This window comes from Canis aureus, chromosome 3, assembly GCF_053574225.1.
Source record: "Canis aureus isolate CA01 chromosome 3, VMU_Caureus_v.1.0, whole genome shotgun sequence".
Lineage (NCBI taxonomy): Eukaryota > Metazoa > Chordata > Mammalia > Carnivora > Canidae > Canis > Canis aureus.
In genome coordinates this window covers 57,055,839-57,122,045 of record NC_135613.1, presented here as the reverse complement: position 1 = coordinate 57,122,045, position 66,207 = coordinate 57,055,839, and the positions used below count along the sequence as shown (strand labels likewise).

The 66,207-nt window shown below is 52.6% G+C and overlaps 6 protein-coding genes and 1 long non-coding RNA gene across 23 annotated transcripts; 5 read left to right on the top strand and 2 right to left on the bottom strand.

Moving 5' to 3' along the window:
• Positions 1–8,238: 8,238 nt before the first annotated feature.
• On the bottom strand, positions 8,239–29,256 carry LOC144311059 (uncharacterized). Of its 7 annotated transcripts, none has more exons than XR_013376650.1 (5): positions 28,948–29,254; positions 26,207–26,287; positions 25,658–25,715; positions 22,821–22,895; positions 8,239–8,467 (listed from the first exon to the last, which is right to left on the bottom strand). It is a non-coding gene; the product is annotated as an uncharacterized LOC144311059 (long non-coding RNA). The 7 variants fall into 7 exon arrangements; XR_013376649.1 differs by having other exon boundaries at positions 22,826–22,895; positions 28,948–29,252; XR_013376652.1 differs by lacking the exon at positions 8,239–8,467 and adding an exon at positions 21,239–21,376 and having other exon boundaries at positions 28,948–29,256.
• Positions 15,127–26,920, top strand: ALOX12 (arachidonate 12-lipoxygenase, 12S type). Of its 2 annotated transcripts, none has more exons than XM_077892961.1 (14): positions 15,127–15,387; positions 15,889–16,090; positions 17,197–17,278; positions 17,383–17,505; positions 17,621–17,724; positions 17,983–18,143; positions 18,951–19,094; positions 19,574–19,783; positions 22,276–22,362; positions 22,588–22,757; positions 23,261–23,382; positions 25,881–25,981; positions 26,104–26,274; positions 26,396–26,920. In XM_077892961.1, exons 1-14 carry the CDS (start codon positions 15,253–15,255, stop codon positions 26,573–26,575), a joined length of 1,992 nt encoding a protein of 663 aa, XP_077749087.1. In that variant the 5' UTR covers positions 15,127–15,252; the 3' UTR covers positions 26,576–26,920. The 2 variants fall into 2 exon arrangements, with proteins under 2 accessions (XP_077749087.1, XP_077749086.1); XM_077892960.1 differs by lacking the exon at positions 15,127–15,387 and adding an exon at positions 15,497–15,769.
• A 119-nt stretch (positions 29,257–29,375) lies between the features above and the next one.
• On the top strand, positions 29,376–31,092 carry RNASEK (ribonuclease K). The gene is made up of 3 exons (XM_077892967.1): positions 29,376–29,585; positions 30,269–30,345; positions 30,750–31,092. The coding sequence occupies exons 1-3, from the start codon at positions 29,508–29,510 to the stop codon at positions 30,889–30,891; spliced, it is 297 nt and encodes a 98-aa protein (XP_077749093.1). The 5' UTR covers positions 29,376–29,507; the 3' UTR covers positions 30,892–31,092.
• A 198-nt stretch (positions 31,093–31,290) lies between these two features.
• On the top strand, positions 31,291–34,139 carry BACC1 (BPTF associated chromatin complex component 1). 5 transcript variants are annotated; one of them, XM_077892962.1, is made up of 6 exons: positions 31,291–31,449; positions 31,640–31,734; positions 32,284–32,385; positions 33,023–33,252; positions 33,455–33,559; positions 33,872–34,139. In XM_077892962.1, exons 1-6 carry the CDS (start codon positions 31,429–31,431, stop codon positions 33,934–33,936), a joined length of 618 nt encoding a protein of 205 aa, XP_077749088.1. In that variant the 5' UTR covers positions 31,291–31,428; the 3' UTR covers positions 33,937–34,139. The 5 variants fall into 5 exon arrangements, with proteins under 5 accessions (XP_077749088.1, XP_077749091.1, XP_077749090.1 ...); XM_077892963.1 differs by having other exon boundaries at positions 31,292–31,449; positions 33,023–33,213; XM_077892965.1 differs by lacking the exon at positions 32,284–32,385 and having other exon boundaries at positions 33,023–33,213.
• Positions 34,140–39,788: 5,649 nt separating this feature from the next.
• BCL6B (BCL6B transcription repressor) lies at positions 39,789–45,603 on the top strand. 2 transcript variants are annotated; one of them, XM_077892957.1, is made up of 9 exons: positions 39,789–39,881; positions 40,392–40,582; positions 40,959–41,180; positions 41,292–41,645; positions 41,879–42,003; positions 42,580–42,744; positions 42,828–42,958; positions 43,053–43,190; positions 43,505–45,603. In XM_077892957.1, the coding sequence occupies exons 2-9, from the start codon at positions 40,404–40,406 to the stop codon at positions 43,619–43,621; spliced, it is 1,431 nt and encodes a 476-aa protein (XP_077749083.1). In that variant the 5' UTR covers positions 39,789–39,881; positions 40,392–40,403; the 3' UTR covers positions 43,622–45,603. The 2 variants fall into 2 exon arrangements, with proteins under 2 accessions (XP_077749083.1, XP_077749084.1); XM_077892958.1 differs by having other exon boundaries at positions 39,838–39,937.
• A 2,221-nt stretch (positions 45,604–47,824) lies between these two features.
• Positions 47,825–51,408, top strand: SLC16A13 (solute carrier family 16 member 13). Its single transcript, XM_077892956.1, has 4 exons — positions 47,825–48,443; positions 48,591–48,734; positions 49,374–50,111; positions 50,813–51,408. Exons 1-4 carry the CDS (start codon positions 48,245–48,247, stop codon positions 51,007–51,009), a joined length of 1,278 nt encoding a protein of 425 aa, XP_077749082.1. The 5' UTR covers positions 47,825–48,244; the 3' UTR covers positions 51,010–51,408.
• Positions 51,409–52,019: 611 nt separating this feature from the next.
• On the bottom strand, positions 52,020–54,738 carry SLC16A11 (solute carrier family 16 member 11). Of its 5 annotated transcripts, none has more exons than XM_077892953.1 (5): positions 54,496–54,738; positions 53,749–53,956; positions 53,340–53,483; positions 52,404–53,171; positions 52,020–52,317 (listed from the first exon to the last, which is right to left on the bottom strand). In XM_077892953.1, exons 2-5 carry the CDS (start codon positions 53,948–53,950, stop codon positions 52,073–52,075), a joined length of 1,359 nt encoding a protein of 452 aa, XP_077749079.1. In that variant the 5' UTR covers positions 53,951–53,956; positions 54,496–54,738; the 3' UTR covers positions 52,020–52,072. The 5 variants fall into 5 exon arrangements, with proteins under 5 accessions (XP_077749079.1, XP_077749078.1, XP_077749081.1 ...); XM_077892952.1 differs by lacking the exon at positions 54,496–54,738 and adding an exon at positions 54,299–54,464; XM_077892955.1 differs by lacking the exon at positions 54,496–54,738 and adding an exon at positions 54,178–54,446.
• Positions 54,739–66,207: the final 11,469 nt, after the last annotated feature.

Genomic DNA, 66,207 nt, shown 5'->3' with positions numbered 1-66,207 from the left:
CCGCCCCACCAAGTCAGAAGAGGCCAACTGGATTGGCAGAATGAATTAAAACACATGCCCGAAGAGCACTCTGTTGAGTGAAAAACAGCCAATCTCAAAAGGTTACATGCTATATGATTCCATTTATATAACAATCTAGAAATGACAAAATTATAGAGATGGTGAACAGATTAGTAATTGCCAGTGGTTAGTGATGGTGAAAAGAAAGTATGAAACCAAGGAGAGCTTTGGAGTAATGGAAGAGCTCTGCAGCTTACTTGCAATGGTAGCCTCATAAATCTACACGTGATAGAATGACACAGAGCTATATAGACTCCTTGTACCAGCATCAATTTCCTTTGTGAAACTGTCCTCTAGTTAACATTAATATGTACATGGGACCTCTTTGTCCTGTTTTTGCAATTTCCTGTGAATCTATAAATATTTCAAACTAAAAAGCTTTTTTAAAGAAATGAACAACTGATACCTATAATAAAGTGGATAAATCACAAATACATTACACTGAGTGGCTACAAAAAAGTATATGAGGGGCACCTGGGCAACTCAGTGGTTGAGTGTCTTGCCTCCGACTCAGGTCGTGATCCTGGGGTCCTGGGACCGAATCCTGCATCCCACAGGGAGCCTGCTTCTTCCTCTGCCTCTTTCTGTGTCTCTCATGAGTAGATAAATAAAATCTTTTAAAAAGAGAGTATATGATATATGATTCCATTTACATATAACCCTAGATAAGACAAATCTAATCTATGGTGACAGAAAGCAAACAAGTTGTTGCCTAGGGCCAGGGAGGTTGACTGGTATGGGGCACAAAGAAACATTTTGGGGTTAATGAAAATATTCCATGTATTTATGTGGTCATAGACACAAGAATGTATAAATCTGTCAAAACTCATGGGAATGTATAATACATACATTTTATTGTACATAAACTATACCTCACCAAAGTTGATGTAAAATTACTTCACAAGAAAACAAAAAAAATCCCTAGTCACATAATTTTATGAAGAAAAATATTCTAACATACAGTAAAATATTTAATTGCTCACAGGTTGGCACAGTTTTTAAGTCACTTTTTCTTGGACGCAGACCACAGATGCCCTCGTACCCCAGCTCAGAAACTGTGCCCCTGCCTTACCCCTTGCATTATTCAGGATTCTTTGTTCACATGTAACAGAAATTCAATTCAAAGTGGCTTTAAAAAAAAAAGACATTTATTGGTATCCATAATTTAAAAAGTCAGAAGTAGTCTGACCTCAGATGTGGCGGGATCAAAGGGGTTAAAACACTATCATCAGGATTCGGTCTTTCTTCTCCATGACCCAGCTTTCCTTTCCTCTATGTCGGCTTTATTCTCTGACAGAGTTCCTCCAAGTGGAAGGCACTGTGGTCAACAGGACTAGAGTCCACAAGGTTGGCAGCCACGGTGAAAACACAAAGACTTCATTCCTCCCGTTTCCACCAAAGTCTCAGAAGTAGGCTTCATTGTCTCTGGTGAGCCAGTCTTGGGCCAAGTGTCCCCCTCTTGACCAACCATGTGTCTCAGAGGACATGGTACTATCACTGGCTGGTATTCAATGGCTTGGTTACCAGTAGACAAGGAACAAAACCATTAGGCACCCTGGGATTCAACAACTATCTACATTCTAGTAAAAGCAACAAGAGTCTGAAAACAAAGCAAAAAAACAAACAAGCAAACACACGAATTTCTGACAGACTGAGCAGGTTTTCAGATTTGTTCTCCTCTGGAAAAGGATAACAAGTACTGACACATTAAACTTAATAAGCTTCTTTGAGGGGTCTGGAGTTATGAGTTCATACATGTAAAAAGCATGTAGATGAGTGTCTGGCCCAAGGTAAGTACTGTGGAACTGTTAGCTAACATCACAGAAGCATCCTGGAGGAGGAAAAAGAACATATCCTAACAGGCATGCTGGAGGTGAAGAATTGTTTAATCTAAATATTCAAAGAAATGTAACCCAATTTTGTAACCAACTGGTGAAGCAGGATATATTGGTTAAACTTCTTTTGCTTCTTTGATTCATAGTTTGAGAATCATGAGACTTTCAAAATTATCTTTTCAGGGGCACCTGAGTGGCTCAGTGGTTGAGTGTCTGCCTTCAGCTCAGGGTGTGATACTGGGGTCCTGGGATTGAGTCCCACATTGGGCTCCCTTGCAGGGAACCTGCTTCTCCCTCTGCCTGTGTCTCTGGCTCTCTCTGGCTCTCTCATGAATAAATAAATAAAATATTTTTAAAAATTATCTTTTCAATCCCCAATACAAGGGGAGTTGATAAGGAATAAATCAATACCAATACCCAATGCTGATTACGAGTTGGCAGGCTGATAGAAACTAGAGTCTACCTTCTGCACCAAACTTTAACCATAGACACAATAGGAAATATAGGTAAATGAATACCTATGCTCGAAAATTAGAAAGTGAATAGTTGGTAGGAAAGAGAGGGAGAACTTGCTAAAATACAGAAGACATACTAGATTGAAAGGGAAAACCAGCCTAGAACATCAGCAGGAATACAGAAAAAGGATTATGTTCCTTTCCCCCAGGAGGAAACAAGACCAATGCCCTGAGGTGTGGGAGCTGTGTGGAAGCCATCCATAGGGAATATGGAGCAATCACACTCTGAGCTTCGCCAGCTGCACATCCACCAACTTCCAACTTTCAGTGGAAGCAAACAGAGCGCAACTCTGACAGTGACTCCAGCCCTTCTCCCCAACTGAGCTGTGAAAACCAATACAGCACACAACCTAATAGATAACATCAACTGTGAAGAGGAGTATGCAAAAAAAGAATTAGGAGGCAGTTGAGATGTTTCTAACGTCCTAAGAGTGATGTATGCTCAAAAACTGGAAGAGCTTACTGAACTCTAACTCTGAAACGCTATATGTTAATTAAATGAATTTAAATAAAATAAAATAATTTTTTTAACTGGAAGAACTTAAACCTAGTGAAACAGAATTAATAAAGTATCAGAATAGGACTTTAAGTAAAATAATACCCTCCGAGACATAAAGGTAGGTAGTGCAATCATGAAACAGGAGCTGGAAGTTATTAAATGGAGCAATTAGAGAAGGAGGGCATGAGAAAGTGGAATTGTTGAGATTACAACTCAGTGGCAGAATGGACACACCTAAGAGCGAATTTGTGAGTTGGAAGACTCAGCCAAGGAATTCTCTCAAAGTACGAAACACAGAAATATCACTTTTATTGTAAAGCAAAGAAGAAATATGGAGAATAAATCCAGAGGTTCTAACATCCATCCCATCCAAAATTTCAAGAAGTGGAGATGAAGGGGAAAAATGGAAGGGTAGCATTAAAGAAAAAGAAATGATCTTGCAAGTAATCATGAATGACTGGAGCTCTTTCCTCTCTGCGCATTCCTTTCTCCACCAAAATTTCAGGTAAGGGCTTTTTAAAAAGCATAATTACAAAAGGAATTGGAGATTGTTGGTTTGCAAACTGGCCTTGTATGCAGAGAGGGCAAGGAAAGAGATCATTCTAGATTGCCACATGGCAGTTTTAATAAGCAAGGGAACTTACTTATGAGGCTTGTCTGGGGTGGCTGCAAGACGAGCAGCTCTCCACACCTTCCTGCCAATCTTAAAAGTTTATAAAGAAGCCATAGATGGACTCAGTCATACATATCATCCAGATGGTCTCCACACACATTGTTTTCTGTGTCCTTGAAAATGGTTCCCACCATGGGAGTACTGGGGAGAGCACAGATTCCAGGCCTGGGGGCGGGGGTGGGGGGCAGGGCGAGGAGCCTCCAATGCCTGAGTGCAGCTCTCAGGTGAACTTCGATCATGTCTTCTTGACCATTCTCCCAACAGAGATGATGCAAGGGTAGATAAGAGATGACATCTATAAATTTGGAAGCTGAAAGCAGGTGGAAAAGTGGCCACGAATTTAGCACACTAGAGAAAGTTAAAAGTCAAATGTCTATAGGGATGTGGGTGGGCCAGTCCACACAGATCCCCCAGAAAGGCTCAGGAACTGGAATACCAATGAACCTTGCAGTTAGGGGTGTAGGGGAGACCGAGCAGAGTACAACTGCTTGAAAATCTGAGTGAGAAGCAAGCAAATGGCCCCCATAGTCTTTTATCATCCCACTCAGGCAATTCTCTCTCCTTCTCCCCAAAAGAAGACTAAAAATTCATCCTCTTATAGGGAAGGGGAATCTGGGTTCGGGGCATCAAGTGGGTATGCCCTGCTGAAAACAGAAAATCTAAGTGAAAGTCAACATGCCAAAAGGTGAGACCCCTGTCCTCTTTCTCCAAATGCTGCCAAGAATGCTGATGGCCAGACTTACATACCCCAAACAGGAAACTGGAATGTTACTCTCTGGAGAAACGAAGCATCCCACTAAGAAATGCCTACAAATAATGATACTGAAGGTCCCACACCAATGGGTTGGTCTCTGCTCATTCCTTTGAAAGCCCCACAACAGGTACAATCACTTTCTTAAGTGCCTCAGTCTTAAATATGAAGAGAAAGCCAAGGATCACCAGACATTTACAGAGAGAAAGGGACCAAAAACGAACAGACAAAAAACAAAACCAAAAAACCCCACAGGAACAGTGCAGGAATAGGGTTTTTTCAACTCTAATTATCATGAATTAATTTCAATTATAATTATCATGTTCAGAAATATTAGAGGAGACTTAACATCCTTGAAACAAGAGCAGGGTGGGGTATTTTTTTAAGTTTTTATTTAAATTTCAGTTAACATACAGTGTAATATTAGTGCCAAGTGTACAATATAACAATTTGACTCTTCCATACACCATCTGGCATCCATCACAAGTGCACTCCTGAATCCCCATCACCTATTTCACCCATCCTCCCCCTTACCTCTCCCATGGTAACCATCAGTTTGTTCCTTTTCTTGTTTCTTAAATTCCACATATGAGTGAAATCATGTGGTATTTGTCTTTCTCTGACTTACTTAGCATAATATTCTCTAGCTCCATCCATGTCATTACAAGACTTCCTTCTTTTATGGCTGAATAATATTCCATTGTATCTATACCATATCTTCTTCACCCATTCATCAGTCGATGGACATCTGTGTCCATAATTTGTTATTGCAAGTGATGCTGTATAAACATCAGCATGCATGTACCCATTCAAATCAGTGTTTTTGTATTCTTTGGGTAAATACCTAGTAGTGCAATTGTTGGATCCTAAGGTAGTTCTACTTTCAACTTTTTGATGACCTTCCATACTGTTTTCCACAGTGGCTGCACCCACGTGCATTCCCACCAACAGTGCACAAAGGCTCCTTTTTTCTCCACATCCTCACCAACACCTGTTGTTCCTTGTGTTGTTGATTTTTGCCATTCTGACTGGTGTGAGGGGATATCTCATTGTGATTTTAATTTGCATTGCCTTGATGATGAGTGACGTTGAACATCTTTTCGTGGGTCTGTTGGCCACCTGCACTTCTTTGGGAAAATGCCTATTCATGTCTCGTCCTTATTTTTTAATTGGATTATTCATATTTTGGTGTTGAGGTTTATAAGTTCTTTATGTATTTTGGGTACTAGCCCTTTATCAGATATGCCACTTGTAAATATCTTCTCCCATTATGTAGGCTGCCTCTTAGTTTTGCTGTTTCCTTCACTGTGCAGAAGCTTTTTATTTTGATAAAATCCCAATGGCTTATTTTTGCTTTTGTTTCCCTTGCCTCAAGAGATCTATCTATAAAGAAGTTGCTACAGCCAATATTAAAAAAAAATTACTGCCTGTGTTCTCTTCTAGAATTTTTATGGTTTCATGTCTCACAGTTAGGTCTTTAATCCATTTTGAATATATTGTTATGTATGGTGTAAGAAAGTGGTCCAGTTTCATTCTTCTGCATGTTGCTGTCATGTTTTCCCAACATCATTTGTTGAAAAGACTGACTTTTTTCTATTGGATGTTCTTTCCTGCTTTGTCCAAGATTAGTTAACCATATATTTGTGGGTCCATTTCTGGGCTTTTTATTCTGCTCCATCTATCTGTGTGTCTATTTTTGTGCCAGGACCAAACTGTTTTGATGACTATAGCTTTGTAGTATATCTTGAAGTCTGGAATTGTGATACCTCTAGTTTTGCTTTTCTTTATCAAGGTTGCTTTAGCTATGCAGAGTCTTTTGTGGCTCCATACAAATTTTAGGATTGTTTTTCCTAGCTCTGCAAAAAATGATGGTGGTATTCTGATATGGATTACACTAAATCTGTAGATTGCTTTGGGTAGTATAGACATTTCAACACTACTTGTTCTTCCAATCCACGAGCATAGAATGCCTTTCCATTTCTCTGTGTCATCTTTAATTTCTTTCATCAGTGTTTTATAGTTTCCAGAGTACAGGTCTTTCACCTCTTTGGCTAGGTTTACTCCTAGGATCATTGTTTTTGGTGGAGCAAAGTGTTTTTCAAAAGTAATGAAAAACAAAACAGAAAAGATTCAATAACAAATATTTTTAATTTAATAGAAAAAGTGAAGATGAAGTTGAGGAAATCTCTAACTAGTAGTGAAAAAGAGCTGGAAATTAGAAGAAGTAATATGCGGACTTTTTTTTTTTTTTAAAATAGGCTCCACACCCAGCACAGAGCCCAGTATATGGACTATTAATCGGGTGTTTAAGTTGCTGTATTTTGAGATTTCTTTGTTATGGAAATTAGCCTGTCCTTACACTAACAAAAATACCTTCAAAATTCTGAGGGAAGTTCATTTCCCATCCTGGATTCTAGGCCTAGACAAATTACCAATCAAGTGTGAGTTGAATAAAGACATTTTCAAATATGCAAGATCTCAAGAAATGTACCTCATAAGCATTCCTTAGAAAGCCACTGGAGCAAATGCTCATGCCAGCCACTGGGTGCACAATAAATAAATATGTAAGTACTATCTCACTAACCATTTTTCCATATATTTTACTGATAAATCACCATATCTAACGTGGACCCATGAGTTCTGCAATACAGTTTAACCAAATCATTTATACAGATAGGGGGCCTGCAAAAAATTATTTGCTTGAGACCCTGCAGAGACAACCCTAATCAAAGCAATGGAGACTTTTACAAGTCTGATCACCTAGATATAACACTTTACAACACTGATCACCTAGATATAAGAATGAAGAGGTTATAAGTAAGCTTTGGGAAGGGATTCATTACAGGGATCAGGGCAGAAGGTGACACTGAAGAGTCAAAGAGAGAATGGGTGATGAGAATATCAATCAAGCCCATGACTGTTCTTGGGCTATTCCACTTGCTTGCTACATGTGTGACTTTGAGGACATTCCTTCCCCTCTTTGAGCCTTAGTGCTCTCATTTATGTAACAGAAGTAATGATATCTACTTCTCGAGTCTTGTAGAATTGCATGCATTTTCTTACTCTCATGAAACACACACACACACACACACACACACACACACACACACCACACACCCTGACTGCAGCCAATTGTTGCTTGGGATGGGGATGGCAATGTATGAATCTTAAGAGAGTCAGTCTTTGCTCTCTTCAATTTACAGACACTCATGGAAAAGACAACGGTACCTAAGAATTTAATCTTGGGAAATCACTTATGTATGTGGCTAAAGTAGCAGATGGCCTATTATATACAAAACAGCTTGAAGAGCCGTCATGATTTCAGAAAGCCAAGAGGCAGGGCAGAGTCTGAAGAGGAGATGAGACTATGAGAAATACGTCGTTTTGCACCATAAGAAAAATATGGACTTTCCTCAAGTATGCCATTGCTGAGGGAGGGTGGAAGAGGGGAAAGGAGGTGAGAGGGCCTGCGAATAAACAGAAATAAGATACAGTAAGAATTTTCCACAACAAGGCACCTCTGGCTTGGGTATGGGGGTGCTGGAGGTCAGGTCAACCAGAGAGAACTTTCTGGTGGAAAGAATGACTGCAAAAAGTGTTTAGAATATAGACGGCTGATATTAAGTCTTACAAAATCTGGGCTTTATTTTAAATTTTGATATCTTGTTCAGCACATTTTTTTCTTTGCATTCATTCTGATTTTTTTTAATATTTCATTGAAATATTTTATATCTTGATTACTGAGTTTTGGGGGCCCCCTTAAATGTTGTGCCCAACTTACTCGCCTCACCGTAGTCCCTGCCCTGGCTCTTACCCTCTCAGACCTTCAATACGAGTCTGTTACATGGAACATCTGACATCACAGGAATGGAGACCATCAGGCAAGAATGAAAATTATCTGGAAATCAGTGTAAGAAATTTTAATAATGTACAATTACAAGATAAACATTAAAAAAAAAAGAAAAAGATAAGCAGTTTGGGATGGTTAGAGGGTGCTGGCAAGGATCCAAAAAAAGGACTGGAATTGCTGTATCCTCTGTGGTAGACCTCACATTCATTTTTCTTCTACCTTTCGTTTCTCCGAGATGGAGTGAAAGGTGCAAGATGCCGTGGGCATGATCCTCTAGTTCAGTCCTTAAAAGATAAACCAGGAGTCAGATGTTGGGTCTCAAACAGAGAGCAGCAGTTGGGGCTGGAGAGAGGGTCCAGGATTAACTTGTCAACCTCTTCAGAAATGCTGAGAAGAGGAAACCTGGGTGGCTCAGTGGTTGAGAGTTGGCCTTTGGCTCAGGGCATGATCCTGGGGTCCTGGGATCGAATTCCACATCAGGCTCCCCACAGGGAGCCTTCTCCCTCTGCCTGTGTCTCTGCCTCTGTCTGTTTCTCATAAATAAATAAATAAAATCTTAAGAAAAAAGAAAGAAAGTAATGCTGAGAAGAGCCAGCTTTGGACCAAGTAAATCCAAGTAGCTTAAGAGATGTCAATCTCATGGAAGTGGGTCTAGGAGGCCTACCCAGACACCATGTTTGCTTAAAATGCAAGTTGATAACATGTAAGAATTCAGCCTGGTGTCCACACCTACTCCACCACTGATGTTGGGGAGATAAGAGCAGGGAGGAGCTCATGTCAGCCTCCTGACAGAGTCTCAGGATCCCTGTTCCACTTATTAACAATCTGGATGATTGCAACCTTTTATTTTTCTTGTGTCTAACAACCAAGCAGTGAGTACTGCTGGGGAAATCACAGCCCTGAGCCATGTTTCTCTACCTTTCTCTCTTTTATCATCCCCTTACAGAACCCATAAGACATTGGTTTCTTAATTGTGTTCTGCCCCTACCACTTGAAATGTTAATTCCTTAATATATCTGTTTACACATGTGGCCCTTGGGAAGGACACAAACCACTGTAATATCCGAAACCTTGCCCTGCCCCATCTAAGGATTCAGGATCTATTCTCAGGTCCTCCATGCCTTCCTGGATTTTATCTGCCCCCTCAGGGTCTTCCCTCATCACACCCCCGTTCTCCTACACCTCAATATCTCCCTCTCACTGTCTTCCAGTCACCCGTCTCCAGCTATGGCCCTCTCTCTGTTGCCTTTGTGGCCTCCTTCCCGGGTGGGTGCACTACACTCTGATCTGCACCCTGCCTCCATCCCATTACAAAGAGCGGCATGTCCCAGGCTCCTACACACTCTCACCCAGCAATCCCACGTGGAAGAACTCTGACTAGCACTTGCCCGGCAGATGGCAGGACTAAATGCAGTGATTCACCACAACTGTTTCTACTCTGCTGAAGATTTTCACATTGGAGGTTCATCAAGAAGTTGAAAACTTAAAAAAAAAAAATTTTTTTTTTAAGTTGAAAATAGAGCTACCCTGCGACCCAGGAATTGCACTACTGGGTATTTACCCCAAAGATACAAATGTAGTGATCCGAAGGGGCACCTGCACTCCAGTGTTCACAGCAGCCGTGTCCACAATAGCCAGACTGTGGGAGGAGCCACGATATCCACCAACAGATAAATGGATAAAGAATATGTAGGATATGCATACAATGCGATACTACTCAGTCATCAAAAAAAAAAGAAAGAGGGATCCCTGGGTGGCGCAGCGGTTTGGCGCCTGCCTTTGGCCCAGGGCGCGATCCTGGAGACCCGGGATCGAATCCCACATCGGGCTCCCGGTGCATGGAGCCTGCTTCTCCCTCTGCCTGTGTCTCTGCCTCTCTCTCTCTCTGTAACAATCATAAATAAATTTAAAAAAAAGAAAGAAATCTTATTATTTGCAATGACATGGATGGAACTAGAGAATATTATGCTGAGTGAAATATGTCAATCAGGGAAAGCTAATTACCATATGATTTCACTTGTGTGTGGAATTTAAGAAATAAAACAGAGGATCACAGGGGAAGAGAGAAAAAAATAAAGCAAGACAAAATCAGAGAGAGAGACAAACCATAAGAGACTATTAATCACAGGAAACAAACAGGGTCGCTGGAGGGGAGGTAATGGGGGAATGGGCATGAAGGAGGGCACGGAATGTTATGAGCACTGGGTGTCATATAAGACTGATGAATCACTGACTTCTACCTCTGAAACCAAAAATATACTATATGTTAATTAACTGAATTTAAATAAAATTTTAAAATTAAAAAATGTGTCCCCTGGTGTATTCCTCTGACTCACAAGACTCAGCATGATTGTTTTCATTTTATTTGTTTTATTTTCTTCTTATTTTTGTGGGTCTTGTTATTCTAGTGGTCTTTTATTCTTTGCCCCTATTTCTTGGACTCTAATCCACAGAAATAAAGCCACCAAGGGCATGAGAATGTAAGTACACATTTGCCCTTCGTAGCATTCATCACATGAACACGGAGTACCACACAGCCGTTTAAAAGAATGCAGTGGTGGAATCACTACTGAACTCCAGAAGTTTCCATGAGCAACACCTCTTACTTGAGAAAAGCAAGCTTCACGAGAATGTATATAGTACGGCAAAGATATTTTTAAACAACCAAAACCAAACTGTCCTAGCAGTGTATTCATGATTGAAGAGGATTCTCTGAATGCACAGAAACTTGAGTGGACCTTTGGGGCTTACCTTGGGCATGCGTGCTAGGACTGAGGGCAGGGAGGCCACAAAAGGGCAAAAACCTGGCAGGTTTTTTTCTCTCTGCACGGACACAGCTCCCTGAGAGCAAGCCATCTGGGCCCTTCTCCAGCACCCTTCTGAGGTCCCACAAAGGCTCTTCCTTCCCTGCCACACCCTTGCTGTCTCCCACCCCACCCCAGGACTCCCTGGGTATGCAGAACCGGTGGTGGAGGGGGAGGGGCTAAATTTGCCTACAGGGTCCAAGACACTGCCTGGAAGAAAAGAGACTGAGGTCTGAATTCTTTTGTACTTGTTCAATGTTAATCAAGTCCTCTGGGAGAGACTGAGAAGGTTCTGGTAGAGATCTACCAATAGGAGAGAACACCAGGAATCCCAAAAGAGGCCTTCTGTGACTAAAGTGGGTGCTCAAATGAGTAGGCTCAGCACCAAGGCCTGACAGTTTGAAAAGCTAAAATGAGAAGCTAAAGCTGGGGACACCTCGGGGATTCAGTCAGTTGAGCATCTGCCTTCAGCTCAGGTCATGATCCCAGGGTCCTGGGATCAAGTTTTGCATCAAGCTCTCTGCTCAGCGGGGAGCCTGCTTCTCCCTCTCCCTCTGCTGCTCCTCCTTCTCATGCACTCTCTCTCTCTCTCTCTCAAATAAATAAATAAAATCTTAAAAACAAACAAAAAAGAGGCTCAAGCTGGACATGGCCCAGGCACAGCCCCCTCGCACCAGAGTCACTCTTAGGGACATTGCCCAAGCCTGTGTGAACTAAGAGTTCGGAAGCCCAGGTGTATGTGACTACTAGTGGCCCCCGCCGGGGTCCCTGCAGCACTGGGAAAGAACCTTGTCAGATCTTGCAGGATGGTGTTCCTGCAGTCACACCAGCGAGTAAGGACCTCGTGCAAGGAGGGGCACGGGAGTCCTCAAGTGACTAACTAGAAAAACAGATGATATAATTTCTCCCCTGGAATCAGGTCCTGTGTTTACACAGTCTGAAGTTATATGGTTTACAATGCCGTACCTGTACGTCCGGTTGGTCATCAAGGAACAAAGAGAAAGGTGTCCAGCCCTGTGCCCAATCTGGGCTCCAGACACCTGTGGGGCAGGGCACCCGCATCATACCCTCCACACCCACTGCAGTTCCAGTTACACTGGCCCAGGGCAGAGGAAGGGGATGAAATGGTCTTATGTTTAGGAAAACACTGTCATGAGCCTTTCTGGATCTGAAGCATAAGGGCCCATCCCCCTCACTCACAGGCCCTGAGGATGACTGGGTGAGAAGAGCTTTGATCCAGAAGCTCAACTGCCCTGCAAGGAGAGGTAATGGGAATGTGGGAGTCGGCTGTGGGCGCAGAGAACAGGGCCTGGGAGCTGAGAAGAAGGGGGCGAGGGCAGCCTTGGTGTGCTCATGTGGCAGCAGAGGACTTCCCTACGGCAAAGGGCCATGCACAATCAAGCCCTGGCCCTTCTTGGCAGCATGCAGAAAAACAAAATGGTCATCCCAAGGAAACAAAGAAAAAATTCACGTAAGAGGTTGAATTCTCCCTACTGAAAATAAGAGTTCCCTCCGGTTCCCCAGTTTGAGAGCATTTATGATAAAAAAAACTTGTCATTTTAAGTTCTTTCTCTGTCTCTTTGAAATGTGTGTAAATCTTTTGAGGAGCTAAACATGCCTCTTGTGGGCTTTATGATCCAAGAATGTCTTTCCCAAGGACCTGGGATCCGCCACTTTGAAATGTCAACATCAAAGAAAACAGCACCCCTCTTTCCCAGCTACTGTGGGAGGCTGCAAGTCTAACTTAGGTGGGCTCCTTGCTCCGGGTTGCAAAACCACCTCCCATCATAAAGATACAAGAACTTTGTGTTTCTTATAATTAAGTCTAGTAATAACACCAATGGTTATCATTACCAGGTAAAGTGAGGATGAACGGTGTGTGACAAATGGTACCATTGAGCCTCTTACTTGAGGGCAGAGTTACTGCTTATCTTGAGAGCACGGTGCATGGGCTGCACCTCCTTGACTACATGGAAGGGTAAGATTTCTGTCTTTGCAGTCTCATAGTGAGTTGCCTGAGAGGCACATCACATGCTGGTTTAATGCTTCTTCAAAAATGAAGCTGTTTCGGGGATCCCTGGGTGGCTCAGCAGTTTAGCACCTGCCTTTGGCCCAGGGCGCGATCCTGGAGTCCCGGGATTGAGTCCCACGTCGGGCTCCCGGCATGGAGCCTGCTTCTCCCTCCTCCCGTGTCTCTGCCTCTCTCTCTCTCTCTCTCTATGTCTATCATGAATAAATAAATAAATAAATCTTAAATAAAATAAAATAAAAATGGGAACATCCCACCTTTAAAAAAAATGAAGCTGTTTCTCTATCTGCTACCTTTGTGGAGAGGTTTTTCTGGGCTGGTGGTTTTTGTTTGTAATTATATTCCCCCCACCCTAACATAATGCAAGTGCTTAAAAAGGAAGAAGTGGGAGGAAGGTTCTAGAGGAGTAAGACCCCTAGTGGGAGGCTGGGGTCTTTGAAGGGACATGGAAAAACATGGAGTGGGTGCCAGGGTGGGGTGGGGTGGGGTGGGGGTGGGAAGCAGAGGAACTTCGGGGAGCGATGCAGACATTCAATGGAAAATTGTTTACAGTCTGTAAATAACAGAATAATAGCAGATAAAACCTACTGGCATCATCTAAATGTTGTAAACCTATTAATTAATTTAGCATATGCACTAACCGAGATTCTTCTCAATTATTCATTCCCCCCTCTGCCATATGACCCGCGGTGCACTAGACAGGGCGGCAAAGGTGTCACAGAACAGCAGGCAAGCAGGTTCAAGTATGGACTGATTTTGGAAATAGGTGTGAGACAAACTCTCTTATAGGCAAAAGTGACCTCTGAAAGGGTCTGTGTGGAAAAGGTCAGATCCGGCTACTACATAGGATGGGAATGTGAGCCACTTGACTGGGATATTACAGAACAGGGTGTCCCCCAAAACTGGAAGAACTGGGAGCTGGCCAGTGGCAGGCACCTAGTCTTGAGCACAGAGTATTCGGGCAGGAGTGGGTTTAGAAATAAGAAGAGGAATGGCACCCGTGAGGTTTGGAGGCCGTCTCACAGGTCTAGAAGCCCTCTCGTCCCCAATTACCAACACGCCAAATCATTTTTGAGGGTCAGGCTCAAGAAAGCAGCTTTCTTGCCCTGCCCTGACCCAGGCCACCAGACATACCCAAATGGAACCAACACTTACAGTGACCTGGAGTAGGATCTAGACAGGGACCTGCAGGAAGCTTCCTCAGATTCTGGGAGTGGGGGCTGGGGAGGGGGCAAGTCTGAGTCCAGAATCATCTTCCCAGGCCTTACTAGGTCCCTAACCAGCATGGGGCCCCTGGTTTCCTCCCCTTACAGCTACGCAGGAAGTAGCTGGAGGGAGAGGTGGAGATAAGGACAACAGGGCTGATGAAAGAAATAGGACTTGATGCCTAATAAAAGCTGTTTACATATAATTATTTAGCAGAAAACAATTCTGGTAGCGGAAGAACGGGTCCAGGTCAGTGAGAGGAGGACAAATTAAAAATTAATCTGGAACATTCTGTAGGGTGCGGGGTAAAGGGGCTGCACTTACCTAGAAAGGACAAGGTCATGGGAACTGCCCTTCTATGTGGGTGCCTCCAGGACTCCATACTGTACCCTAACACCTCAGTCCCTAACATTTTTTGCACCTACTATGAAAGTGGGACAAAAGAAGCTTTCGCTGCCCTGCCCATGAGGGCTGTCTCAGTTTCTGGAGTACCTAGGGTCCCAAAGCTAGCATGTGTGACACTGGGCTTTGAGCTGCTACTTTTTCTAGGCTTTAGGAAACCCCTGGTGATTTCCTGCAGGAGCCAAAGGCCTTCCTGGGGCGCTGCGGGCCCAGCGCGGCCTCCCAGACCAGCCTTCCCCGGGTGCCAGCCCAGAAAACAGGCGACTCCCTCATTTGGAACACCCCCGTACCCCCTCTTCCTCCTGCTTTCCCAACAGCTTGGATCCTCATTCTCGCTGCCTCCAACCCGGGGCCCACGACCGTTCCCCCCAACCCCAGGCGGGGGGCCTCCATCCTCTCGGCCACGCCCAGGCCGGGCCCTCCCTGCCCCCCAGCCGGCTCCACCGCCGCAGGTTCGGGCTCGTCTGGGGCGGGGACTGGGGAGCGCCCGAGAGCGGTGAGGAGGGCGGGGACGCAGGCCCATCTTTAAAGGCCCGCAGCTGGCCCGAAGGCGCTCCGACACCCGCCGGCTGCCCCGGGCGATCCCCAGAGCGCGCAGGCCCCCGCTCCTGCCCGAGCTGCCAGGGCCATGGGCCGCTACTGCGTCCGCGTGACCACCGGGGCTTGGCTCTTCTCAGGCTCGCATAACCGCGTGCAGCTCTGGCTGGTCGGGGCGCGCGGGGACGCGGAGCTGGAGCTGCAGCTGCGGCCGGCGCGGGGTCAGGTCAGCGGCCGAGGGGGGTAGCCCCCCCACCTCGGCTCGTGGCGGGAGGGCGGAGCGGGGGTTGGGGGGTACCCAGGCGGCCGGCGGGGACGTGCGGGGGTGGGTGGGGAGGAGCCGGCTGGGGATGGGCTCCAGCCCTTTCTCCCTTCCGACGTGGTCCTTGCAGCCCCGGACGCTTCCCGCAGTGACCCCAGAGCCCTGTCACTGCGGGAGCGGCGGTCCGTTCAGAGGCTGTTCAGAGGGCGCGGGCGCGGGGACAGCTCAGGGACGACCCGCCGTGGATGATGGTGACGATACCCAGTCACCAAGTGCAGGCCCCGCGGGCGTTGGTCCTCGCTCCTTCGTCCGCCGCCACCACCCCCTGCCCCGACCCAGTGCGCAGGTGTCCTGAGCAGGGAGCAGGGTTGCTGTCTCCGGGGGCTCCTCAAAGGTGCCACCGACGCCCACTCCAATGGCCTGTCCTGGGCCCCTACTAAGAGTCGCCGGTCGCGGTCCCCACAGGAGGAGGAGTTTGATCTCGACATTCCCAAGGACCTGGGGCCCCTGCAGTTCGTGAAGTTGTGCAAACACCACTCCCTGGTGGACGACGCCTGGTTCTGCGACCTCATCACGGTGCGGGGCCCGGGAGCCTCCGAGGAGGCCGCCTTCCCCTGCTACCAATGGGTGCAGGGCCAGGGCGTGCTGAGCCTGCCGGAGGGCACCGGTGAGGGCAGGGGCGGGGACTCGGGTACAGGGATTGCAGACCCGCCGGTGGAGTGGGGTCTGGCAGGGGGACAGTCACAGGGGCTTGGAAAAAGCAAGTGCTGGGCAGATGCAGTGGGAAGAAAGCAGGGATCAGGGGCAACGCTGTACAGCCCCAGGGTTACACCCAGATGAAGGGCTGCCAGGGAGCCTGAGATGGAAGGACAGGATCCGGAGATGCCCTCTTCCAACGAGGGGACGGACCTGGGGGCGGTAGCAATGATGGAAAACAGGAGAGCCAAGTGATAGTGGGAGGGAGATCTCTGTGTGGCTGGACAGGTGAGGGTGGGGACAGTAAGGGGGGCACATGCAGCAAGAGCTGGGGGACCCTGAGCAGGTGGCAGCTACAGGAAGGCATTAAACGGTGTGAGCCAGACAGCAGCCTTGGTTGGGAAAACCGGCTGTGTGGGACGGGGCGCACCCCGACAGCGGGGCGGGGACGAAGGAAGACAGACAATACAGAATGTGTTGCTGTGGGAAACAAGAGATGAATCCAGAGACAGACGAGGGCCAGGACAGTGACGATGGAAAGGTGGAAGACAGGACTTTGGTGCAGGTGAGCACAGGCACAGAGAGGGGCAGGAACACATCCACAAGGACAGACGACGATGGTAAATGGAGAAAGGTGAGCTCATATAGAGAAAGTCAACACAGCTGTTCCTTGGAGGACAGTGGGAGGTGTGACAGGTGAGGTTCAGGACGTGTGAAATTAAGGGAGCAACTGATGGTAGACCTGGGTGTGGTCACATGTGTGATTAAGATCTTATCAGCCTAATTAAGGTGATTAATCCAACCATAGCTATTGGTGAAATAGGCTCAGGCAGGAAAGGAAAATCAACAAGAAAGGGTGACAAAACGACAGGTTTTTGTCTTAAGGCAAGGGATGAGCACTGAGAGCTGAGAATCCAGGAGGGCCAACTTGGCCGAGATGGGATGCGAGTGTCTGGGTGAACAGTGGAGTGAGGCACAGCAACAGAGCAGCACTGAGCACTCCAGCTCCGACTACGAGACGGGGAGAGCACTGGACCACACAAATCGCTGTGGCCAATCCTTTTACTGTCCCCCCAGCACGCCTGGCAGGAGATAATGCACTGGATGTGTTCCAGAAGCATCGAGAGAAAGAACTGAAGGAAAGACAAAAGCTGTACTGGTGAGTGCTGGCCCACTAGCCCCTGGCACAGTCCCCCCTTCCCCGACCCCACCCCCCCTCACGGACCCAGATACCCTCCCTGAAGCCTGGTCCCCATCTCCTAGCTGGGACACCTGGAAGGAGGGGCTGCCCCTGACAATTGCAGCCGGGTGTCAGGATGATCTGCCTCCAAATATGAGATTCCATGAGGACAAGAGGCTGGACTTCGAGTGGGCACTGAAGGCGGGGTGAGGAAAAGCCTGGCACTCAGAGCAGAACGGGGCCAGGAGGTCCCAGAATGGTGGTCAAGAGTGAGGGCCTGAGGGGTCAGCGACTGGCTTCATGTCTCCACACTTGTCCTAGGGCGCTGGAGATGGTCCTCAAACGCATCTACACTCTCCTGAGCTCCTGGAACCACCTGGAGGATTTTGATCAGATCTTCTGGGGCCAGAAGAGCATTCTGGCTGGTCAGTGGTTGCCCCAGGTCTCTATACATCCCTGATGGCCCCTTTTGATGACCCGACCCTCACACCTGACAGCCCCCCATGACTCCTTCCCAGCTGAGGCCTTATGAGGCCTCCAGAATGAAAAGCCAGAGGCTGGAGACAGGGCGGTCGTGTGCCTGGGCCCCGCGGGTCATGTGCCTGGGCCCCCTGAGCCTGGAGGAAAGAGGGGCATCTGGGCTGTGATAAATATCCCCTCCTGCACTCCACCTGACCCCACAGAGAAGGTTCACCAGTGCTGGCAGGATGATGAGCTTTTTGGCTACCAGTTCCTCAATGGCGCCAACCCCATGCTGTTGAGACGCTCTGCCTGCCTGCCCTCCCGTCTAGTGCTGCCCCCAGGGATGGAGGCACTTCGGGCCCAGCTGGAGAGAGAGCTCCAGGTACTTCCTCCCACCCTGTGCTGTGTGGGGAGGAGAAGTGGTGAAGGGGAGGGACCAAAGGTAAGTCAGGGGAAGGGAGGCTTGGTCACCCATGGTGCCTAGGTGCAGAGTCCTGTGCTGGAAAAGCCTAGGGATGACACAGGGCATACAGGGAAAGTAAAAGGAGCTCCCAGGATGGAGGGATGAATTCCCAGGGCACAGGTAGGGTCAGAGATGTTAGTAGGGACAGTGACATTCCCTGGCTGATGTCCATACTCCCAACACCAGCATCATGGGCGGGGAGAAAGGTGGAGGAAGCGCTGTCAGGTGTGCAAACCTGGGGAGGTTTCCCAGAGGAGAGCTGGGTTTGGAAGAGACAAGCTGGATGCGACCAGGTGCAGGCATGCGCTGGATTCAGTGGTCGCGGTAGTTGGGGGGCCTTCTGGGGATTACTTAGCAGAAGAGGAGACTTGGGGAGGAAGCGAAAGAGTTCTGTTTGCTGAGTTGGTGGGCGCCACACACAAGGAGCAGACCACTGAAGGGGATGGCGAGGGGGACCAGCCAGCTTTACAAAAGGACAGCTTACAATCCCTGTAGCACAGACCGGACAAGCAGGCCCAGTTCCGAACCCAGATCTGCCACCATGCGTGCTGCTTGTTTACTCACTAGATACAATGAGAGGAATTGGACCAGATGCTCCAGTTCTGCCAACAGGACTCTGGTACCGACCATGACAATGGCAAGAAGCTAGATAAACGTCTCCTCCTTTGCCTTGGCCCTCAGGTGCACTTTCAGCTCTGACCATAGGCACATTCCTCCCCTCCCCAGAATGGTTCTCTGTTCGAGGCTGACTTCATCCTCCTGGATGGACTTCCAACCAATGTGATCCGGGGAGAGAAGCAGTACCTGGCTGCCCCCCTCGTCCTGCTGAAGATGGAACCCAATGGGAAGCTGCTGCCCATGCTTATCCAGGTAAGGTGCCCTGGGCATCCCCACACACACACACCACTCTCTGTTCACCCCAACCTCTGCTCCCGGGGGTCCAGCCCCCTGCTTCCTAGCTCCCAAACTCCATCCTTACACAATAAGACCTGTCTTCTTGTCCCTCTTTGTCTGCTTGCAGTCTGGTTTCCCCTGACTCACCCAACTGGAAGGTCTTGTTCTGCTCAAGAGTCATAAGGGCCTTTTGGAGTCTCACCCAAAGACTAAGCCATCCAGTGGCTCTCAAACTTTAGGGGGGCACCACAGTGATTCAGGAGGTCTGGGGTGGGGACTGAGAATGTGCATTTCTAACTAGTCCCAAAGTGCTGCTGTTGCTGGTTTGGGAACATGGTTTGAGAAACGCTCTAATCTCTCTGGAGCCTTACTCATCCGCAGTTCCCCTGGAATGCTGAGCAGAATGGCACCCATAAAGCAGAAGTTCAATTAACGGCTTGATTTTATGTTTGTAGATCCAGCCTCCCGGCCCCAGCTCCCCCACCTCGCCGCTGTTCCTGCCCTCAGACCCCCCACTTGCCTGGCTCCTGGCAAAGGTCTGGGTCCGAAATTCAGATTTCCAACTGCACCAGCTCCAGTATCACCTGCTAAACACTCATCTGGTGGCCGAGGTCATGGCTGTGGCCACCATGAGGTGCCTCCCGGGGCTGCACCCTGTCTTCAAGGTATATCCTCCACCCTCTGGGTCCTAGGTCACACCCCAGAGAGAGGAAACAGCCCGATATGAAAAGATATTGCAACAACATATCTCTATCGGTTTGTGAAAAAAAGCAGGGGGACGAGAAGGAAGACTATGTACGCTAAAACTTAAAGTACAAGTTGAGTCACTGACCATTCCTTCTGGACATCTTATTGCGGAGCCCTCTGAAATTCTTGGAGGGCCGATGATCTAGCAATGGGCCTGGAGTAATAGCCACAATGCTGTTTGTAAAACAACAGTCTTGTTCCTGCGTTAGGAGGCTCCCTATTTAGCCAGGAGGACAAGTGATGCCTGTGAGAACCATCCAGAGACCAATATCTGGAATGAGAATTCGAAACCACAGGAGACAGTCTACAAACACCATAGAATTGATGGAGAATGTTCTCCCCCAACCGAGAAGGTTGATAAGTGGGAACAGGTCAAAAGGCCGGCGGCACACCCCAGCAGGCTACTTATACCTGCCCAGGAGACAGGTGGAGGAAGACAGGCACTGGCAAGATGATCGGAATGAAAAGGGAAAAGGAATAAAACACTTGGTGGAGACAGGGGAACTGCAGCTGCAGCGTGCCTGGGTTTCAGACTGGAGAGAGAGAGGCCAGAGGTCCAGGCTCCTGTAGCACCCAGGAACCCACCAGGCAGGGGTGCAGTAATGACCTAGAAATACTGAAATTTTATAAAAGAGTGAGTCGAGTATCCATTGCCAGGCAGAAGACAGCAAAATAAGACTTGTGGGTGCTTAAAAAAGTGTTCTCGAAACATTGACAACACTTCAAGACAGAGACGTGGCAGAGAAGGGACAAAACTGATGCAAGCATGTCAGAAACAGGACAGTCAGGAGAAGAGCCAGTCTGGAAGCAAAGATGAGGGGGTTCCATGTTAAGTACAAGCAACTGGAACAATGGCAGGCCATGCACATGAGTTGCAGCTGGGGGCTTCAGCTGAGGGCTTCCTGAGCCCCCAAACCTGGCCACTAGTAGCCATGTGTGGCCTCTCCAAGCCTAGGATAACACACCCAAGATAGGGACCAGTGTGCACAGCAGAATCTTGGATTTTACGGATGTCGTGGTGCTCCTGCATCACCATCCTCTGCTCATCTGGGATAGGCTGGGCTTCGGTTTGTGCTTGAGATCCCCCGTCACTAGGTCAGCTTTGTCCCCACCAGCATCCACTCCCCACAACCTTGCCCCATGGCAGACAGCAGAGTTGTTACCAGTCCTGCAGGAGAGTATGCAGCCTGCTCAGGTCACAGAGGTTCCATGTGCAGGCTCTGGTTTGGATGCTGCAGAGCGCATCTGGAATCGTGACCTCAGCACCTCCCAGATGCGGGCTCAGTGCCCTCATCTCTAAATGGGGATCACAGGAGCTCCATCGTGGGGTCATGAAAGGACAGAACGACAGAACATAACCACGGAACACCAAGTAAAAGCTATTGAACACTTTAGTTCTTGCAGTTACTGCTACTGTTATTAGGGGTTGTTTGTCCTCAGGTATCCGCTCTCCTCCAGTGGACTCTGGGCCTTCTAGGACACTCAGTGTCCTTCAGGAACTTTCTGGAAAGCTTCAGACCAATGCGAGCTGCTTTGATATCTTGCCACCCAAGGCACCACTTGGGCCCTTCCCTGTGTGCAGCATCTACACCTCAGATAAATAGCAACACTGCACGACAGTGGCACATAAACCAGGTGTAAATAAAACAGAATAGTTTCAGATCTAGGAAATAGCTGAGAGGATCAGATAGCCTTTTTAAAATGCTAATAAAAGGCTCTTTGTTAAAGCTATTAAAAGTAGAGGGATCTAACTGCCCAGCTGGGGGTCGGGGCAGGTGTGGCGTCAGCAGGCAGCTCCGAGTGGCTCCTGCAGGTGACTCAGAACCCACCCCCAAGAAGGTACGTGTCCCCATGTCCCCACCGCCACCACCACCCCCGCCCCAACAGGGAAGCAGCCAGAGGATGGAGGTGGGGCTTTGCTAACAGCACGGAGGCTGCCCAGCTGTGAGAACGTGAATGACAGTAACATAAAAGAGGATAAGAAGGGGGTGATGTTGGAAGACACCCACATTCAAGGTGGGAACAATAACGTGGTAACGGCTCCCACGTGGGAGGCTCCAAGCCAGCTCAACCCTGTAATCACCCCCAATGACAGATGAATACTCAGGGGGTCTGTGACCTTGGATGAGCCCCAAAGTTTGTACTAATAGTACAGACTGAAACCAGGGTCAGCTTGGTGCCAATTTTAGTATATGTGCTGCCGAAGCGAGCACTCAGCTTGGTGCCAGAGCCCACCGTGCTCTGCAGTAAAAAGCACAGGCAGGACTGATCCAAGCAGCAGATGGGCCTGTCTAGGCAGCAGCACACAAGCCTCTAGAGGGGACAAGGCCACCAGGGAGGGTGCCATGCCCCATGACCAAGGGCCCAGCGTGGCCTTCGTAACCAGCCCCTCTGGCCTCCTCCACCTCAGCTCCTGATCCCGCATATCCGCTACACCATGGAGATCAACACGCGGGCCAGAACCCAGCTCATCTCAGAAGGGGGAATATTCGATAAGGTGAGGAGGCTTAGGGTGCTGGGGGCTGGGGACACTAATCACCCGGCTCTCTGTGACCTCCTGCCACTTTCAGGAGCCCAGACTGACTGTGGGAAAGTCAGTCTCAACTGTCTCAAACTCTGAGCCTGTCCCCCTACACTGTGTCATTCTGTGCAGCCCCGCCTCTGAGCCCTGTACACTATGCTCCATCTGTTCTCTCATGGCCTCTGCTCATTGTCGTCCCAGGTGGTGAGCACAGGTGGAGGGGGCCATGTGCAGCTGCTCCGTCGGGCCATGGCTCAGCTGACCTACCGTTCCCTCTGTCCTCCTGATGACCTGGCTGACCGGGGCCTGCTGGGGATCCCAAGTGCCCTCTATGCCCACGATGCTCTACGGCTCTGGGGGATCATTGCCCAGTGGGTGAAAGTGGCCACTGAGAGATGGAGGGGTGCCAGGGCGGGGGAGAGTGGGGCTCTGACCTGACCTGAGGTCAGCATGGTGCCAAAATCCACAGGAAACAAGAAGGTCTGGACAGGAAGGGCAGGATCTGAACCCTGGGGAGACAGGAAGTCGGGAGGCAATGGGGAGGATCTAAGGATGGGGATGGTGAGACAGGAAGTGCAGATAGATGAAGCTGTGGGTGGGTAAACCCTGGGGTCTGGTGGAGTCAGAGATTTTGATGGAAAGAATGCTTTTCAGCCATGGGTCCAAAATTCTTAAAACTAATTCTTAAAATGTTTCCTTCCTTTCTAAATCAGTGTTCAGAGAGACCTAGGGAACATCCCCCAAAACAAGTCTTGTAAGATCGGTTCCCAGATCCAGTGGGAGTCAGCCGGGCAGAGGCTGCAGGAAAGGTGTGGAGCTGGGAGGTGGGCGCATTCTTCTCTCAAGGAGCTCACCTGCCTACTCCTCTGGGTAGGTACGTGGAGGGCATTGTCCACCTCTTCTACCACCGGGATGACGTCGTGAGAGGGGACTCTGAGCTGCAGGCCTGGTGTCGGGAGATCACTGAGGTGGGGTTGTGCCACGCCCAGGAGCGAGGTAGGATCCCTCCCCAGAGATGGGAGCCCCTGGGACACTCTGCCCCGAGCCCCTTCTCAGTCCTGTCGTCCTGGGCTCAGGACCCCAACCCCTTATCACACCCCTCTCTCCAGCCAGGGACAAAGCATCTGAATCCCATTCCCACCTCCTAAGACTCCAGACTATTTTAGATATACAGGGGCTGTCCTGCTCAGACACCCTGGCCATCAACCTTTACCACCACCCCCTTGCCCGAGTCACAGATGACCCTAATCCACCAGAGCACGGGGCCCAAGAAGACCAGAACCACAACCAGTGAAGGATCCACCCAGGCTCTGCTGGGGCTTGTGTTCTTTTCATGGTTGTCTGCTTTCCCTTGTGAGGATGTATATAAATGCGAGAAGTTTCCACCAAAACACATGATGTCAATGCTGCTTTCCCTTCCTTCTCTTCCTGCCTGCTACTGTCCAGCACACATGTGCACATACACACATACACACACACATACACACACACACACATACACATTCTGGGTACACTGCACATTTCCCACAGTATAGTCATCTCCAGGACAAGCTCAGTACTGTACAAGCACTGGCACAAACCGGAACTCCCTGCAGAGCTGCTCGGTGCCACATTTCTTTATTATTTTTTTTAAGATTGTATTATTTATTCATGAGAGACACACAGAAAGGCAGAGACACAGGCAGAGGGAGAAGCAGGAAGCCCAATACAGGACTCGATCCCAGGACCCCGGGGTCACGTCCTGAGCCAAAGGCAGATGCTTAACCCCTGAGTCCCCCAGGCGTCCCAAGGGGCCAGGTTTTTGGGACCAATCTTACCTCCTCTCCCCTTGGCTGGGATCTAGCCGCCACTGTGAGCAACCCCACCTGCATTTTCACCTCTGGGGAAGAAACAGCCTTTCTCATCCCTCCTGTGCTGCCCCTCACTCATCATGCCAGCACCTCTGCCTCTGTGGGACAACTGCAGACGTTTATGAACCAGAGGGCCACTACGGCCAGGCCCGGGGATGCGGCCAGCAATAAACCAATGCCTGAACTCACTCTCCCGGGACCAAACTCTGCCTTGCACGTCTCAGAACCGTCCCTGAGGTCCCACATGCCCCCAGAAGACCCCTCTCTTCCTTGCTCTCCCTGCTTCTCTTCTCCACAGCCACTATCTACATTTGGGAAACAAAAATAAACATTCATATGTCAGCTTTAATCTCCAACTGCCTCTCATCCTCTCTGTCTCCACCCCCCTCGGTTCTCATTGTGCACTTTGCCTAATTTTCCCAACAGCCTTTCTAGAGGAAATCCACTGAATTATAAACAGCTTGAGAGCAGCAGTCAGGAACCTGAATTCAAGGTCAGCCTTGGCCTCTTCCCAACTATGCGATCCTGACAAGCAGTTTTCTCTCTCCGTTTTTTTTTTTTCTTTCTTTCTTTTAAATCTACAGAAAGGGACTGATTATATTTCTTCCACTTAACCGATAGAATTAGTGGCTCTCGGAGTCACCACCTCCACTGTAAAGTCAGTTGCCCGAGATAACCTTTGTGGAAAGTTTCTCTTGCCTGTAACACTATGAATATGTGATTTCTCTTGTTCATCACTTTATAACTCAGGCACTTACAATCCCCTTTTGGGAATAGGAGGAAATGTCCCTCCTATAAATAAATTTTATTTATTTACTCACGAGAGACACAGAGAGAAAAGCAGAGACACAGGCAGAGGAAGAAGCAGGCTCCCATCCCAGGGCCAGGATTGTGCCCTGAGCCAAAGGCAGCTGCTGAACCACTAAGCCACCCAGGCATCCCTATCCCTAACTTCTTAACCACTTTTTGAGGCAGAAGATATTCAATCACTCAGACTTTTCAGCCCCCAGCCCCTCCACAATAATTATTATTTATGGAGCATTTATTATATACTAGGTGATTTCAATATAGTATCTCATTTATAAAGCGGGTATCATCCACATTTTATAGGTGAAGAAATGGAAGTTCAGGGAGAGATTAAGTAATCGGGCTAAGGCACCCAAATTATATTGCTTGAATCTGAATTGAAACCCAGGTCTAATGCAAATATATTTGAATAAATAAACAAATGAACAAATACCCATCAATGCTAAAATACAGTTGACCCCCAAACAGTGCAGGAAGGAGGGATGATTTGGGGCACAGACCCTTCCCCACACACACCGAGCAGTCAAAAATCTGCAAATAACTCTGGACTTCCCCACCAAAAAACAACAACAACAAAAAACTACTAAGAGCCTACTATTGACTGGAAGCCTTACCAAGATCATAAAGAGTCAATTCACCCATATCTTGCATGCTCACATCTGGTCAAATGAACTAGGGAAGAGAAAATATGAAGAAAACTATAAGGAAGAGCAAATACATTCATGTACAATAAAAAATTCGCATAAAAACGGACCTAGGCAGTTCAAACCCAACTCGTGTAGACATCACTTCCCTCTTCTCACACTGGAGCCTCTAAATCCCGTTCCTCTCTGCCAGGTTTCCCCATCTCCTTCCAGTCCCGGAAGCAACTGTGCCACTTCCTTACCATGTGCATCTTCACATGCACTGCTCAGCACGGGGCCATCAACCAGGGCCAGGTAGGACAGCCGAAAGCCCAGGTTCCTGAAAGCAAGTGTCTGGCCCTGGGGATTCTGAAGGGAAAGCTTGGGGTTCAAAGCATAAGGATCAGGATCCTAGGGTTGCAGTTTTCTTCCCCCAGCTGGACTGGTATGCCTGGGTCCCTAATGCCCCATGCACAATGCGGATGCCCCCACCCACCACCAAGGAAGAGGTGAAAATGGCTACAGTGATGGGCTCACTACCTGATGTCCGACAGGCTTGTCTTCAAATGACCATCACGTGGCATCTGGGTCGCCGCCAGCCAGACATGGTAAGAGGGGACCCTGGAAAAAAGGGAAATTACAGTTGGAAGGGAAGTCAGAGTGAAGAGTCTGGCTCTACACACTTCTGCCTCCAGACTAGGAACTGACTGATCCTTTTTCCTTTCCTAGGTGCCTCTGGGACATCACAAAGAAAAGTATTTCTCAAGCCCCAAGGCCAAGGCTGTATTAAACCAATTCCAAACAGATTTGGAAAACCTAGAAAGAGAGATTACAGCCCGGAATGAGCAGCTCGACCTGCCCTATGATTACCTGAAACCCAGCCGCATAGAGAATAGTGTCACTATCTGAGCCCCGCAGTATCCTCCCCACATACACACAAGACTTCAGATCGGCTCTGGGGCTCACATGCCCATCTCGAACGTCATGGTTTCCAAAGTCTCTGATGCTAACACTCTATTTTCTCCCCCAACCAAATCCCCTATGTCAATATGCCACTAGCCCAGGGTGGGGCGGCAAACCTCTTCTGTAAAGGGCCACATAATAAATATTTTAGGCTTTGTAGGCCACAGTCTCTGTCACAACTACTTCCCCTCCCCTGATAGAGCAGAAAAGCGCCCCAAATGACATGTAAGTGCATGAGTGTGACCGTGTTCCTGGAAAACTTTATGAGCAGTAAAGTATGAAAGTATGAACTGCCCGTGTCACAAAATAACTCTTCTTTTGGTTTACTCCAAACATTTAAATATGCAAACAGAAAGCGTGCTCTTCTAGAGGGACAAGCATAGGCTGTGGGCTGGATTTGACCCTCAGGGGCCGTATTTGCACAGGGCTACATCGCACTAGCCTGAGGCACTGATCCTACTTGCCAAACATCCAGAGAATGATCAGAGGTGGGACACAGAAGATTTCTTGCATAAATCAACTACCTCAACTAACTCTCCTTTCCCAGGACCTAGACATCCTGCATGGTGGCCAACCTAAAACTTCCTGACTCTGCTTTGGCAACTTTCCCTCCACTCTGTTCCCCCTATTCACACACCTACCCCCCCCCCCACCCGCCCAAAGTCCTTGAGTAATCCTTCCCCAGTCTCATGAAAAAGAGACATAAAATTCATGTCCCAAGGCCACTTTCCCAGCCTCTGTAGTCTCTTGGGGTCTACGTGTTTCTCTGGATCCAAGTTCTCTCTCACAACCTGTTTAAGAACGATGTACATAAAAAAATAAAATAAAAAGAACGATGTACATAAAATAAATGAACAAAAAAAAATGCCATAAAGTTGTTAATCACTGTTAGTGTCTCTTTGTGTGGTTCTGGGGTCTTGGGACCCAAATGACCCCTTCCAACTGTGCTGTGATCACTATCCTCACCAGAATGGGTACAACAAGCTCAGTGCAAAACTGTGTTCTTCAAACACCCAACTTCCCGAAAAAATTATTACAGATCTGCCTCTCACTGGTGAAGCATACAAACTTTTTCTTTGGAGGGGCACCTGGGTGGCTCAGTGGTTGAGCATCTGCTTTTGGCTCACATGGAGATTCTGGGGTCCTGGGATGGAGTCCCACATCGGGCTTCCCGCAGGGAGCCTGCTTCTCCCTCTGCCTGTGTCTCTGCCTCTCTCTCTGTATGTCTCATGAATAAATAAAATCTTTTTTTTAATTTGGGTTTTTCTGTTTTTATTTTTTTTAAGATTTTTTATTTATTTATTTACAGAGATGCAGAGAAAGAGAGGCAGAGACACAGGTAGAGGGAGAAGCAGGCTCCATGCAGAGAGCCCGACGTGGGACTCGATCCAGGGTCTCCAGTAACACGCCCTGGGCTGCAGGCGGCGCTAAACCGCTGCGCCACCGGGGCTGCCCAATAAAATCTTAAGGAGAAAAAAAAAACCTTTTTCTTTGGAGAGGATGACCCATACATATTTTTTAAAAGATTTTATTTATTTATTCATGAGAGACACAGAGAGAGGCAGAGACACAGGCAGAGGGAGAAGCAGGTTCCTCACAGGGTGCCTGATGTGGGACTCGATCCCGGAGCTGGTATCATGCCCGAGCCAAAGGCAGACGCCCAACCGCTGAGCCACCCAGGCGTCCCCACCTATACATATTTTTTAAAATCTTGGACCCCACCTTCTCAAAGGACCTATGATCGGTTTCCTTGGTTTACAGTAGAGAAGCAAAGTGACCATACCCAGCTCTCCAATACATTTAGCATGACCACTCATCCTCACCACCTGTTCCCTGGGTTTGCTTTCCCTGCGCTTTTCCTAAAGCCCACACTTTTCCTGGATTCTGCATCCAAAACTTGGAATTCAGTATCCCCTGTTTGGGAACAAAATGTTACTTAGGGGCGCCTGGGTGGCTCCAGCGGTGAAGTGTCTCCCTTCAGCTGAGGTCATGATCTCGGCGTCCTGGGACCGAGCCTCGCATCAGACTCCCTGCTTGGTGGGGAGCCTGTTTCTCCCTCTCCCTCTGCCTACTTACGCTCTCTCTGTCAAACGAATAAAAATCTTTACCCTCCCCCCCCAAAAAAGTTACTTAATTAAGCACTCCCAATGCCAGGAACCCGTGAAACTTCAAAGCGCTCCGGCCACAGCTGCGCTCGGCGTCGGGCAGGGGGTCCCTATATCCTTTCACGGTGTCACAACATCTCCGTCTGGAGGCAGGGATGCGGAGACGGGAGACAGGGGCGTCTCTCCCGGGGTAAACCCCCAAGTCTCACTTACCATGCCCCCATGACAGGACACCACCCGAAAAAAGGTATCTGACGGGAAAGCCGGGTAGTTCGGATCCCCAGCACCTAAGAGCCCGTCGCCCGGGTGACCAGGGGCTCCGCCAGACCCGCTCGGCCCTAGGCCTGGCGTTTGCGGGCTCCGCGTCACGTGACTTGCCCGAGCCAGTCACGTGACGTGCTGGGTCCTTCCATGCCGGCCTGGCGGTGGCGGGCGAGGGGGACAAGAAGCGGAAAGCGTTGCTCCCACGATGCCCGCGCCCCCGCTACACGGGTCCTAACGGGCTCCTGAGGGGTTGTCTCGGCCTCACACACCGCCTTCCCTGCTGGGGACCCGGGAGGGCCCGGACGCGCCCCGCCGTCCCCGCCCGGCGCCCCCCACTCCGGCGCGATGGTGGAGGCCGGAGGCCACGCCCCCGTGGCCGAGCTCCTGGCGGCCGGTCCTCCGCGGCGCGAGACCCGCAGTCCAGCTCGCTCTTCCTTGGCGCGTCCGGGCCTTCCTCTCGCCGCCTTCCTGCTCGGTCCGCAGCTCGGCGATCCCCGGCCCCATTCTTCATGGCGTCGCTCCTGTGCTGTGGGCCCAAGCTGGCCGCCTGCGGCATCGTCCTCAGCGCCTGGGGAGTGATCATGTTGGTGAGGGGACCGCCCGGCGAGGGCCGGACCGGGCCCGAGGGGGCCCCGGGGACGGGGGCCGGAAGGCTGGGAGCCTGCGGGCCTTAGGAAGCAGCAGGCAGTCTGGACGGGGGTGGGGGGTGGTGATTAGCCGCTGGGGAACGAGACAGCCGAGATTGAGAAATGGGGAACTCGAGCGGGGAGGGGGGGGGTGTGGAGCTGGAGCTGGAGCTTGGAGCCCGAACCACGGCTGGTAAACCTGGAGACACTTCCCCACCCTCCCACCCCCCCGTTAGAGGAGGAAAAGCTGGGGTCTCGAGCGATGCCTTCGCTGAGTGGAGGGCAGTGCGGAAAGGGAACGCTTGTTCCCCAAATGGGCATCTGGTGGGGGGAGGGGTCGTGTTTCCCCAGGATCACCCGCCCCACTCTAGGAAGAAATCCTAGGAAGTGCTGATTTCCCCTGACCGCTTCCTCCCAGTCCCGTGACAATGACGCCCCTGGAGAGGAGGATCATCGGGTGGCTCACTGTTGCTGCCCTTGCACCAGCTCACGCCCTGATCCTGGTTCCAGCAGCAGCCACCCCAACCCCAGCGCGTTCTGGTAGCTCCCAGACCCAGATGTTGTGGCTACAGAAGTGGGAGGGGTTTAGAGGCGGACCAGGTTAGGTGCTTGCGTTCATCAACCTATCCGTCACCTCTTTGCAGATAATGCTCGGAATTTTTTTCAACGTCCATTCCGCTGTGCTGATCGAGGACGTTCCTTTCACCGAGAAAGATTTTGAGTAAGTAGGTGGGAGAGACGGAGCTGGGGGCAGGTTTGCGAGGTGGCAGAGGCGGGGCTGGAGGGCAGGTGTGCAAGGTGGCAGGTAACTGCAGGTGGCAGGATGCTTGCGGGCCCCTCGAGGCTGGAGAACTGCGTGCAGGGAGCTTTTCTCCTTAGCGCACTTTGGAGTCAGGCCTCAGCAGCCACCCCAAACCCAACACTCCAGATGTGGCTTCCTCGGTAGTTTACTTGACTTCCCCGGGCCGCCTGGTGGGTGCAACTTTAAAGCTCACCCCATAGGGTTAGGAGGAAGCTCGAATAATAGGTGTACAAGCGCTTGGGATGGTGCCTGGCCACAGTGCCCGGGAAAGGCTGGCCGCTAGGAATGCTTCTGACACTCGTCTACCTGATTCCCACCCCCAGGAAAGACCCTCAGAAAATATATGACCTTTACGAGCGAGTCAGCTACAACTGTTTCATCGCCGCGGGCCTTTACCTCCTCCTCGGAGGCTTCTCTTTCTGCCAAGTTCGGCTCAACAAGCGCAAGGAATACATGGTGCGCTAGGCACGGTCGCGTCTCGCCTGTCCAGCTCCCGACTCTATTTAAGGACTCTACCCACCCGCCCCCATGCCGGCGCCCTCCGTGGGATCCCCTTTCCCTGCGGCGAGACTGAACCCCTTGTCCTCCGGTCTCCGGCCCCCGCGGAGGGAGGCCGGGGCTGGCCGTCCCCCGTCCGTCCACAATAAAGCGAAGCTGCCCTCTTGAGCCGCGTGTCTGTGCTTGGGTACTGGGACGGGCACCGGGTGGAGGGTGAGGGCGCTGCAGACCGGCCTCCGAGTCCCGACCCGCCGACGGAAGTGGAGTGAGGCCGGCCCGGAAGTGAGGCGGGGTCTTCCACTCGGGCCTCGCTGGGCGGGCGCCGCCGCCGTCCCCGCTGCGAGGAGGCGGGGAGCGGCCGAGGGAGCCAATCGGCTGCGGGGAGGGACGGGACTTCCTGCGGTGGGCCCCGGGCCGCTCGGTCGCCCGGCTCCCTGGTCCCCGGCGAGGAGGCGGCGGCGGCGGCGGCGGCGGCGTCTCCTCCGTGGGGAGGCGCGCGGGGCCATGACGTCAGCGTCCACCAAGGTTCGCCCTCGCTCGCGGACAGCGCTCCCTGGCGGCCACGGGAGGGCGGCCCCCAACCCCCGCCCTGCCGGCGGCGCCGGCTCTTCCGCCCGGGGTGAGGGGCGGGAGCCGGCCGGGGTGGGGCCAGGGGCTCCGGGCGGGACGGCGCGGGGGTGTGCGCCGGCCCCCCGTGACGCCGCCCCGCCCCCAGGTCGGAGAGATCTTCTCGGCGGCGGGCGCCGCCTTCACGAAGCTCGGGGAGCTGACGATGCAGCTGCATCCCGTAGCCGACTCTTCCCCCGCGGGGTACGTGAGCCGGGCCGGGCCGCGGATTCGGTCACTGACGCGGACGCTCGCCCTAGGGCAGGGGCAGGTGGGAGTGCGCCCTGCGCCTGGCACTGCGCGGAGTGGGTGCGAAGAAGTGCCTGTCGGCGGAGGGCGCGACGGATGCACCGGCAGCCTGAGGCTCCCGCCCCGGACCCGGACCCGGACCCGGGCCACCGCTCCGCCCCGCTGCGGGCGCTGCGCACCGCGACCGGGTTCTGTCCGCAAGACCCCCGCGGGTTGGATTGCCTTCAGCGGTCCCTGACAGCAGCCGCTTCGCGCTGGTGGGGGAGAGACTTTCTTCGTTATAACGTGGCTGTCGGGACAGGTGTGGTTGGGGGTCCTCAGGATTCCCACCGGGCGTTAAGAGCTTTTTTTTTCTTTTCTTTTCAAGGAAGCCCTCTTTAGGGACCCATAGAAGGGGCCCCAGGGTCTGGGGGGTGGAGGCTGGTTGCTGTGGCCTGCACAGCCTGTGGGCTGGCCGCACACCCCCCTCTTCCCACTTTCGCTGTTCCCTCTCCTCTCTGACAGTGCCAAGTGGACGGAGACGGAGATAGAGATGCTGAGGGCTGCCGTGAAGCGGTTTGGGGACGATCTTAATCACATCAGCTGTGTCATCAAGGAACGGACAGTGTGAGGGAGGGTGGCCGGCAGAGGAAGGGGGGTGGGCACGTTCTTCCTCCGCACCCGCCTTCCATCTCTTCCTGAGAACTCCCAACTCTACCTCGCTGCTAGTTCTGTTAGCATCTCCTCCAAGATTAAAAAAATAAAAGAGTGGGTCAGAAGTTACTGAAATGCTATGGTAACCGGGACCTTCCAAGAATTTTATTTTGGGGTTGCCCGAGATACCCAACAATTGAATTCTGTGATGGGAGTTCCCTGGTGGTTTATGCAGCTCCTTGGAGATTCTGCTGCGGTGTTTCTGGGGATGCTGTGATTCTGAACTAGTTGAGCGGGATCTTCTCCTAAGTCTCAGTCTACCTGTAGTTCACCAGGGCTTACCTGGTGGCCTTCCAGATCTGCACATCTCTCCCAGAAGAGAATGAGGCAATGGGTTCAGGGAGTCCACTCATCACATTCTGTCCGTTCTGAGTGTACACAAAGCTTCAGGGGAAACTGAGAGCCCTGCCAAAGGGGTGGGGCCCTGACGGTGATGCTCATGAAGGGGCTCCCCAGGATTCCTTCAGAGTGGCCCATTGCCCCTGCCCCTCCCCACCCTTCCCTAAGTCGCTGTGAGGACTCTCTTCCTAACCCACTCTCGTCTCTCCAGGGCTCAGATAAAGGCCACAGTGAAGCGCAAGGTATACGAAGACTCTGGCATCCCTCTTCCAGCTGAGTCACCCAAGAAAGGGGCCAAGAAGGTGCCATCCAGTGTCTTGTCACCTCCTCCAGCCGCCCCTCCACCAAGCAGCACCAGTGTCCCTGAGGCCGGGGGCCCCCCCATAAAGAAACAGAAGGCTGGTGAGGGCTGCAGAGCTGCCACGGGGGCAGGGGATGGGGGTAAGGTCCTGTCCAAGGTTCAAAAGTTCACAGGTTCGGGAGAGAATCGGGGGCTGGGTCAAAGAACAGATCTCTTCCTTTCCCTGTCAGGGTTCCCAGACAGCTGCTGGGCTGTCAGAGGGAGTGGGGGCTTGAAGCTTTGGGAAGCTGGGGAGCAGTCAGAGAATCTAAAGCCCAGCTTACCACCTCCCCACCCCCCCAGATGTGACACTCAGTGCTCTGAATGACTCGGACGCCAACAGCGACCTGGTGGATATTGAAGGGCTGGGTGAAACTCCTCCAGCCAAGAAACTAAGCTTCGACCAGGGTAGGGGTCCTCCTCCTCTCACTCTCTGGCCAGTTGAAAGGGGGGGTGGAGACTCAGCTTTGACCAAGGTAGGGGTCTTTCTCCCACTCCCAGGCTAGCTGTGGGGGGGCGGGGTGCTCACTTGGACAGCAGGGGAGAGTCTCCATAGGAGCCCCCTCCTGTGCACAGAGGTCTCGGAAGAGAAGGTTTCCTGGTATGCAGTGCAGGGGGGATTGGGTCAGCAACGAGCCAGGTACTTTGGGGAGGTAGGAGTGGTCTTGGCAACATTCTTGGGGCTCGCTCCATCTCGGCCCATTTTGCTTCCTGTTCCAGACAGCTTGACCCTGGAATCTGGCCTTCTCATGACCTCTGCTGACCCCCCTCTGCTCTCTCGCTGAGCCTTCCACCTCTCACCCCTGTCACTGTTCCCTCTGGACCTGTGAATCGCCCAGGACTCCGAGCAAGTCTGCACGAGAGAAGGTCAAGAGGCTGCTGGGGCAGCACACCTTTGCAGTTCTGTGCGAGCATCGGCCCCCAAGCCCTCTGACCTCCAACTGACAGACTTTTTTTTATACAGAAAACAATAAAGATTGTTCCCTCAGCCTGGTGTGTTTGGCATAACATTATTGGGGCGTGGTGGGTGACGGCCTCCCTCCTGAGCCCCAGGGGCTCGGCCCCTCCTCGCAGTGCTCACCACCCTGCCTAGAGCAGCACAGCCAATATTGGCAGACTCTCTTCCCAGTGCCAATATTTCTGTGCTGCTAGAGCCAGGGGAGCTGGGTGTGGGCAACAAAGACTCTACTTTGCTCTCCAAAAGCAGAACCTAACTCCCAAGATCTCTGGCAGTCAGTATTCCTGAGGCTGCGCTAGGGACTTGAGAGGGGCTATTTCCAGTGCTTCCCGACCCCCCCCCCACCACCACCACCACCTCACAAAAAGGCCCAGATGTTTTGTGTGTTGCTTCTCCAGGGCAGCCTCTCAGGGCCAAGCCTCAGCGGTGCCTCCCCCACCCTCACCCTAACACCACAGTGTGGTCTGGACGTGGCCACAGTACCGTACAAACCACAGTGTGCTGCTGGGGCGGGAGCAGGACTGGGGTGGGCTGAGAGGAAGGGAGCACAAGATGGTGCTGGGAAGACCCCCAACACCCAGAGCAGAGACTTAGGGAAGGTTTAGAAGGCAAACATGGCCCCAAGAAGCATTGGGGCGGGCGGGAGGCGCGGGGGCAAGCAACCAGGGCTAGGAGCTGACAAGCACCTGGAGGGAGACAGGCCTAAGGAGTGAGCTGGCAGTGTGATAAGACTGGAACCATCTTCCCTCTGTAGGAACTCTGCTCAGGGGATCCCTAGGGTGGGGTCGGAGGCAGAGGAAACCGGGAATGATCGTGGGGGGCCAACATTCTGCCTCCCGACTCAGCAGAGGCAGGGCCCCAAGGCTTCCTGTGTCCGTCTCTCCCCACCCTGGGTCAGAACCCAAGAGAAAGCAAGGAGAGACACAAGGCCAAGGACAGCAGGGTTGGGAGTTGGCAATCCAGAGGTGGTGGGGCCGGAACATGGTAGGGAGAGGGGGGCCGGAAGTCGCCCTGGGCCCTGGGCCTGCCACAAGATGGAGGCCAAAGGCAGGAAATGGAGACCAGAGAGAGAGGGGAGCAGCAGGGCCCAGGAAGAGGGCTGTCTGGACCTGGGGGCCAGGTACTCAACCCCCAGCACTGTCCCCAGCCCCCACTGTCCCCCCAGGACCCACGCCCGGCCCCCTGCGACGACCCCCATCAGACCATCCACCAGGCCCAGGAAGGCGGGCCCACCCCATAAAGCCACGTTTAAGCTGAGACAAACATGCCTCTCCCCACCCCCACCCAGGGCCTTCCCTCAGCCTTTCCCTCCTGTCCAGGACATGATTCTTAAAAGCACCCCACACCAAGCACAATCCAAGGGCTCGGATCCCTTCCACAAATCAAAATAACATCCTCTGAAACCTAAAAGTTTTCCCCCTACATCCCATTCCACCCGCTACCACCCCCCCTTCCGACACACCCCCCAAAACTCTTAGCAATCAGAAAGATCTAAGATGGTGGGTGTAAGCAGTCTTTTTAGGCCCCGGGGGATGCCAGACCCCTCTCAAGACCCCTATTTGTCCCACACCAGATCCTGCCAAGGCCTCCTGCTCCTCACTCCAGCCTCCATCACCCCCAAACTGAACAACTGCCCCCAGCTCCCATTCTCGGCAGAGCCTTTGTGGGGGTGAAACAAATCAAACACTGTGCTAACAGCTGGGGGTGCTGGGGGGCCTTCTGGTCTCAGCCTTTGGTTCCCATCTGGGGGACTGAAGTTTAGGGGCACAGGGGAAAGCCTCTCCAATCATCCCCCCAGTTCCAAGACTGACAAAGCCCAACCCCACCCCAGCACGCACCTCCAAACCTCCCCCCCAACCGCCACGTCTCTCCTGAAAACAGGGGACACTTCCCTCCTCACTTACCTCAGCTACTCTCCCCTGAGATCCTGGTCCCCTATTTTGAAGGGAGCAAAATTTGGGGTGCATCCCTCACATTTGGGGTGCAGGAGAAAGGAGCCGCCCCAGTCGCATCGCTGGCCTCCTTCCTCTCGGCTGGCTCAGGGAGTGGGGAGTGCCCTAGGGAGGGAGGACCCCCACAAGAGAGCTCAGAAGGGGGTTCCTCCATTCCCAGTCAGAATTGGGGACACCCCCCCAAACCCGTCCCAGCCCATCCGTCTCCAACTCGGCGGGAGAGGCAGCTGCAATGCCCCAGTCAGATTCCCCCAACACTACATTCCTCACCCCATCTAGAGGGGTCCCGGGGGCCCCAAAAAATCCCAAAAAAATCTAGGATGTTGGCAGGACGGTCCTGGACTAGCATGCCAAATTTGGGGTCCTCAGATAGCCCCGTTTTTTCAGGAAAATTCTGTCTTTCACCTGCCTCCCGCCAGCCCTGCTCTGTCCCGATGCCAATTTTGGAAGTCACTCCCTCCTTCCTCCTCCCCGTCTCTCCAGGCCCCCCCGCTCGGGGGCTGGGGTCCAGGAAACCTGGCTTCCAGACCGGGGAGGGGGGCCACTCCTCGAAGGGCTAGGGGCCAGGAGGTCAAGCTCATAGCCCCAGTCTTAGGGAAGCAGGAAAGCTCGATTCTCCCCTCCCCCCCCACCCCCACCCCACCCCCCCCGCTGGTCTCCGTGGTGGTTTAAGGAAAGCCTGGAGGATTGGAATCTGCCATTGCTGTTGCACAGGCAGGTTTTTTTCCTTGGGTTGGGGGGGTGGGCGGTGGGAGGGAGAGAGGGGAGGAGAGCCGAAGGGAGCGGGGACCCAGGCGTGCAGGGCCGGCCCGGCTGACCCCCTCGCCCCTGCGGCCGTGGGGGAGCCCCTCCCCCCACCCACCTCGACCGCATTCCCAGCCCTCTGGCCGCTTTCTGTTTGGGGCTCTGACCCTAGAAACTGGGAACATGAATCACCCCCTTGCACCCCACCACCACCTCCCCTCGCCCAAGTTCTAACAGCACCACCCTAGTCTGGGGTCTTTCCTTGACAGCTGGGACACCCTATGTCCCCCCCCCCCCTTTCCCGGAAAGTGAGGTGTGCTCCCTTAAGAAATGGGGGTTTGGAGTCTGAAACCACCTTCTTTCCCTCAGATTCATCCAGGCCTCAGAGAAATAAGAGGAGATGTGCTGCCCCCATTACCTTTCCGGATTTCTCCCTTCAAGTCCTTGGGTGTATTTGGGGGTTCAGGCAAGAAAGAGATTTCTTGACTCTGGGGTGAGAGGGAGCTGGCTGTAAGCAAAGGACACCTCAAACCAGCATCATGCTCTGAATTAAGTGAATCCTCGAATCAACTTCGCCTTCATCAAATACACCCAGAGAGTGACAAAACACCCCGAAATAAGGACACCCCAAAACTTTAGTCTCCTACCTTGGTCCCTTGCCTTGTGTCTTTCCCTGGAAAAAGCCTCATGGCTATCTATCTACACATACAGCGGTCTATCCCCCCTCAAAGTAAGTTTCCACAACATTCAAATATAAAGCTTTGCTCTGTCTCAATGACCCACAATCACAGAAGGCCTTCAAACTTGCTCCCAGGTTCCTATTATGTTCCACCTCAAGCTAATTTTTAAAAAACAACAACAAAAAAACCTCCAAATTGAATTTCACGTTCCCCCAAATCTAACCTGAACCTTGAAGCATATATGGCTTCCCAAAACAGACTGCACCCCAAAATCAGCAAGACTATTCTACTTGAAATCAGATTATCCATAGACACCAAAGGCTATGAATTCCCCAAACAAAACCCTCATCCACCTCAAGGACGCCAAGTGGGATGTCCTGATATTCCAAGACGACAGTCTCCAAATTATGGGTGTCAGAATCCCCAAAACTAACAGAGCTGCAAAATCAGCTCCACGCCTCAAACTCACCTCAGGCCTTCTGAAAGCAGCCCTCTCCCCCAGCCCCCCCCCCCCCCCAGGGCCCAGAACAATCAAACTAAGTCCACATCCCCTAATAAGCATGCACTCACAACCGACCACATAACACAAAATCAACTCCCTCCTGATAGGAAAGGGAGTCCCCCCAGGTGGACGCCCACCTCCAAACTGAGCAGAGACCGCCCCATTACCCCTTACATGCCAAAGCCACATCACGGTCCTGAATCCCTAGTGATCCGGGATTCCCAGTTCCTCAGAGTTCTTGCCTGCACCCAAATAAAGGTATGCTCAAGTCTGAAGAGGAGGACCCCAGGCCTGGGTGCACAGCTCCATGGGTGATGGGCGGTCATTTCTGGGCGCCTGTGCAAGATGCACAGCCTGGCTTTGCAGCTACACTGATAGCTCTGCACCCTACCCCTCCCCAAACATTGCCACCCCCAACTCTCCCCAGACAAAATATGAGGGTGAGACCCGTGCCTATCTCCCAGATCAGGAACCTAAAATTAGGGTTATCAGCCCCTCCTGCCCTCTCTCCTTGCTTTTACCCGGAGACCTTCCCAGTCTTCTTTCCTTTCTTTTTCCACCCCACCCAACTTTCGGATTAATGTTCACTAAAAATTCAACTCTACCGACCGATTAATAGTGTCTAGCTTAATTGGAAAAAGAAAAACCTGAGCTCCCAAGGTTCAGACCCCACTCCTTGTCTCCCCTCCACCCCCCCTCCCCCAGTTCCCTTGCTCCCGAAGCCCGCTGGATTTCTCACCCCCAGATTAGGAACCCCAGCCTCGGAGGACAGTGTCCTCTGTCGCCTAACTCTCCCTCCCCTCGCCCAACCTTCGTCCCCTCCTAAGGAGGCCGAGGGACAACATGACCCGGCACAAAGGGGAGGAGGACGAAGGTTTCAGCCGCTCAGACCTAGTGGATCCTGCGCCCCGGTCCGAGTGGACCCCGGCCGGGCGGAGACCGCGAGGCGAGGCTAGAGCTCGTCCGCCCCCTCGTGGAAGGAGTCACACATTGCCAGGGTTCGCCTCCCTGCCGCGCTGGACCCCGGCGCCCCGCCAGCCCCCGAGCGCAGCCGACGGGCGGGGGCCCGAGGCCCTAGTGAGCGGGCACTGGGGGAGGGCGAGCGCCCTTTGGGCGGGAGGCTGGCTCTCTGGATCCCTAAAAGGATTCAGAAGGGAGTCTGGAGCCAGAGTCCCGACGCCCGGGTCTCCTGCGCTTCTCCCGACCCCCACCCCCCACCCGGGGCTTTCCCCACCTCCTCGAGGGGAAGCAGCTGGCGGAGCCGTCCGGTCGCATGACAATGGAAGGAAACGAGCTAGAAATCACATCCGTCCCCTCCAGGTCCCGCCCGATCCGAGCCCCCCTTTTGGTAGGCCCTGCTGCAGGAGCCTGTCATTCACACCGCACCCTCCCGCCATCTGAGCCCCCACGCGAGTCCACCGTGGCCTCCCCAAACCTGGCGTCTCGCTGAGCTCTCCTCTAAGTCCCTCGATACCGTACGTCGGAAGGGGGACTTGTGCTCCATTTACTCTCCAGGTCACAGGCACCCCCTTTCCAAAAGCCAATAACACCGCTTTTCGCTTGCCCCAGGCCCCCTCGACGACCCGGGGTCACCCACATTGTCCAATCTCGATATCCCCAATTCCAGAGTCCCATCCCCGGTCCCAGGTTCAGAGGCCCAAGACCCCCGATGTGACGACCACCCGGCGTCCCTGAGGTCCCGCCCTCGGGCCGGAGACCCCGCCCCGGGCTCGCCATCTGGAGAGCGCGGGAGGAAGGAAGGATACAGACCCAGGCGTTCACCCCACCTCCACCCCCGCCCCCGCCATCCCGGCCAGATAAAGGCGCGGAGTCCAACAGGGGAGAGAGACCCCGCCCCCCTGAAAAGAGCAGCCGCAGCCCCTGCAGGACAGGGGTAAGGACCGTGGACTGAGGGAGCCGGGCTCCTGGGTCCCCAAGAAGGGGTTGCTGGTGAGAGGAAGACTGAGATCAGTTATGAGGTTCCAGACGAGGGGGTCCGGGACCAGACAGTAGCGGAATTCGGTGGTTCGGTTGGGGTTTGGAGGGGTGCGGACCGCAGGCCGTCCGAGGTGTCCGGGCAGGTGGCTCACTCGAGATTCGCGCGCCCGGCGAGGCCGAGGGGAGCGGGGTGTTGCACGGGCACCGAGCGCTGCAAACCGAGGGCGCTGCTGGCCGATTGCCTACGCTGGGCGTCGACGCCGCGGCCTGGGAGCGTCCAACTCGCGCCAGGCACCCTGGAGGGGTCTCAGGTGGGGGGGGAACTAGCGCCGGGGAGCCCAGCGCATTAAGAATTAGACGGTTCGGGGCGGGTGGGGGGCTCGGCTCCCGCTGCTCTGCAGCAGAGGGGGGGCGAACTGCGGAGGGAAGGCGTCTGAGCCCCGCCTGGGTCCCTGGGTGCCCGCAGGCCTGCGTCGCGATGGGTTCCACCGCCACCCCCGAGGGCGCGCTGGGCTACGTCCGCGAGTTCACTCGCCACTCCTCCGACGTGCTCGGCAACCTGAACGAGCTGCGCCTCCGCGGGATCCTCACTGACGTCACGCTGCTGGTTGGCGGGCAACCCCTTCGAGCTCACAAGGCGGTTCTGATCGCCTGCAGGTTGGAGGGGTAACTCAGGGGGGTGGCGCGGGATCCGAAGGGAGAGGGGTGGAGCCAGAAGGTCTTTGGCAGGGGATCCCAAGCCAAGCCTTCCAGAAGCAGGAGACTGGGGCACCTGGATTGTTGAGCATCTGCCTTTGCCTCAGGTCGTGATCCTGGGGTCCTGGAACGGAGTCCCCCATCAGGCTCCCTGCAGGGAACCTCTTTCTCTGTGTCACTCATGAATAAACAAAATCTTTTAAAAAAATAAATAAATAAAGAGGCCAGAGGAGGTTGAGCCCCTCAGGGAATTGGGGGGGAGGTGGGGCTTTCTACCGTGGCACGTGTCTCCCTGGGTTACCCAGGCCCTAAAGTAGCCTATCTGCCCTCTTTCCAGCGGCTTCTTTTATTCAATTTTCCGAGGCCGTGCTGGAGTGGGGGTGGATGTGCTCTCCCTGCCTGCGGGCCCAGAAGCCGGAGGCTTCGCTCCTCTTCTGGACTTCATGTACACTTCACGCCTGCGCCTCTCTCCAGCCACTGCACCAGCCGTCTTGGCGGCTGCCACCTACTTGCAGATGGAACACGTGGTCCAGGCCTGCCACCGCTTCATCCAGGCCAGGTGAGAGAGCCCCAGCTTCGGAGTCCTCTGTTGGGTGAGGTGGCATCCCAGGTGTCAAGGGCAGAGGCCAATTTTAGGAAAAAGCACTAACATCCATCGCACTTGTCCCAGCTACGAACCTCTGGGCATCTCTCTGCGACCTTTGGAGGCGGAACCCCCCACACCCCCGACAGAACCTCCGCCAGGCAGTCCCAGGCGCTCCGAAGGGCACCCAGATCCACCTACTGAGTCTCGCAGCTGCAGTCAAGGCCCCCCCAGTCCAGGCAGCCCAGACCCCAAGGCCTGCAACTGGAAAAAGTACAAGTTCATCGTGCTAAACTCTCAGGCCTCCCAAGCAGGGAGCCTGGCCGGGGAGAGGAATTCTGGTCAACTCTGCCCCCAAGCCCGGCTCCCCAGTGGAGACGAGGCTTCCAGCAGCAGTGGCAGCGGCAGTGAAGAAGGACCCATTCCTGGTCCCCAGAGCAGGTACAGAACCTAGAACCTCAGGAATTTGTAGAGGCCAACCTCAGCTAGGAGGCAGAGCCGTTGGGCCTGGGTGGTCAGCAGCAGGGAGTGAGGGGGCAGCACAATTAGATTTGGCTCACTGGTCAGTATGGCTCACCTCCAGGGGAAGGTCTTTGGCTCTAAGTCCTCCAGGTGAGACCCTCCCTCCACAAAATCTCTCCTAACCTTTTTCTCTGGGCTTGCCACCTGCCTAGGCTCTCTCCAACTGCTGTCACAGGACAGTTCAAATGTGGGGCTCCAGTCAATACCCCGCATCTCCTCGCAGCCCCAGCTCAAGAAACCACTGGATCACACTCTGGACAGGCTTGTCCACCACCAGGTAAGAGCCCTTCCTTTTACCTCCTCCTTGGCTTTTCTTCTGGGGCTGCTCCAGGCGAGTGTTTGGGCCAAAAGCAAAGGCCTGTCCCAGTTACTGCAAATTGGAATCACCTGGGGAGCTTTTAAAACTGCCATTGCCCAGGTCACACCCCACAGATCAAAATGTCTAGAAGTGGGAGCCAGGAATTGGTATTTTTTAAAGCTTTCCCTGAGCAGCAAAGCCTGGGAACTCCTGGCCTCTGCCCATCAGGGCTGAGTGCTGGGCCCAGGACTCGGCAGGGCCTCTCCGGCAAGCTGTGAAGCAGAGTAGTAGTCCAAGAGAGGACACAGAAACAGAAACTTCCACCCAGTAATTGGGGCCTGCACCTACCACCACCACTATTGAAGAGATTAGCAGAGTATTCCGCAGTCAGACAGACATGAGGTCGGATCTTGGCTTGTCCTCATATTAACCATGTAACCTTGAGTAAGTCAGATGAACTCCAGGAACCTTAGCAGTAAACTGGGAAAAAGAAAATCCATCTCCAATGTGGTTTGAGGATTCACTGGAATCGCCATTACCCATCCCTGCTCCCAGGAAGTGAATATTTCAGCTGCCAGAACTGTGAGGCTGTGGCTGGGTGCTCATCGGGGCTGGACCCCTTGGCTCCTGGTGATGAGGACAAGCCCTACAAGTGTCAGCTCTGCCGATCTGCCTTCCGCTACAAAGGCAACCTGGCCAGTCACCGCACGGTGCACACAGGTAAGGGAGGAGGGGGCCCTGGCCTTCCTGCCTGCAGGTGTCCTGGGGCGGAGTCCCTGACCTCCCTTCCACCCTGCCTCCAGGAGAGAAGCCCTACCATTGTTCCATCTGCGGAGCCCGCTTTAACCGGCCGGCCAACCTGAAAACCCATAGTCGCATCCATTCGGGAGAGAAGCCCTATAAGTGTGAGACGTGCGGCTCACGCTTTGTGCAGGTACGCAACCCGTCTCCCAGCCCGCTCCGAGGCAGATTTGCAGGAGGGCGGGGCGGGCCGTCGGGGCGCTCTCTGAGGTCGCCCTGCTTCCCAGGTCGCGCACCTGCGCGCGCACGTGCTCATCCACACCGGGGAGAAGCCCTATCCTTGCCCTACCTGCGGCACTCGCTTCCGCCACCTACAGACCCTTAAGAGCCACGTTCGCATCCACACAGGAGAGAAGCCGTACCACGTGAGTACCTGCGCGGGTGGCCACCTGGGGGCGGGGCTCTGAGAGCTCCTCGGAGTGGGCGGAGCCCGGGGGGAGAAGGGGCGGGGCCGCGCGTAGGGGAGCCCGCGCACCGAAGTGAGGCTCCGGGACCAGCCAGAGAGGGAGGAAACTTCGCTGAAGAGGGCGGGGCCTCTGTCCTTTGCCTCCGCCCGGGGATCCGGGAAGACGCCGGGGTCGTGGGCTTCTCTTCTGCCAAGGGTTGGGCACTTGCGCATCGGAGTCCTCGCGCGGGGGGTAGGGAGCTGACCCGGCTGTCCTCACTTGTCCTCCCACAGTGCGAGGCCTGCGGCCTTCATTTCCGGCACAAGAGTCAGCTGCGCCTGCATCTGCGCCAGAAGCACGGAGCTGCTACCAACACCAAAGTGCAGTACCACATTCTGGGGGGCCTCTAGCTGAGCGCCGGCCCGGATCCCACCCGGATCCCAATCGCTTCCCGGAAGCCGGGACGGCCGCGGGCTCACGGCTGGCTTCCCCCTCGGGCTTGGGTGTGCAAGGCCCCTCCAGTATCAGAAACTGCCACCACCACCTTCGGTTATCACTGGGGAGAGCGGGGGTGGCAGATCTCGGCTTGATCTGCCTCTGTTTTGCTGGTCAAAACCTCTTCCCCACGATCAAAATGGTTTCTGGAGGAGACAGCCAGCTGGGAGCTGGGGGCGGGGAGAGACTGGCAGTGGGGGGGTAATAGTCCTCCACCTGCAGCCCTCCCCTTCTCATTTGGTTTATCTGTAAATATAATTTATTGAGGCCTGTGGGTGGCACCAGGGCCTTCACTCTATTGCATTCCCCACTTCCCTCCTCTACAAGTGTGACCAAAAGTGACCTGAGGCACTGTAGGTGAGGTCACACATAGCTCTGCTGGCAGAGATTAGCACTTGGCTGTCTCCTTTGGCTTGACTATTTTATGTGTACTATTGTCATAACTTGTATCTTTAGAATTGTTGTTTCTCCTGTGTGTGTCTGCTTGTTGGTTTGTTTAAAACAGAGAAAGGGTCCCTCTGTCTTGTCCCTCGAAATCCTAGGTCTGGAACCTTATTTGTTCTAGGGGCAGCTCTGTGGACATGCGGGGTTCTGGAAGTGGGTCAGGAACCCTCTTCGATATTCTGGATATTGTAGGTTCTCTAGCGAGCTAGAACTGCATATAGACTTTCCTCTGGTTCCAAGACTTAGAGGAACGTTTTTGGTGAGCCAGAAATGGAAGTAAGAAGTGTTTCTGGGGGCCATTGATGTAAGGGCTTTGGCAATCTTGGAACTGGAGGGATGATTGTAGGGGCTTTCTCTTATGGCCCCAACTGTCCTGTGAGTCTGGTCACCTAGGATTGGCTCTATTGTGTCAATCTGTCATGATTGGGCTTTCATCGAGCCCAGGATCCTCCCAGTGGGGCCTGTTCCCAGCACTGGGTTGATCCCTTCCTTATCAGAGATGACTCAACCCTTTCTGATTCTGCCCAGAATGGTATGACCGATGCAAGAATTAAACTCTATCTTGACTAGAAGATAGAGAGTCATGACCAGTCCTTTACTGTAGCAGTGTCTGGGTTCACATATTCCTTGGGGTTCTCTCTACCTGAGAGAAGCCCCTTCTTCCTTTAATGGGTTTTTAGACATCTTCTGGCAAGTGTCGGAATTCCAGAAACTTCTTTGCCTCTAGAAGTCACAGGTGCTTGGTAACTTTCTTACCTTAGAAAAGCGAAGTCTGTGACCTGGCCTAACCATCACTGCATTCCTGTCTGGAATGCACTAGAACCTTCCACAGGGAGACAAAAGGGGCTGAGTTCCATTCCAGATTCGCTGTAGTTTGGGATTATGACTGGGATTACTGTCGGGATTAGGTATTTAAAAGATTGAAAAGAGTAATTGACTGATGAGCCTTCTGGTTGACCAAGTATCTGGGTAGGACTAAGAGGTTGGTTGAGGGGACATGGTCTTTGGTATAGGCCAAGTAGGTAGAAAGTTGGGAATGGGATTGCTTCTTAATTAGATGGAATGTCTGGAATGTGAGATGATACTCAGAAACCTCGGTTTACAGTCCTTCTCCTGTTGCCTTGGGAGCTGTTTGATTGTGGGTTTTGGGTGGAGGTTAGAGAGCACTTTGAATTGTGTCCCGTGGGGCTTCCTCAAGATAGGTCAGGACCAATGGCTGCCACTTGAGGACAAGTGAGAAAACAACTTTTCTTTATCATTCCTCCTTCCTGTCCACTGCAGGATTGAAGCAGGGAAAGCAGAAGAGAGCTGTGAGAAGGAACCTTTTTTTTTTTTTTTTTGGTTTTGTTTTGTTTTGTTTCCCAATTAGATGGGCAGGTGTAGAGCGCCAAGGGGTAGAAATGTTAGATCTTGCCAGATCAGAATCTTGGAATAAAGAAGTCTCTCTGTGCTACCTGCTGTGTCCAGGTTCTTGTCTGGGAGGATTTGGGAATGGAGTGAAATGGGGGAAAAAGGGTTTCATTCCTCCTGGATTCCATCTTGTGTTCTGTGCCCATTTGACCACCCTATCCCATCTGACACTTTCAATGGCCCTGTTCTCCCCCTTCCCTACCCTTGCCTTCCGGCTCATTGTGTAGGAACCAGTGACTTCATGAAGTTTCTCCGGAGCCACCTGCATCCTGCTGCTCTGAAGTCACTTCCTGCCTGAGGTGTGGAGGCAGCAGGGAGAAACCAGGAAGGCACTAATAATATCAAGAGGCTGGGGGATGCATCTGTGCTGGGGATCATAATGCTTGGGACACTGCCTACCACCACCACCAAGGAAAATGGATAGGACTTAGGTCCCCTGAGGACAGGAAAGTGTGCAGGTGGCAGTGAGAAGGTTGATATATGTGGTTAGAGCCAACAGCTAGCTCTACTCCTCCCCCAGCAGTGGAACCTTAGAATCTATCCAGTGCCCAAGGCATGCTTCTCTTGCACCCTTTCCCTGTCCCATGTGTGTCTTGGGTGTGGAACTCTGTTCTGCCCGTGGGCAGAGGGTCACTAATTCTGTTAAGTTACCTCCCTTTTGGGCTTAAATTCTTCATCTGTGAAATAAGTCCATTAACATGGTCTGCGGTTCCTTTCGACATTTGTGGTTGTGTTTCTCCATCTTAAAACTCATGACCTAGATTAGAGATTTTTTTTAAGTAAAAAGAAAGGAAGAAAGAAAGGAAGAAAGAAAGAAAGAGAAAGAAAAAAGAAAGAAAGAAAGAAAGAAGAAAGAAAGAAAGAAAGAAAGAAAGAAAGAAAGAAAGAAAGAAAGAAGAAAGAAAGAAAGAAACAGCAGCTTATGCCCTGTTGAAAATGAGGCCTGCTAATCTTATGTATCCCCTCCTACCTGTCAGGTCCTGAATGAAGCATTCTAGTGCATAGGGTTTCTAATTCGATTCTCCCTGACAACCCTCAAAAGTAGGTACTATTATTATCACCAAATTTACAGTTAGGAAAACCAGCTGAGAGGTTCAATGTCTTAGAGACCCTTAAAGATGACACACTGCTATACTAGGTTAAACAGACACATTGATTTCTAAGTCTTGGCACATTTCCCACCTGCCAAAGTTTTAAGTCCACTTAACAAAGTTTGTTATTTCCTACATATAAAATTATAAGGCTCAGTTCACTCTTTGATATTACACAGCCCCCACGAGCCCGGGGGGCTCCATCGGGTAAGCCTTGGACTCTATTTCAGCTCAGGTCGTTGATCTCAGGATAGGGAGATTGAGCCCCCTGTAAGGCTCCACACTGAACAAGGAGCCTGCTTAAAATTTTCTCTGCCCCCACTTCTCCCCCCAGCCCTCCCCACCCCACATGCACTCTCTCTGTAAAAAAAAAAAAAAAAAAAAAGTCCTCCTTCCCTAAGGTTGCAAGGTCAGGATCCCAGGGAGCATGGATTACAGTGGAGAAACAGAAAGCCAAGCCATCGATGTTACATATGGTGGAGGACTGCCTACTTGGGTAGGAGGAGTTGACTGCTCCCCTGCTAAGAGTTCATGTCTTTCAGTCAACCCCATCAGGGGATCAAAACCCGCTGTTAGCAAATAGTTTTAGCAGAGGGTGGAGGAAAAGAGTTCAGCCCCACCGAGGGAGGGGTGTAGGTGGTGCTGGGGAGGTCCTGAGTGCGCTCACAGCCGCCCTTCCTCTCTCGAGTTATTTTTGGTTTCTGTGACTTGTAGATTTCCTGTTAGCGACCACAGAAGCAACAGGAACTGAGTCGCCGCTGCAGAAACGAACGCCAGCCTCCCACTGGTCTCGTCCTGGGCCCCTGAGCCCCCAGGGATCCAGGCATGTAGGGTTTGGCGTACTCAGGCCCTAGGGCAGGTATCTCGTTTGACTCCGCGCAGGAAGCCTCTGTTCACCCCCGACCTGACCTCGCCATTGGACCCCCCATTAAGCAAGTGGGTGTCTTCCTCTCCTGAACCGGGTGACCCGCCACCTAGCCCCGTGAACTCCCCACGTGAGAGTCGCGGTGCGGGAATGTGGACAGACGGGCCGGTTAGGGGGCCGGAGACGCAGCAGCCTCCCGGTAGGTCCCTAGTCACGCGGGGCCCATCCAGTCGGCCTCCAGCGATCCCCTCCTGACGCATGCGCTGCACTCACTGTCCCGGTCCAGTACGCAGCTCTAAGCCCCGCCCCGCCCTCCGGGCTCCACCCCCGCACGGGAGTCCTGCTTCCCCACCCGCGGCGGGTGGACCCGGGCCGTGGCCAGGTCCGGCAGGTAGCTGACGCCTGCAGTGATAAGACGGATAACCCACCGGGAGACCGGCCGCCTCCCGGCTCCGGGCTGAACGTCTGCGCCCCCGGCTTCCCGCCCCGGACCGGTCCCGCCCAGGCCTCGACAGGCTGCGCTTGGCCCACGGAGCCACACCCCCGGGAGCCGCTCGCCCCACCTAGGCCGCTGGGCTGGGTCCCTCCGTCGTCGGTGCCTTCCCCGGCGGCAGCAGCAGCCTGCGCTCCGCCGCGAGGCCGGGCGGCTGGGTGCGCAGAGGTGGAGGGTCCCGCGCCCTGCTCCCGCCCCGGGCGCGCGGGGCGGCGGCAGCCCGATCCCCTCGCCGATGGCGCACAGGGCCGAGCCCCCCGACGGGGGCTGGGGGTGGATGGTGGTGCTCTCCGCGTTCTTCCAGTCGGCGCTGGTGTTCGGGGTGCTGCGCTCCTTCGGCGTTTTCTTCGTGGAGTTAGTGGCGGCGTTTGAAGAGCAGGCGGCGCGGGTCTCCTGGATCGCCTCCATAGGGATCGCGGTGCAGCAGTTCGGGAGTGAGTGCCGCGCCGGCCCGGAGGCCTGCCACCCTCCCTCGGAAGGGAAGGGAGCTGCGGGGACGCGGGAGAGGACAGGGCGGGGCTGGGGAGACCCTGGCGGAGGCCGCCGGAGAGCTTCGCGGACCGCGTCTTCCTCTTTCTCAGGCCCGGTGGGCAGCGCCCTGAGCACAAAGTACGGGCCCAGGCCGGTGGTGATGGCCGGGGGCATCTTGGCCGCGTCGGGGATGCTGCTCGCCTCTCTTGCTACCACCTTGACCCACCTATACCTCAGTATCGGGCTGCTCTCAGGTGAGGCCCAGGACGTGGGCAGGAGAGGGCTAGCCGGCTCCGGACTCTCACCTTCTTTCCTGCCCCTTCCCAGAGGCTTACAGGAGGAGCTGGCACCTGTACCAGAGGGCAAGTCTTAGGAGGGATGACTAAAGTGATCAACATGGTGTGGGCATATTGAGAAATTCAAAGATGTGGAAGCCAGAATATGCAAGCCCAGGGCTGATGGGGCTGGAGTGTAAGGAAGAATTAGCATAACGTTGTGCCAGGTCCTGTGGCTGCTGATATCATTATCCAGTTTACAAACAGACAAAACAAGGCTCTGGAAACTTATGTAACTTGCCAGACCAATATCATTCAGCCAGAAGTGGTATAGCCCGTGCCTAACTTCCAAAGTTCTGACCGAGTCACTGCTCTTACGGACAGTATTTCTGAACCTCCACCTGCCCATGAGGTGTTTTACCTGCGTCTTGCAGATGAGGAGAGGAGAACTGAGGCTGGGAGAGTGAATAAAATGCACAGGGTCGTGCGGCTGGGAAGTATTGATACTAGGGTCCTAACCCAGGCCTGTGCTGCGTTCTCTTGCTACCCATGGTGGAATCACTGGGTGCCCTGGGCTCCCTAAGGGTCCCCCAATCCCTGTTTCTTCCTTTTCCACAGGCTCTGGCTGGGCCCTGACCTTCACTCCGACCTTGGCTTGCCTGTCCCGTTACTTCTCTCGGAGGCGATCCCTGGCTACAGGGCTGGCACTGACCGGCGTGGGCCTCTCTTCCTTTGCGTTTGCCCCACTATTCCAATGGCTGGTCAGCCTCTATGCCTGGCGAGGGGCTCTACTGCTGGTGTCTGCCCTCTCCCTCCACCTGGTGGCCTGTGGTGCTCTCCTCCGCCCACTGTCCCTGATGGAGGATCCTGTTGTGGGGGGCCCTGGGGCCCAACTCACCTCCCTCCTTCATCACGGCCCCTTCCTCCGTTACACTGTTGCCCTCACACTTATCAACACTGGCTACTTCATTCCCTACGTACATCTGATAGCCCACCTCCAGGACCTGGATTGGGACCCACTGTCCGCTGCCTTCCTGGTGTCAGTTGTGGCAATTTCTGACCTCGTGGGACGTGTGGCCTCTGGGTGGCTGGGAGATGCTGTCCCGGGACCTGTGGCACGGCTCTTGATGCTCTGGACCACACTGACTGGGGTGTCACTGGCCCTGTTGCCCGTGGCTCACACTCCCACGGCCCTGATGGCTCTGGCTGTGGCCTATGGCTTCACATCAGGTGCCCTGACCCCAGTGGCCTTCTCTGTGTTGCCTGAATTAGTGGGGACTGGAAGGATTTATTGTGGCCTGGGACTGGTACAGATGGTCGAGAGCATTGGGGGCCTGCTGGGGGCTCCTCTGTCAGGTAAGAAGGACTGGGTTTCTGGGAGGCAGGGCTCAGGGCTGCCACATCACGCAGTTTAGGGAGGGGACTATTTGCATTCTAGTGTATGTGAATATTGCCCTCCAGTCTGACACAGAACACAGCCTGCATGGCCGGTCAGAGCAGCCCCCAAGTGGGTCCATGGGGCAGAGAAATTGGGGCTGTGGAAAGACCCAGAGAAGCTATGAGGGCCCCTTGGCAGGGTGCCTACAGCTTGAGGACCTGGCTGGACTGGGCCAGACATAGCCTGCAGGTGCTGTCTTTTCCCTTGACCTCCTGGGCCCCAGCCCAGGTGTCTGAGCTGTTGGGTCAAAGTTCTCTATGTCCCAGACGCCAAAACTTTCAGATCCTTGACTCTCTCCTCTTAACTATTAACTGGAAGTGTAGAAAGGAGGGCCACACTTGCTTGAAAGAAAAGCACAGGTGTGCCTGTCCACCCCTGGATACCCAAGTGTCTGCTGGCTGGTTTGAGAGGCCCTTTCTGAAGGCAGAAGGGTGGTTGAAATTACCCTCCAGAAATTACCTGTAGAAACCTTGAGACCCCAGAGTCCTCGAGCTCATCTGGTCCTGCCTTGTGAGTTCTAACTCTTCTGAGAAGATGGGTTAAGGATTACTCTCTTCCCTTCATCACTCTCAGGAAATGGCTCACCGATATGTGTTCTTTCTTTCTCTCTTGGACCTAGGATACCTCCGGGATGTGACGGGCAACTACACAGCTTCTTTTGTGGTGGCGGGGTCCTTCCTCCTGGCAGGGAGTGGCATCCTCATGACTCTGCCTCATTTCTGCTCCTTGGCCTCTACCTCCAAGCCTCAGGACCGCATAAGAGAGGCAGTTGAAACCAAAGTCTCTCTGTCCAAGGAAGAGCCAGAAGAGGACTAAACTCCAAAAAGGGGCTGTGAGACCCAGAAAGCCAGACATTGGCAGCACCAGATCTTCCCCTCCTGCCCCATCTTGGTGCCCACAGAACCACAGTGCCTTGAGCATCCTGATCCACCTCCCCCCGGGCAGGCCTGGCAGGGGGAGGTTGCAATGCAAGTGCCAACACCTAGTATTTCCTCGAGGCCTATTATCTCTTCTTTGCTCCCACAACCTCTGCCAAAGAATCCAGGGGCTCAGCCAGCTGCCCAGAGCTCAGAATCAGCTATGAAAACCAAAGGTCAAGAGACTTAACATGTTTTACCTGTGATCTCTAGCATTGCCTACCAACTTTCTTCTCTGAAGACAGACATTTGGGAAAGAGGGATGCCCTTTTGAGATAAAACCGAATAAGGAAACCAAGTCATTGTCAGAAACTCAGAAAGAGCTGGGGCTCATGCCCTGGGATTGGCTGAATGAGTTCATGGCTACGAAGCGGAGGGAAGGTATCCACTTTAACCCTGGACCACAGTTCCTCCCTGTGGCCACTGATCTCCTGTTTCTTGCTGTAGAAGATAAGGGTGGACACAGGGTGGGGGTGGCTTGGGAAGGGGAACTAAAGCTTCGAGAGCTGAAGTCTGGTCCAGCATTTCCCTCAGGCCAGGGACAGGAGCCTGAAATGCAGGGAGGAGTTAGCAGATGGTCCCCTCCTGCCCACCCCCCTCACCCCAACACACTGAAATGCACAGGCAGGCAGCTTCTCAGAGATTCCCTGTTTTGTTTTTCTTGCTTTTTGGGAGAGAGGAAGAGGGAAGCGACTGTGAGGGAGGGGCAGAGGGAGAGAGCACTGGAGAATCTTGAGCAGGCTCCATGCCCAGCGGGGATCCCACTGGGGGCACAATCCCACGACCCTGAGATCATGACCTGAGCCAAAATCAGGTCAGAGGCTTAACAGATGGAGTCCCCCAGGCGCCCCCTTGAATATCTTAAGTAGAAAGAATGTTTTCAGCCTCCTCAACTGGCTGAGTTGGAGCTTGTGAGAAACTGGGTAGAAATTCTTTATTGGGGGAGTGGCTCAAACAAATGGTCAACAAGTGGTGTCCCGAGTGGATTGAGAGCCTCCTGGGGAAAGCAGAGCAACTTGAGTAGTGGGGAGCAGTTCCCCCCTCTCAGGGGGAGGAGAGGTGGCCTGCTGGGAGGCTGGCAGGGAGGCTGGTGGGCAGGAGGGCAGCGCCCCTGGCAGCCCCAGGTAGATGAAGCTGCCAGAGAGGATGAAAGAGCCGCAGGTGAGGAAGGAGGCCGTGAAGTCTCCCGTCTTGTCCCTTAGGAAGCCTGTGAAGAAGGGGAAAGGAATTCAGGGGCCTGGGACCCAGGGGCACAGGATGGTGGCCGAAGGATCTGGTGGCTCAGGCCCTTACCTGACAGCGGGGGGCCCAGAAGCCCCCCAAGACTCATCAGCATCATCACCAGCCCTGTGGCCTGCACGACGCCTCCGAGGCCCACCAGCCCAGGGAGCACACCGAAAACCAGGGGTGCGTAACTTCCCGCGCTGAGCCCGTAGGCCCCCGCCGCGGCCAGCAGGGGCCCCTCGCAACCCTCCGGGCTCCCCAGCAAGGGCGCCAGCCCCACTGCCAGAAGCCCCAGCCCCGTCAGGGCCCCGAACCCCGCCAGCAGCCGCGAGAGGGGCACCCAGCCTTGGTCGGCCAGCCAGCCGCTGACGAGTCGCGCACCCGCATCCCCCACCGCAGCCACCGCCACCACCAGCGCCGCTCCATACCCTCCCAAGCCCCGGTCCAAAGCGTGGGGGGCCAAGTGCACATAGGGGACGAAGTACCCGCCCCCGACCAGGGCTGTGCCCAGAGCAAAGACTAGGAAGGCCCGGCGCGCGAAGAGATCCAGGCCGAATGCAGCCAAGGGCCCGCGGGGTCGCGCCGGGGGGTCGCCAGGGAGCACCAGGGGTCGCAGCAGGGCGCCACAGGGGGCCAGATGGAGGGTAACGGCGCTAAGGAGGAGCAGGGCGCCCCGCCAGCCGTAAGTATCAAGGAGGAGCTGCAGGGTGGGCGCCAGGAGCAGCGAGGAGGCCCCGTTGCCCGTGAGCGCCAGCCCCACAGCCAAGACTCGACGGCGGGAGAAGTACCGGGACAGCGTCCCGAGGGCCGGGGCGAACACCAGGGCCCAGCCAGAGCCTGCGAACCGACAGGACCAGGTGAGGACGGGGAGCTAGGGCACGCGCGCGCCGCAGTGATCCCAGCCCTGACCCTCGCAGAAGGCCCCGCCCCCTTGGCCTCCAGCCCCCAGGAAGCGCCCCTCTCCAACATCACCCCTAAGGGTCCCGGGTGTCCCGCTCCCCTCACCAGCAAGGACGCCCAGGCCGAGGTAGAGGTGCAGCAGACTGCGGGCGAAAGCCGAGAAGACGAAGCCCAACGAGGTGAGGACGCCCCCGACCATCACCACGGGGCGCGCCCCCCAGCGGGTGCTCAGAGCGCTGCCCACTGGGCCTAGGAGGGGGCGGAGTCAAAGGGAGACACGCCCCTGGGCCCCCAGACTCGAGCCAGCCCTTCTAGGCTGCTAGCCAGGCCTAAGCTCCTCCCCAGCCCAACACCCCCCTCCCCTTGACCTCAAGACCCTCTCTTTTTTAGAACTCAATCCCACCGGCTCCCCCTTTCTCGGGTTGTCTGGTCATCAGGTGGGTCCTCCATCACCACGCACACGCTCCGCCAGGCCACCCCGGTGCCCGCCTCCCACCTCGGGGGCCCCCCTCACTGGCTGCCTGCTGCACCGCCAGGGCCAGGGCGCTGACCCACGCAGTGTCCTGAGTGTTCCGGTCAAAGTGCTCCGCGAGGTCAGGGAGGGCAAGGCCCAGGGAGCGCAACAGCCCGTAGGAGAGCCCGTTCACCGCGAAGGCTGCGGCCGCCACCACCCAGCCCCAGCCCCCGTCCGGGGGTCCGGCCGGCTTGGGGGTCATCGCCGTCTGGGGAAGAGGGGAACACACTACGTCTGTGCCTCCTCAGGGACCCGGGCATCCCTGAGATCCAGGTTCTGGCCGCTCGCCCAGGGTGGGCACGTCACCCCGAGCACCGCACGGCGCGGGGGAGGGATGGGAACCAGGCCTAGGGCTACATCTCCGGGGTCCGCGCGAGCTCCCGGGCCCGGGACGCCCCCACCCACACACACCCCTGCCCCTTACCCGACCTCTCCGGGCGGCGGGGGAGGGGAAGGGCGAGGAGCAGCTCGGGCCAGGTGTTCTTCCCGCTTGCTGCGCGGGCGGGGCCCCAGCGGGGAGCGAGCGCGGAGCGCCGGGATGGAGCCCCACCTGGGCCGGCTCTCTCGGTAAACAGAGATCGCCACTGGGGACCGAGTCACCTGGGACGCTGGGGTGCCGAGGGCGGGGGAGGCGACACCTTCAGCCAATCGGCCGAGCCGCGGGGGTGAGGCCAGCCGCTGAGTCCCACGGGGATTGAATTATCTACACACAATCCTTCCACCCCCGCCCGGCTCAAGCCCACGCACCTGCCGCCTGCTGCTCGCGGTGGAAACGCGCGGATTGCCATCCCGGGCAAACCCGGGACGGATCGGCAACCCTTGCAAATCCTCCAAAGTCGGCCGCGATGAGTATTTTTGTTCTCAGGGACCTTTTGTTGGGGGGGGAGGGGGAGCGCAGATAATTGTCGGATATCATATCACCGACCTCCACTGAGTTCTCATTCTTTGTTCAACAATAACCAGCTCTCAAGGGCCAAGCGGAAGAGGATTCCCCCGTTTTGAGGAGCTGTAGTGTGCCAGGCACTTGATGCAAGTCACCTGTTCATGCTCACATGAAACGGCTGAAGAAGATGCCATGCCCATTTTACAGACGAAGTCACCGAGGAATAGAGTGATTAGATGCCTCGTCCCCAAAGCACCCAGCTTAAAGATGGTGGAAATATTTGAATTTGGATCTGTCCAAGTGCAGAGGGTACCAGAGAACAGCAATAGGACTGAAACAGAATGCCACAGTGGAGGGAATGGCCTGGGGGCAGTTTGATGCCTAATTGGCCTGGAAATGGCAGGGCCTTTGCAGGGCCAGGGCGTTTACGATTCTAAGAGAAGGGTCACTGGGAAAAAGGAAGGATCCAGGGGATTGGAACCACTGAAGACTCAGATTTTAAAAGCAAAGTAAGAAATCCGATAAGTGAACCCAAAGCATTAATTTCTCAGCAAACTTTATTTAAAAGTATCCTTTTTACCTCAAGGTTACTTTACTTCAGCTGTTTGAATCAAGAGATGTGCTTTTTGGTTTAATTGTTACACGGTAGCAGAAAATTTGGCAATTTACAGTTTGGAGCCAGCCTCCCTGAGAGCCACATGGTGGCAGTGTTTCCTAGTTGTTGAGAACGTATCTGCAACTCGAGTAAAACAACCACATTTCTCTGCTTTGGATATTAGGCCTTGCATGCCCCAAAGTGCACTCCCCCCACCGCGGCATCCCATCTCCCTCCTCTCTCTCCTGTGCCCTTCTGACAGCCCTAAGCGCCTCACCTGCTCCAAGGACATGCCTAGCTTTTCCTTACCCCTGAATTTGTACATCTGGGCTCCCCTCTCCTTGAAACGTCCTGGACGGAGAACAGGAGTCCATGAGGGTTGCCAGTCCTGCCATGTACACCCTAGGAAAGTGATCTCACTGGTTTCTGGGCTCCTATTATGGGAGATACCTGGCAGGTGAAGCTGGAGGAGCAGGAAGCTTATGTCCTGAAATGGCTGCTGAGGACTCAGTCCCAAGCAGAGCCCCCTCCCCCCCAACAAATCACACCCTCTGCACCATGGAGTAAACATATAGCGCAAAGAGGAGACTGGGCCTCCTGGGTCTAGGAGACGTACAAAGTGACGCCAAGCATCTTTACGGGTTACTTATGAACCCAGAGGGCATCCCAAAGCCTGGGAGTGGGGTAAGTGATCATCAAAAGACACGGCCGGCAGCCCCGGTGGCGCAGCGGTTTAGCACCACCTGCAGCCGGGGGTGGGATCCTGGAGACCTGGGATTGAGTCCCACGTAGGCTCCCTGCATGGAGCCTGCTTCTCCCTCTGCCTGTGTCTCTGCCCCCCTCTCTCTCTCTGAATAAATAAATAAATCTTAAAAAAAAAAAAAAAACCCAAAAGGCACGGCCCTCGATGATCATTAGCCCAAATGATCATCACTACACATCTTTTGCCTATGGAGCTCACACAGCATTGAGGTTGGGACAATGGACTTCCCAAGCTGGACTCTCCACCAGGTATTAGCTGTAGGATTGTGAGCAAGTTGTGTGCTTCAGCTTCCTCATCTCTAAAATGGGGATCATGAGAGTAGCTACCTGGTAGGGCTGGTACAGGGTTGGAATGAGTCATTGTGTAGACACACACGTTTATGGGACCTAGCTCAGTGCCTGCAGTGTGCTATGTGTCAGTCGCTCTTGCTGCGATTATTGGAGGACCCTGGCTGGACCCTCCAGTGCTGCCACCCTCTCCCCATATGCCTAGACGGCAGAGAACCATATTGGTCTCATGAGTTCTCAGCAGAACTACACAGGTTATAAGATATGAGTGGTGACAAAAAGGTCAAGTGAATTTGTTTTTCCTTTATTTTTTATTTATTTATGATTTTTTTTTGTTTTTCCTTTATGGTGAGCAGTTTTCTTAGCATTTTCCAAAGTTTATGAGAAAATGCTAGCCTCCCTATCTTGACTATGAACAAAAAAGAAAGGAGTCAAAATAAGCTTTGTTCGTTTGCTCCTTCATACAAAATATTTATAGACATGAACCATGCCAGATGCTATGCTTAGGGCTAGAGATACAACTATGAATAATACAGTCTCTCCCCTCCGAGCCCCCACAATGAAATTAGGGAAAAGGTGAAATGCAGAGAGCTCAACACAATGAGATGGACACAGACATCACGGCGTGCTGCATGGGAGGAGCTGACTCATTCCACTTGGGCCTGCTGGGAAGGCTTCACACAAGAGGAGCCCTTTATGCCGGGTCTTGAAGGATGAGTAGGAGTTTGCCAGATGGTTGCGTGGGCAGGGGCATTCCAGGCAATGGGAGCAGCTTGTGGAAAATCACAAAGGCATAACCAGCTTGGCATATTATTTATTGTTTGGAGAGCTGCAAATAGCAACTCTGTGGAGACGAGAGAGCATGGAGGATAGCACAGGGCAGAGACTCCCATAGTCACAGGTCTCAAAGGCCAGGCTAAGGAATCCAGATGCTTCCCCAAAGACTGATGCTTCACCCAAATTTCCAGTGATGTTAGCATTCACTAGTAGTCAGTAATACTCGATGCTGAGCTGAGAATGGGGACTCCCATCAGCCGGAGTGGGCAAGAAAGTCGGGGGTCTTATACCTTTTCTTGATGTGGGAAATGTCTTTGAAACATCTTGTCTTACCTTGAAAATTCATGTGGACATTTGCATCCTACTTCATTCTGCTTCATAATCTTTTTTTTTTTAAGATTTATTCATGAGAGAGGGGGTGGGGAGAGAGAGGCAGGCTCCCTGCGGGGAACCCAATGCAGGACTCGATCCCAGGACCCCAGGATCACAACCCAAACTGAAGGCAGATACTCAGTCACTGAGCCACTCAGGGGGCCCCCATAATCTTCTTCTTTTTTTTTTTTTTCAGTTTTATTTACTTAAGTCATCTCCATACCCAACATGGGACTCAAACTCACAACCCCAAGATCAAGAGTTGCATGCACCAGCCAGGCACCCCCTCTACTTCATAATCTTCGATGTGTGGGAAAATAATGCTTTAAATGACTAAGTAAATTATTTAAGTTTTTCTCCCCAGGTCCTCACTGGTGATGCAGCGAAACCCCCTGCAAGAACAGTAATGGCCTGTCCCCACCCACTGCCAATCTACAGTGGGCGCCTCCCCTAGGACAGTACTGAGCCAGAGACTCTTGAAACAAGCAGACCCAGGGCCTGGTGCTCCACGGGATGGGGCGGAATCAAAAGGAGCAGCTCTGAGGGACCAGCCTGCCCACGTGGAGAAAGCCCCAAAACCAGATGCTGAGCCAGGGCAGGTCTTTAGAGATCAAAAGGGAGGGTCCAAGTCTATACATGATAATTCCCTTTGGGGACCATGGGATCTGGGAGTGCATCTGTGCCTGTGAACTCTAATACTGCTTTGGGCCTTTCTCATGGAAGCGCCTGCAGGAGGTTCTTGGGGGGCAGGGGAAGCCTCAAGCTGCGCCCAGCCATTCCCTGGGTCTACCGGCTGGGGGGGGTCCTCTGCAGAGGTGGGTGGGTAGGAGGGAAGAGGACAGGCAAGGAAATAATGGCTGTACTTGAGGTACACAAAAATATGAGGCTTTTTGGAGTTTGGTCCAGCTGACCCAGGGCCTCTAAGTGCCTAATAAAGGGGACTCTTACCCCTCACCCCCCAAATCTTCTCCTTCAGCTCACCCAGAGACCAGGCTTTGGGAAGTCAACCTAGACCTCAAGGGCCAGACCCAGCGCCTGGAAAAGTGGGAGAAAACAGAGCATAAAGGTCAGGAATCGTGGTTCGGAGCCAGGGCAGCACATCTGCTGAGACGCTCTGGGAAGAGGGGGGTAACGAAACATGGGGGCAGCGGGGGGGGCACCTACATGGGACAGCGGGGCTCCATGTGTGCAGGGAACCAGTCCGCTTGGGTGGCCGTGTATGAATGGAGATCTGAGCTAGGCCCCCCACCCCCACCCCCCCAAACAGTGGGGGGAAGGGCAGGGGCCGGGGTGGGGGGGTAGTAAGGAATTTGCTGAGTCTGCAGCTGGGGGAGCCTGGTGATGGGATCACAGTCAGAAGCTGCGATACAGAGCTGAGGCTGGAGCCTAGACCTGGGCTGGGCTGTGCAGGCAGCGAGTCCTACCCTACCTTACCTACTCCCCCTGCCAAGTTTGTCTCCTGTGTCTCTTCTAAGTCTCTCTGCCATCACCCCTTCCCTGTGTCCCCAGACACCTTCCCAAGCTAAAGGTCTGTAACCTCTGGTGCCCGGGTCTCTCCGGACAGCCCAGTTTCCAAGGCCAAAGGATCAGGATGGTGGGAGTGCCCAGCTAAAGGCTTTGAGCCTGGTCTGCGTGTCTAAATGTCCAGATGTATCTTATCTGGCATTTTCTGGTTCTGGGACTTTAGCTAACGTCTATGTCAAAGTTCTTTTATTTTTTAAGATTTTATTTATTTGAGAGAAAGAGAGAGAGAGCATGAGCAGGGGGAAGAGCAGAGGGAGAGGGAGAAGCAGGCTCCCCATGGAGCAGAGAGCCTCAGTCCCAGGACCCTGAGATCATGACCTGAGCCATAGGCAGACGCTTAGCTGACTGAGCCCCTCCAGGTGCCCCCAAAGTTCTTAGTTATAGGCTGTGGGCACTAACCCTGACTCAAAGAGAGAAATGATTGGTCACAGGATACTAAGTAGTCTCAGAATTACCCAGAAGGCTACAGAACCGGGCAGAACATGGGCTGCCCCAGGCCTAAATGAGTTGCCAAGGCCACTGTTGTCACCACTGGATGCTAGACGTTGCTTCTGGCTCTCTGCCACCACTGAACCTGGAAACTGCTGCTGCTACTACTGCTGCTGCTGCTGCTGCCGCTGCTCAGAGCATTCTCTGCTTCACTCACCGTGAGCTCCAGATTTCGGTCCAGGGTCTGTGCTCCTGACCACCCAAACCCTGGTCACGGGCTCTCATCGTAGGTGGAAGGGACATCAGGAGAGAGAGAGAGCACCTGGTGCTTTATGCATCCACAGATAGATGGATCCTTCCTCCCATCAAGGGGAGCATTTGGAAAGCTTCTAGCCCCAAGCTCTGTGTACTCAGGGATAAATCTGTTCTCCTCAAGGACAACAGGGAAATAAACCCAGAAATCACAAGCTACCTAAGAACAGCCGGGCTTTACATACTGTCAATCGTGTCTCAACACAGCATAGAACAAAGGTAGGTTCCCCTCCAGTCTGTTTCCTCCCATTCTTCTGACCACAGGCAGTCACCCCGTCATTACCCCCTCACCCTGTCCAATGCCTCCTGTCTTGAGAGGGAGAGGCCTGTCATTTCCCCTCTGCAGTAACCCAACCTCTTAGCTACCTCTGCATTTGCGGGGCCCCTGTCTGCCTTCCCAGCCCCAGGTGAGACCTCGCCTCCAGCAGCCTCTTAGGAGACTCAGCTGACAAGCCTAGGATCTGCCCTCAGGCTACCGGGCCCTGGAATCTGCCTCCCAGCTGAGCACCGTCAACCAGGACCAAAGCCAAGGTGGGAGGAGACTGGGAGTCAGAACAGGTTTTCCCACCCCTGCAGGGAAATAACGTAGACATCTTGGCGCTCGCTCGTACATGTGTCAGACGGAGTTCTGGAGGCCAAATGAGCAGAGGGGGCCTGTTTCCTTTCCCCCTTGTGAAGACACTGGAGGAGTTGGGTGGGCGAGTCTCAAAACTGTCAGGAGGGTCTGCGGCCCCGAGAGGCCCTGATGCTGGACTACCTCTTCTTGTCTGTGTACAGGGAGCAGTATCTAGGTCCCCAGCAGAGCTCCTCTTGTCTGCCCCAAATTCCGCCCTTCCCCATACTCCAGCGTCACCACCTCTGCAAAGCCCTCTCCTGCCTCTCTCTACTTCCCCAAGGCTTTTCAAGTCCTGGGCAGTCTCTCTCCCTAAGGGCTCCTTCCCTCTATCCCATCAGGCAAGCCATTTACTGAACCTTCTTCCCCAAGACTCAAATCTGGTCTTCTCCCTCTTTCCTGATTTACAACCAGAACCTCTGGCAGTGGGACGGATCCTAGTTGAAAGTACATGTGTAGTATGTGATAACTACTGTCTATTTGAACACGGTGGTGGCAGCAGCTGGTCTGGAAGGAGGTCACATCTGGGTGGGTCAACAGAGGTGAAGGCAAGGCCTTGGGCATCTGGTTGACCAGCTATCTAGCAGAGGCAGCCTGATTTATGGGTTATGGGCCTATTCCTCCTGGACCCAGAGATCTGGGAGGTGGGAATTTGGTGCTGAGGGCTCAGGGACAGATGTTTGGGGACAGTAGCCAGTGATTGCTGAGAGCAGTGAGCAGCAGTGTGGGGTAAGAGCAGAGCCTGAGCTCCCTGGTATGTAAAGCCCGGCTGTTATTAGGTGGCTTGTGATTTCTGGGTTTATTTCCCTGTCGTCCTTGAGGATAGCAGATTTATCCCTGAGTACACAGGGCTTAGGGCTAGAAGCTTTCCAAATGCTTACAGATAGGTTACAGACCTGAGATAAGTTTATCAAGTCTAAAATACAAAAAGAAACCATCAAACACCTAAATACATATTTAAGTAAATGTACACAAAATATAACATTAGTCAATCAACTTCTTTGTCAAATTTCATATTCCTAAAATTTCATTACGTTGGAAAACAATTTGTGGGGTAGTTTTTCTCACTTCCTATGATTTATCCTAAATATTCATGGATTCAATCAGTTCCTTGTAGGCAATTTAAAAAAAAGAAAATCCTTTCAAGAATCTTAACAGCTAAAAATAGAGCTACCCTATGATCCAGCAATTGCACTACTGGGTATTTACCCCAAAGATATAGATATAGTGAAATAACAGGACACCTGCACCCCAGTGTTCATAGCAGCAATGTCCACAATAGCTAAGCTGTGGAAGGAGCCATGATGTCCTTCAACAGATGAATAGATAAAGAGATAAAGAAGATGTGGGATACACACACACACACACACACACACACTGAACTATTACTCAGCCACAAGAAAAGATGAATACCTACGATTTACATTGACGTGGTTGGTACTAGAGAGTATTATCCTGAATGAAATAAGTCAATCAGAGAAAGACAGTTATCATATGGTTTCCCTCATATGTGGAATAGAAGAAATAGTGAAAGGGACCATAAGGGAAAGGAGAGAAACTGAATGGGGAAAATTAGAGAGGAAGACAAACCATGAGAGACTCCTAACTCTGGGAAAAAACCAAAGGGTTGCAGAAGGAGAGGTGGGTGGGAGGATGGGGTAACTGGATGATGGGCACTAAGGAGGGCAGGTGATGGGATGAGTACTGGGTGTTATATGTTGGCAAATTGAATTTAAATTAAAAAAAAAGATGTTCACAAGCATGATAAAAGATGAGGAATAAAACAGACATGATACATTTTTCAAAAAAATCTTAACAGCAAACATTTTATGTTTTGTGCGGAACCTAAGTGTATTTTGCTACACACAATATTGACAGGTTAAAAAAATATATATATATATATTGACAGGTTACAGGGCCCCTGTAACCAGACGGGCTAGGTTTAGATTCTGGCTTTGCCACCTACCAGCTGTATGACCTAGAACAAATTATCTAACCTATCTCTGCAATAGTTCCCTCATCCATAAAACAGATAATGGTAAGATAGCACCTACTTCTGAGAAGAAAAGGTGGTGATGACGATGATGATGGTGGTGGTGGTCATGACAGCACCTTGTTACTATCAGCACAGCTTCGTGGGGTTGTTGTGGAGATTGAGTTAATATTTGTAAAGCATTTGGAATAATTCCTAGGTAAGAAGGAAGCTCTTAAGAGTTTATTTGTTTAAATAAACAAATGTGGGAGAGCTGGGGATTCCTCAGTGTTTGCTTATGTCTTTAAGAATGTTCCATCCCAGGGGCACCTGGGTGGTTCAGCTGGTTGAGCATCTGACTCTTGATTTTGGCTCAGGTCACAATCTCAGGGTCATGTGTCAGGCTCTGCCCTGGGTGTGGAGCCTGCTTGGGATTCTCTCTCTCCCTCTGCCCCTCCTAACCCCTCCCTGATCATGCTCTCTTGCTCTCAAAAGAAAGGAAGGAAGAAGGAAAGAAAGAGGGAAGGAAGGAAGGAAAGAAGGAAGGAGAGAAAGAAAAGAAAGTTCCATCTCAGTTCACCTGGGCTACTGAACCTAAAGAGAGTGTTGTGTGCAGCCTCAGGCCATGAAAGGAGCTATGTACACTCAAGAGCACATGACTGCCAAGTGGCCCTCAAGCTTGACCCAAGCTAGTTCTCTCTTTCTTGAGAGAACAGTGTGTTGTTGAGACCATCTGGCCTGGATATGTGCATCAACCCTGTCAAGGCTTCTATATAAACTTTTAAGATTCTGGAAGGCAGGTGCAGAGACCTACTCATCTTGCTGCAGCCCAAGACCAGCCCCACATGTAAGATTAACATGCTTATTAAACCTGCCACCTACCAATCTGGGGTGGCCATCTCATTCTTTGGTGTCTCCCTGCCCTTGTGTCCAGGAGCCAGTTTCAGATCTCACCTGGGAAACTCTTGAAGTTGCAAATCAAGAGACCTGCTGGGCTTGAGCAGCCTCAGGCTCTGCTGCCCCGCTCTACACCTGTTACCCACCCCATCCCTTCAGTGTCTCATGGTCTCTCACTTTCACATTTGTCTTTGTCTTCAGCTATAGGTCCAACTTCTCCATGATGCCATCCGGTATTGGGGATGGTGATGAGAAGTGGCAGTGCCCAGAAAGCTCAGTGGATGGCCATTCCTGGTAATGTCAGCCCCAGAAGGAAGGGAAGACTGTGTTGCCTATGATCACAAACCCTTCAGAAGAGCACAGGAAGTGTGCTCATTGGCAGAACAAACTATCTGTATTGGTTATGATGTTTCTGGCTGCAAGTTACAAAAGATTCCAAATCGGCTTGGACAATCAGAAAGCATATTATCTCACATCTTAATGAAACTAGAGGTAGGAATACCCATAGTTAGGAGATCAATGGCCCGACAACATCATCGGGGAATCAGGTTTTTCCTGTATTCTCAGTCTGTTTCCTCAGACTCAGTGTTTTAGCTTTTCCCCTTAAGGTTGCAGGATGGCAGTAGCAGTTTCAGACGTGGCATCCAGGCACAAACATGTTTCAGGGGAAAATGAGCATATCTCTCCTGGTGGGTCTGCCTTAGTCATAAGTGAATCTTTCCCTACTGTCCCCAGAAGACAGCCCATCATCTGTGTTCAGATTCGTATCCCATGATGAAACTAACAAGGGGGATGGGACCACCATGATTGACTACCTCTGGGACTGGACTGGAGCCAGCCTCACCTGAAGCGCCTAGCTATCTGAAACAAGGTGGATCCCTAAATACCATTTAAGGTCAGTTAGGAAGGAGGAAAAATTTAGAAGCACCATTGTGTAGGAAGTCAACAGTACTGGCAAAACCATTTATGAACGCCAACTTGAGGAGTTTGGAAAACCAAAGATTACTCTAGAGGGCCAATCTCATGGAGGTGGGGGGTTGTTCATTACTAATAATGCAATTTGTTGCCTCTGATTTTTACCACAAATTCCTCCCTCCTCCACCACACATACACACAAGAAGCAAGAAGAAACACCTAAACTCTAGTAAAGGACCTGACATAGGGGCCCCTGGGTGGCTCAGTGGTTGAGTGTCTGCCTTCGGCTCAGGGTGTGATTCCACGGTCCTGGGATAGAGTCCCACATTGGAACCCCCGCAGGGAGCTTGCTTCTCCCTTTGCCTGTGTGTCTGCCTCTCTGTGTCTCTCATGAATAAATAAATAAAATCCTTAAAAAAAAAAAAAAAAAGGACCTGTCATAATGTCTGGCATGTTGTGGGCATCAAGATAGCAGCTATAAATACATGCATATCTCTCTTTCTCCAAGTTCAAATGACCACACCTACATCCGAACTGATCTCCCTGCCTCCACCTGGGAGCAATCCATTCTCTTCACTGCAGCAGTGATTTTTTTCAAAATTCAGATGTCATCTACCCACAAAGGCTCCCCACTGCCCTCAGGAGTACAAGGCCCTTTATCCTTTCCATCCAGCCTGAAAACCTTATCTTCAGAGCTCTCTCTCTGACCCTCAGCTTCAGCATGGCTACACAGGCGTGGCATGGTTACAAATTGGGTATAACATCACACCAAGAAATTCTGAGGAGCCACTAGATGAGCTTCAGCAGCATTTTCTAATTTACAACAACAACAACCACAGCCACAACAAAAGCTAAATAGAATAGGAACAGAAGGATGCTTCTTAAATTTAATAAAGGCCATTTCTTTTAAAAAGGCAAATATTCTAAAGAGAAAATCTTTAAATTTACCTTGTTAGAAAGAGTAAGCAGGGATACCCATTAGCAGTATTATAACTCAACAATTTCTAGAGGTTATAACAAGTGCAAAAAGGAAAATATATATTGATAAGACTGAATACCTGGAAAACACCAGAGGTTCTAGTATAAAAAAGTTATCAGACTTAATAAAAAATATTGGCAAGGTGGCTAGATACAAGATATATAAATGTAAAGCAGTAGATTTAAGTTGTTTTTTCTACCAATAGGGTAGCTATATTTCCTTCCCATTATAAAATATCTAAAAAATGCTGAATAAAAAAAGAAATATCTCGGGATTCCTGGGTGGCGCAGGGGTTTAGCGCCTGCCTTTGGCCCAGGGCGCGATCCTGGAGACCCGGGATCGAATCCCACGTCGGGCTCCCGGTGCATGGAGCCTGCTTCTCCCTCTGCCTGTGTCTCTGCCTCTCTCTCTCTCTGTGTGTGACTATCATAAATAAATAAATAAAAATATCTCTTTTAGTTTAGTGGCTTAGCTAGAAAAAAAATAAGAGAGACCCTTAGAGTTGAAGCATACATTCAGAGAGGTAAGCAAAGGCTAAAGCAGATAGCGTGAACACCTGACTATAGTAATATAGAGTTTCAACCTGAATTCCCAAGTGGGTGACAGGTGACAAAGCCTTGGGTTCACCTAGGTAGGGAGTAAGACCATAATAGCAGCCTCAAGAAAGACCATAAAGGGATCCCTGGGTGGCGCAGAGGTTTGGCGCCTGTCTTTGGCCCAGGGCGCGATCCTGGAGACCCAGGATCGAGTCCCACGTCGGGCTCCCAGTGCATGGAGCCTGCTTCTCCCTCTGCCTGTGTCTCTGCCTCTCTGTGTGTGTGTGTGTGTGTGTGTGTGTGACTATCAGAAAGAAAGAAAGAAAGAAAGAAAGACCATAAAGAAGGTAAGATGAGGGGGGCACCTGGGAGGCTCAATGGTTGAGCATCTGCCTTCGGTCCAGGTCGTGATCCCAGGGTCCTGGGATCGAGTCCCACATTGGGCGCCCTGCAGGGAGCCTGCTTCTCCCTCCTGCCTGTGTCTCTGCCTTTCTCTCTGTCTCTCATGAATAAATAAATAGAATCTAGAAGAAAAAGAAGATGAGATGGACACTGGTCCATCCTGGCCTCAGTTCTGGGTAGAGAAGAACTTACAAAAACTCATA

What these genes read in the sequence shown, in the direction of transcription:
- RNASEK (XM_077892967.1), top strand. Translation starts at nt 29,508, where the DNA reads ATGGCGTCGCTCCTGTGCTGTGGGCCCAAGCTGGCCGCCTGCGGCATC. An exon ending in CCTGGGGAGTGATCATGTTG is followed by an intron (nt 29,586 to 30,268) that starts GTGAGGGGACCG and finishes ACCTCTTTGCAG; the next exon opens with ATAATGCTCGGAATTTTTTT. An exon ending in TTCACCGAGAAAGATTTTGA is followed by an intron (nt 30,346 to 30,749) that starts GTAAGTAGGTGG and finishes TCCCACCCCCAG; the next exon opens with GAAAGACCCTCAGAAAATAT.
- SLC16A11 (XM_077892953.1), bottom strand. Translation starts at nt 53,950, where the DNA reads ATGACCCCCAAGCCGGCCGGACCCCCGGACGGGGGCTGGGGCTGGGTG. An exon ending in CGGCCTGGGCGTCCTTGCTG is followed by an intron (nt 53,172 to 53,339) that starts GTGAGGGGAGCG and finishes GTCGGTTCGCAG; the next exon opens with GCTCTGGCTGGGCCCTGGTG. An exon ending in TCTGGGCCCCCCGCTGTCAG is followed by an intron (nt 52,318 to 52,403) that starts GTAAGGGCCTGA and finishes CCTTCTTCACAG; the next exon opens with GCTTCCTAAGGGACAAGACG.
- BACC1 (XM_077892962.1), top strand. Translation starts at nt 31,429, where the DNA reads ATGACGTCAGCGTCCACCAAG. An exon ending in TGACGTCAGCGTCCACCAAG is followed by an intron (nt 31,450 to 31,639) that starts GTTCGCCCTCGC and finishes CCCCGCCCCCAG; the next exon opens with GTCGGAGAGATCTTCTCGGC. An exon ending in GTCATCAAGGAACGGACAGT is followed by an intron (nt 32,386 to 33,022) that starts GTGAGGGAGGGT and finishes TCGTCTCTCCAG; the next exon opens with GGCTCAGATAAAGGCCACAG.
- ALOX12 (XM_077892960.1), top strand. Translation starts at nt 15,512, where the DNA reads ATGGGCTCCAGCCCTTTCTCCCTTCCGACGTGGTCCTTGCAGCCCCGG. An exon ending in GTGCCACGCCCAGGAGCGAG is followed by an intron (nt 23,383 to 25,880) that starts GTAGGATCCCTC and finishes CCTCTCTGCCAG; the next exon opens with GTTTCCCCATCTCCTTCCAG. An exon ending in GGGCCATCAACCAGGGCCAG is followed by an intron (nt 25,982 to 26,103) that starts GTAGGACAGCCG and finishes TTCTTCCCCCAG; the next exon opens with CTGGACTGGTATGCCTGGGT.
- BCL6B (XM_077892957.1), top strand. Translation starts at nt 40,404, where the DNA reads ATGGGTTCCACCGCCACCCCCGAGGGCGCGCTGGGCTACGTCCGCGAG. An exon ending in ACAGGCTTGTCCACCACCAG is followed by an intron (nt 42,004 to 42,579) that starts GTAAGAGCCCTT and finishes CCCTGCTCCCAG; the next exon opens with GAAGTGAATATTTCAGCTGC. An exon ending in CAGGAGAGAAGCCGTACCAC is followed by an intron (nt 43,191 to 43,504) that starts GTGAGTACCTGC and finishes GTCCTCCCACAG; the next exon opens with TGCGAGGCCTGCGGCCTTCA.
- SLC16A13 (XM_077892956.1), top strand. Translation starts at nt 48,245, where the DNA reads ATGGCGCACAGGGCCGAGCCCCCCGACGGGGGCTGGGGGTGGATGGTG. An exon ending in CAGTATCGGGCTGCTCTCAG is followed by an intron (nt 48,735 to 49,373) that starts GTGAGGCCCAGG and finishes CCTTTTCCACAG; the next exon opens with GCTCTGGCTGGGCCCTGACC. An exon ending in GCTGGGGGCTCCTCTGTCAG is followed by an intron (nt 50,112 to 50,812) that starts GTAAGAAGGACT and finishes TCTTGGACCTAG; the next exon opens with GATACCTCCGGGATGTGACG.